Consider the following 72,089-nt stretch of genomic DNA (forward strand, 5'->3'; position numbering starts at 1 on the left):
GGAAGAGATGTAATAGTCAAAGTAAAGCTGTTGGGAACTGCAGGGGCCGACCTAGAGTGTGCATTGCTGGAGCTTTCTCTAGGATTACTATTCATCAGAAGAAGCATCCAATGGAGTAGATTTACTAAAATTTGAGTGTGCAAAATTTGGTGCAGCTGTGCATGGTAGCCAATCAGCTTCTAACCTCAGCTTGTTTAATTAAGCTTTGAAAAGAAAACATGGAAGCTGATTGGTTTCTATGCTAAGCTGCACCAGGTTCTATGCAATTGAATATTAGCATGAAAAAAAAAATGTTTTTGGGCTGGAATTTATTGCATATTGAGGCTCTAGCAAGTATTTATTAGGGAGTAGCTATGAAATCTAAACCCCAAATTAATGTTTTCTTTCCATTGTAATTTTGCTAGGAGATGCATTTTAACTCCACAGTTGCTCTTGTGCAAACTCATTCCATCACTATTAATAGGGAAAGGGGAAAAGGGAAAGGGGAAAGGGGGGGGGGGGGTAGCTCAATTTTGTCAGTCATTACTGCATGTGTTGTCCTTGGCGGTAATCTAAAATTCTCTTACCAACCCCAGTTTAAATTATTTCTCTTTTGGGAAAGAAATATGTCTGCTTTCAGAAAATATAGATTGTTTTGGGGGTTTTATGTAATCTTCAGCCCTAAAATGGCTTTCTAAATTCGTATGCAAAAAGCAGTGCTGTCATTATTATAGAACAATGAATTATGTAAGACACCAGCAAGTCCTGAAAACAAATCTACAATGTGTAATGCATTCACTACTTTGGTGTTAGCGGTGTAGTACCCCCATCACATTGGTGTCAGTGGTGTAGTGTCTCCATCACATTGGTGTCAGTGGTGTAGAGTCTCCATCACATTGGTGTCAGTGGTGTAGTGTCCCCATCAAATTAGTGTTAGTGGTGTAGTGTCTCCATCACATTGGTGTCAGTGGTGTAGTGTCCCCATCACATTGGTGTCAGTGGTGTAATGGTGAAGTACCCCCATCACATTGGTGTCAGTGGTGTAGTGTCTCCATCACATTGGTGTCAGTGGTGTAGTGTCCCCATCAAATTAGTGTTAGTGGTGTAGTGTCTCCATCACATTGGTGTCAGTGGTGTAGTGTCCCCATCACATTGGTGTCAGTGGTGTAATGGTGTAGTACCCCCATCACATTGGTGTCAGTGGTGTAGTGTCTCCATCACATTGGTGTCAGTGGTGTAGTGTCCCCATCAAATTAGTGTTAGTGGTGTAGTGTCTCCATCACATTGGTGTCAGTGGTGTAGTGTCCCCATCACATTGGTGTCAGTGGTGTAGTGTCCCCATCAAATTAGTGTTAGTGGTGTAGTGTCCCCATCATATTGGTGTCAGTGGTGTAGTGTCCCCATCACATTGGTGTCAGTGGTGTAATGCCCCCATCACATTGGTGTCAGTGGTATAGTACCCCCATTAGATTGGTGTCAGTGGTGTAGTGTCTCCATCACATTGGTGTCAGTGGTATAGTACCCCCATTACATTGGTGTCAGTGGTGTAGTGTCTCCATCACATTGGTGTCAGTGGTATAGTACCCCCATTACATTGGTGTCAGTGGTGTAGTACCCCCATCACATTAGTTTCAGTGGTGTAGTGTCCCCATAACATTAATGTCACTGGTGTAGTGTCCCCATCACATTAATGTCAGTGGTGTAGTACCCCCATTACACTGGTGTCAATAATGTAGTACCCCCATTACACTGGTGTCTGTGGTGCAGTGTCCGTGTCACATAGGTGTTAGTAGTGAAATGTTCCCATTCATTGGGGTCAGTGGTGTAGTGTCCCCAGAACATTGTTGTCAGTGGTTTAGTACCTCCGTTACATTAGTTAAACCTAAGGTGTAGTTCCCTTAGTGTATTGGTGTCATTGGTGTAGGGCTATAATTTCAGTGGTGTAGTTCCCTTAGTGTATTGGTGTCAGTGGTGTAGGGCTTTAATTTCAGTGGTGTAGTTCCCTTAGTGTATTGGTGTCAGTGGTGTAGGGCTCTAATTTCAGTGGTGTAGTTCCCTTAGTGTATTGGTGTCAGTGGTGTAGGGCTCTAATTTCAGTGGTGTAGTTCCCTTAGTGTATTGGTGTCAGTGGTGTAGGGCTCTAATTTCAGTGGTGTAGTTCCCTTAGTGTATTGGTGTCAGTGGTGTAGGGCTATAATTTCAGTGGTGTAGTTCCCTTAGTGTATTGGTGTCAGTGGTGTAGGGCTCTAATTTCAGTGGTGTAGTTCCCTTAGTGTATTGGTGTCAGTGGTGTAGGGCTCTAATTACAGTGGTGTAGCGCCTCCATTACATTGGTGTCAATAATTCAGTGTCCCCATTAGATTGGTGTCAGTGGGGTAATGCTCCCATTCAGTGGTGTAGCACTCCCGGCACACTGGTGTCAGTGGTGTAGTTGCCAAAAAAACCTACCCAAACATTTTGTTTTTCCTGGTGTCTGTATTCCACATTTTCTGTTCTTGTGTCGCATTATCATTGAAAATGGAAGTGAGAGGACGTCTCCTATAAAGGGCCACATATTGAAGTGAATATTGACAGAAGTTTTAGCTCTTCTTCAGTCAATCTAAAAACAACAAGAGACATTTCGCCTGGAGATACAATTTTCCATGACCATTGATATTATCATGAAAAAAGCTTAATGAATCTGTGAATAGGTTTCATGATTGGGTTAAAGAAGCCAAAATCAATATTTCTTTCTCTTTCTCTTTCTTTTTCTCTTTCCATTCGTTTCAAGTCTTCGATCTGTTCTTGATACATTTGGGCTTGCTTCTCAAGTCCTTGTTGCAGGTATAATTCCCGTTCCTGTGAAGATATTATGAGTAAATTATACATTATATACAGAAAAAATACATTAAAGCGGAGTTCCAGCCGCAAAATCGTTACAATAGATTTTGCTTCCTTAGTGTCACCTGAAAAAGAATTGGATATTCCCGATTTTTTTTTTTACCTACCTTGTTTTAGAAGAAAATATACTCACCTTTCCTTCCACTTCCTTCCTCTGCGGCCGCGGCCCGCGCCGTCACTTCCTGTCCTGCAATGCATCCTGGAAGCTCTTACTCATCACTCCCAGGAGGCAATGGGCAATGACATAGGCGGCCGGCCGCTCTTCTCTTCACGTTATTTGCAAACAGGAAATAACGCGATGATAGGCGTCCCTATGGAAACCTTTACTATGCCGATTGCATAGTACTGGGCATGCGCAAGATTTCGCGCTGCATTAATCTGCCCCCTCCAGCTAGAACCAGGAAGCAGGGCATACATTTGCATACTGCGGCTTCGGGTGACCAGAACAAAGATGGCGGCGCTCAGCAAACGTTTTATAAAGTAAGATTTTATGATTGCCATTTGCCAATCAATTATTAAACTGTGTAAAACCAGATTAGCGGATGTATGAAGGGCGGTGGATCACTGTTTGGGAAGTATTTAAAAAAAAAAAACGATTCTGTGGCTGGAACTCCGCTTTAAAGAAGAGTGCGACCAGGATATCAATAACCATAAAAATGTATATAAATCTTATAAATTCACAAAACAGTCCCACAGATCCCTATATCATGTGATTAGATGACTCAATTTTCAGGTCTATTAAATCTTATGCGACTCACTTGTTTTAGTGCCACCTTGCAGTGCCCTCACCTGGGATATATGGTCTAGATGTGCTTGTGTCCCATTAGTGTGGACCAAACAGAGAAAAAAAACTTTCAGATACCTGGATTTCACAGATATCAGTCAGGTAGACACAAAACACACCTTTATTATAAGGTCCAGAAGACTAATAAAGCACAATAGATCTCCTAAAAGAAATATCATATTTAGTCTCTAAAAAATCATAGTTTCTTCTTGCTAAGCAATGTGTTGGTTGTCAGGTTTTGAAACGTTGTGGAAATATACGTAGATGTATTTAGCATAGTTGGCATTAGGGTTGGTCCACTGGAGCTAAAAGATAATTCAGCACACCTATCAACAGACCCCCTTAGACCCTGTTATTGAATGTAATTGGAACAACCTCTCCATAAACAACAAAAAGCTGCTGCTTTTGGAAACTGAAGGTCTCATTTGAAAATGAAACTATCACATATACTAAGGATCCTTTCACACAGGCTTTCTGCCTGGCAGACTTCGTTGGATGGATCGGCCGATCCCCGCTGAGCAGGCGGGTGATAAGTCCGACTCTGCTCACTGTGCTGAAACGGACCTGGCAGAGCCCCGCTCTCCTCTCTGGGAGATCAGATGAAAAACGGGCCGCTTGTCCGTTTTCATCCGATCCTCCAGACGGATGGAAAATAAGGTTTCCATCCATCTGAATTTTTACAGACAGGATCGGATCAGAGAGCAGCGGGTGTCAGCGCTGTCATCCGCTTTTCCATAGGGGTACATGGAGCATCCGATCAGGTCTGCCTAAAAAACTGACAGATAGACCTGATCGGAAAGCCTGCGTAAAAGGGACCTTAGAGTGACTTTAAAGCGTTTGTTACCCCAGCATTTCATATTCCTGATATGTGGCTGCTGTACCATGTACTTATGTGAGAAAGTCTCCTCTTCTCTTTGTATCGCTTCCTTTATGTGAATTCCCTGATGAACCTGCCAGTCCCTCTGCTTTCTAATTAACCATGATAAAAGAAAAGGAATTGGCAGCACTCCAGGTTGAGTCAAAATCCAGATTTATTGACTGGATGTCCAGTCAATAAATCTGGATTTTGACTCAACCTGGAGTGCTGCCAATTCCTTTTCTTTTATCAAGTTTTCACTGAGGCGAGTCGGGGCATGCACCTGTGTGAGTCATCAGGCAATCACACCACCTTGAGCAGTGAGTCCTTGTCTCTTCAATTTCTAATTAACCAGTTCTTGACCGGAAGGATAATAAATAAAAATAAATAAAATAAATAAAAATCGCACAGTTGATCAAATACCACCAGAAGAAAGCTCCATTTGTGGGAAAAAAAAAACATTAATTTTATTTAGGTACAGCGTCGCACGACTGCGCAATTGTCAGTTAAAATAATGCAGTGCCGAATCGCAAAAAAATGGCCTGGTCATTAAGGAATGTTTACATTCCTTGTAATACAAAAAAAAAGTGATCAAACTTTTTTTTAAAAAAGGGACAGTATAAAAGTAAAAAATAAAAAGTAAAATAATTAAGACAAAAAAAATTTAAAGCGCCAGGTCCATCTGAGCTTGCGCGCAGAAGTGAATGCATACGCAAGTCACACCCACATATGTAAACGGTATTCAAACTACACACGTGAGGTATTGCTGCAATCGTAACTCTAAACTGCTAACCTGTAGACATTTTTAAGCCCCGGTTCACACTTGTGCGTGTACGGGGTTTGCATGTAATGTCGGAGCGCACTGCTCCGACATTACATGCGATCGGCTGTGCGGTGCGAGTTTAGCCATACACTTTGTATGGCTAAATTCGCACCGCAGCCGCACCAAACACGCACAGGACCCTTTTTGCGATCCGATCCTGTGCGAACTGCACGATCGCACTGCGATATGCGATCAAACTGGGGGTGTCGTTAAGATTACATTGACACCCCCAGCGTATCGCATATGGCAGTGTGAACTGCCGGGGGTGCGTGTGCCATGCGGGAACAGGCTGCGGATTCGCAGCCTTCCTGCACTCGCATAAGTGTGAACCGGGGCTGAAGTTTAAACTTTTATTAAGATTTTCAAGGTAAACATGTTACAGGTAAAGAAAGCATACCTGTAGACATTTTTAAAGCGTCACTTATGGAGATTTTTAAGTATGGTAGTTTGTTGCCATTCCAAGTGCCAAATGTGCCAAGTGTGCACCATTTTGAAGCATGACATGTTAGGTATCTAATTACTCAGCGTAACATTATCTTTCACATTACAGAAAAAAATGGGCTAACTTTACTGTTTCCTTATTTTTCAATTTAAAAAAAGTGTATTTTTTTTCCCAAAAAATTGCATTTGTAAGACTGCTGTGCAAATACGGTGTGGCATAATATATTACAATGATCTTCATTTTATTCTCTAGGGTCTCTGCTAAAAAAAAAAATATATATATATATACACAATATATATATATATATATATATATATATATATATATATATATACATATATATACACACACACACACACACACACACACACACACACAATATATATATATATATATATATATATATATATATATATATATATATATAAAATGTTTGGGGGTTCTAAGTAAAAAATACTGATTTTAACTTGTAAACAACAAGTGTCAGAAATAGGTTGCGGTCCTTAACCACTTTAAGACCGGAAGGATTTGCCCCCTTAATGACCAGGCCATATTTTGCGATTCGGCACTGTGTTACTATAATGGACAATTGCGCGGTCGTGGGACGCTGTACCCAAATAAAATTGATGTCCTTTTTTTTCCCACAAACAGAGCTTTCTTTTGGTGGTATTTGATCACCTGTGCGATTTTTATTTTTTGCGCTATAAACAAAAAAAGAGCGACAATTCTGAAAAAAAAAAAAAGCAATATTTTTCACATTCTGCTATATGACATTCCCAAAAAAATTAAAAATCAAAATTTTTTTAACATTTTTGGCCAATTTGTTTTCTGCTACATATTTTTTGTAAAAAAAGAATAGCAATAAGCGTATTTTGATTGGTTTGCACAAAAGTTATCGCGTCTACTAACTTCGAGAAAGATTTATGTCATTTTTAGTTTTTTTTAATTTTTTTTACTAGTAACGGTGGCGACCTGCGATTTTTTGCGGGACTGCGACATTGCGACGAACCGATCGGACCCCTAACTGACACTTTTGGGGGTACCAGTGACATTACTACAGTAATCATTGCTAAAAATATGCACTGTTACTGTATAAATGACACTGGCAGGGAAGGAGTTATCCCTATGGGTTATCAATGGGTTAAATGTGAGCCTAGGGGAGTGATTCTAACTGTGGGGGGCAGGGCCGCTGATAGGCCAGTACAACTGGCCCTGTTGTACCGGGCCCTGTGTCCTCAGCTTAGCTGGGGGGCCCGGGCAGCTTAAGAGACAGTCTGATAGTCTTCGGGTAAATGCCTGCACTAGTGGCAGAGCTCCCAGAACGTCCAAGTCCCGCCTGTCAAAATGATTTGTTGCTGGGCCCGTCTAGCATCCCAGTAACCAATCAGGTGCATGGAGACCCCGGCATGGGGAAGATGTAACTTTCTCGTCTTGAGCTGCTCCACCTCCACCTTTGCTGTACTTCCCACTGACAACAGAATAGCTGGGAGTGTGAGGAGACCGGCTATCTGGACGGGGCAACTTATGTAAGTGAGAAGAGCTCCTGCCATAGCTGCACACAGAGGAGGGGGGTCACAGAGGAGGGGGGAGAGGGGTCACACAGGTCTATTTTAGAAGGAGAGGGAGGACAGGCTTCCCCAGAGCTATTTACACTGACTGCAACCCCCACCATCCACAGTACTTGTACTATGTCTCTGGCTGTCTCCTGTATGATGCCTGCACTCTCTGGCTGCCTCCTGTATGATGCCTGCACTCTCTGGCTGCCTCCTGTATGATGCCTGCACTCTCTGGCTGTCTCCTGTATGATGCCTGCACTCTCTGGCTGTCTCCTGTATGATGCCTGCACTCTCTGACTGCCTCCTGTATGATGCCTGCACTCTCTGGCTGTCTCCTGTATGATGCCTGCACTCTCTGGCTGCCTCCTGTATGATGCCTGCACTCTCTGACTGCCTCCTGTATGATGCCTGCACTCTCTGGCTGTCTCCTGTATGATGCCTGCACTCTCTGGCTGCCTCCTGTATGATGCCTGCACTCTCTGACTGCCTCCTGTATGATGCCTGCACTCTTTGACTGTCTCCTGTATGATGCCTGCACTCTCTGACTGTCTCCTGTATGATGCCTGCACTCTCTGACTGCCTCCTGTATGATGCCTGCACTCTCTGGCTGTCTCCTGTATGATGCCTGCACTCTCTGGCTGTTTCCTGTATGATGCCTGCAGTCTCTGACTGTCTCCTGTATGATGCCTGCACTCTCTGGCTGTCTCCTGTATGATGCCTGCACTCTCTGGCTGTCTCCTGTATGATGCCTGCACTCTCTGGCTGTTTCCTGTATGATGCCTGCAGTCTCTGACTGTCTCCTGTATGATGCCTGCAGTCTCTGGCTGTCTCCTGTATGATGCCTGCACTCTCTGGCTGTCTCCTGTATGATGCCTGCACTCTCTGGCTGTTTCCTGTATGATGCCTGCACTCTCTGGCTGCCTCCTGTATGATGCCTGCACTCTCTGGCTGTCTCCTGTATGATGCCTGCACTCTCTGACTGCCTCCTGTATGATGCCTGCACTCTCTGACTGCCTCCTGTATGATGCCTGCACTCTCTGGCTGTCTCCTGTATGATGCCTGCACTCTCTGGCTGTTTCCTGTATGATGCCTGCAGTCTCTGACTGTCTCCTGTATGATGCCTGCACTCTCTGGCTGTCTCCTGTATGATGCCTGCACTCTCTGGCTGTCTCCTGTATGATGCCTGCACTCTCTGGCTGTTTCCTGTATGATGCCTGCAGTCTCTGACTGTCTCCTGTATGATGCCTGCAGTCTCTGGCTGTCTCCTGTATGATGCCTGCACTCTCTGGCTGTCTCCTGTATGATGCCTGCACTCTCTGGCTGTTTCCTGTATGATGCCTGCACTCTCTGGCTGCCTCCTGTATGATGCCTGCACTCTCTGGCTGTCTCCTGTATGATGCCTGCACTCTCTGACTGTCTCCTGTATGATGCCTGCACTCTCTGACTGCCTCCTGTATGATGCCTGCACTCTCTGGCTGTCTCCTGTATGATGCCTGCACTCTCTGGCTGTTTCCTGTATGATGCCTGCAGTCTCTGACTGTCTCCTGTATGATGCCTGCACTCTCTGGCTGTCTCCTGTATGATGCCTGCACTCTCTGGCTGTCTCCTGTATGATGCCTGCACTCTCTGGCTGTTTCCTGTATGATGCCTGCAGTCTCTGACTGTCTCCTGTATGATGCCTGCACTCTCTGGCTGTCTCCTGTATGATGCCTGCACTCTCTGGCTGTCTCCTGTATGATGCCTGCACTCTCTGGCTGTCTCCTGTATGATGCCTGCACTCTCTGGCTGCCTCCTGTATGATGCCTGCACTCTCTGGCTGCCTCCTGTATGATGCCTGCACTCTCTGGCTGCCTCCTGTATGATGCCTGCACTCTCTGGCTGCCTCCTGTATGATGCCTGCACTCTCTGGCTGCCTCCTGTATGATGCCTGCACTCTCTGACTGTCTCCTGTATGATGCCTGCAGTCTCTGACTGTCTCCTGTATGATGCCTGCACTCTCTGACTGTCTCCTGTATGATGCCTGCAGTCTCTGACTGTCTCCTGTATGATGCCTGCAGTCTCTGACTGTCTCCTGTATGATGCCTGCACTCTCTGGCTGTCTCCTGTATGATGCCAGCAGTCTCTGACTGCCTCTTGTATGATGCCTGCACTCTCTGGCTGCCTCCTGTATGATGCCTGCACTCTCTGGCTGTCTCCTGTATGATGCCTGCACTCTCTGGCTGTTTCCTGTATGATGCCTGCAGTCTCTGGCTGTCTCCTGTATGATGCCTGCACTCTCTGGCTGTTTCCTGTATGATGCCTGCACTCTCTGGCTGCCTCCTGTATGATGCCTGCACTCTCTGGCTGCCTCCTGTATGATGCCTGCACTCTCTGGCTGTCTCCTGTATGATGCCTGCACTCTCTGGCTGCCTCCTGTATGATGCCTGCAGTCTCTGGCTGTCTCCTGTATGATGCCTGCACTCTCTGGCTGTCTCCTGTATGATGCCTGCACTCTCTGGCTGTCTCCTGTATGATGCCTGCACTCTCTGGCTGCCTCCTGTATGATGCCTGCAGTCTCTGGCTGTCTCCTGTATGATGCCTGCACTCTCTGGCTGTCTCCTGTATGATGCCTGCACTCTCTGGCTGTCTCCTGTATGATGCCTGCACTCTCTGGCTGTCTCCTGTATGATGCCTGCACTCTCTGGCTGTCTCCTGTATGATGCCTGCACTCTCTGGCTGCCTCCTGTATGATGCCTGCACTCTCTGGCTGCCTCCTGTATGATGCCTGCACTCTCTGGCTGCCTCCTGTATGATGCCTGCAGTCTCTGGCTGTCTCCTGTATGATGCCTGCACTCTCTGGCTGTTTCCTGTATGATGCCTGCACTCTCTGGCTGCCTCCTGTATGATGCCTGCACTCTCTGGCTGCCTCCTGTATGATGCCTGCACTCTCTGGCTGTCTCCTGTATGATGCCTGCACTCTCTGGCTGCCTCCTGTATGATGCCTGCACTCTCGGGCTGTCTCCTGTATGATGCCTGCACTCTCTGGCTGTCTCCTGTATGATGCCTGCACTCTCTGGCTGTCTCCTGTATGATGCCTGCACTCTCTGGCTGCCTCCTGTATGATGCCTGCAGTCTCTGGCTGTCTCCTGTATGATGCCTGCACTCTCTGGCTGTCTCCTGTATGATGCCTGCACTCTCTGGCTGTCTCCTGTATGATGCCTGCACTCTCTGGCTGTCTCCTGTATGATGCCTGCACTCTCTGGCTGTCTCCTGTATGATGCCTGCACTCTCTGGCTGTCTCCTGTATGATGCCTGCACTCTCTGGCTGTCTCCTGTATGATGCCTGCACTCTCTGGCTGTCTCCTGTATGATGCCTGCACTCTCTGGCTGCCTCCTGTATGATGCCTGCAGTCTCTGGCTGCCTCCTGTATGATGCCTGCACTCTCTGGCTGTCTCCTGTATGATGCCTGCACTCTCTGGCTGCCTCCTGTATGATGCCTGCACTCTCTGGCTGCCTCCTGTATGATGCCTGCAGTCTCTGGCTGCCTCCTGTATGATGCCTGCACTCTCTGGCTGCCTCCTGTATGATGCCTGCACTCTCTGGCTGTCTCCTGTATGATGCCTGCACTCTCTGGCTGTCTCCTGTATGATGCCTGCACTCTCTGGCTGTTTCCTGTATGATGCCTGCAGTCTCTGGCTGTCTCCTGTATGATGCCTGCAGTCTCTGACTGTCTCCTGTATGATGCCTGCAGTCTTTGACTGTCTCCTGTATGATGCCTGCACTCTCTGGCTGTCTCCTGTATGATGCCTGCACTCTCTGGCTGTCTCCTGTATGATGCCTGCACTCTCTGGCTGCCTCCTGTATGATGCCTGCACTCTCTGGCTGCCTCCTGTATGATGCCTGCACTCTCTGGCTGCCTCCTGTATGATGCCTGCACTCTCTGGCTGTCTCCTGTATGATGCCTGCACTCTTTGACTGTCTCCTGTATGATGCCTGCACTCTCTGGCTGTCTCCTGTATGATGCCTGCACTCTCTGGCTGCCTCCTGTATGATGCCTGCACTCTCTGGCTGCCTCCTGTATGATGCCTGCACTCTCTGGCTGTCTCCTGTATGATGCCTGCACTCTCTGGCTGTCTCCTGTATGATGCCTGCACTCTCTGGCTGTCTCCTGTATGATGCCTGCACTCTCTGGCTGTCTCCTGTATGATGCCTGCAGTCTCTGACTGTCTCCTGTATGATGCCTGCACTCTCTGGCTGTCTCCTGTATGATGCCTGCACTCTCTGGCTGTCTCCTGTATGATGCCTGCACTCTCTGGCTGTTTCCTGTATGATGCCTGCAGTCTCTGACTGTCTCCTGTATGATGCCTGCAGTCTCTGACTGTCTCCTGTATGATGCCTGCAGTCTCTGACTGTCTCCTGTATGATGCCTGCACTCTGGCTGTCTCCTGTATGATGCCTGCACTCTCTGGCTGTCTCCTGTATGATGCCTGCACTCTCTGGCTGTCTCCTGTATGATGCCTGCACTCTCTGGCTGCCTCCTGTATGATGCCTGCACTCTCTGGCTGCCTCCTGTATGATGCCTGCACTCTCTGGCTGTCTCCTGTATGATGCCTGCACTCTCTGGCTGTCTCCTGTATGATGCCTGCACTCTCTGGCTGCCTCCTGTATGATGCCTGCACTCTCTGGCTGCCTCCTGTATGATGCCTGCACTCTCTGGCTGCCTCCTGTATGATGCCTGCACTCTCTGGCTGCCTCCTGTATGATGCCTGCACTCTCTGGCTGTCTCCTGTATGATGCCTGCACTCTCTGGCTGTCTCCTGTATGATGCCTGCACTCTCTGGCTGTCTCCTGTATGATGCCTGCACTCTCTGGCTGTCTCCTGTATGATGCCTGCACTCTCTGGCTGTCTCCTGTATGATGCCTGCACTCTCTGGCTGTCTCCTGTATGATGCCTGCACTCTCTGGCTGTTTCCTGTATGATGCCTGCAGTCTCTGGCTGTCTCCTGTATGATGCCTGCACTCTCTGGCTGTCTCCTGTATGATGCCTGCACTCTCTGGCTGCCTCCTGTATGATGCCTGCACTCTCTGGCTGTCTCCTGTATGATGCCTGCAGTCTCTGGCTGCCTCCTGTATGATTCCTGCAGTCTCTGGCTGTCTACTGTATGATGCCTGCACTCTCTGGCTGCCTCCTGTATGATGCCTGCAGTCTCTGGCTGTCTCCTGTATAATGCCTGCAGTCTCTGGCTGTCTCCTGTATGATGCCTGCACTCTCTGGCTGTCTCCTGTATGATGCCTTCACTCTCTGGCTGTCTCCTGTATGATGCCTGCACTCTCTGGCTGTCTCCTGTATGATGCCTGCACTCTCTGGCTGCCTCCTGTATGATGCCTGCACTCTCTGGCTGCCTCCTGTATGATGCCTGCACTCTCTGGCTGCCTCCTGTATGATGCCTGCACTCTCTGGCTGTCTCCTGTATGATGCCTGCAGTCTCTGGCTGCCTCCTGTATGATGCCTGCACTCTCTGGCTGCCTCCTGTATGATGCCTGCAGTCTCTGACACCATGGTTTACCGCACCAGGTGACACTAACCCTAGTGATGTTACTGCCCCCCGCTCTGCTGCTTTTACTAGCAGGGGTGTAATTGCCATTTTTGGGCCCCTCTCTGACCTCTGTGCTGGTGCGAGTGAAGGGACTTTTTTTTATATTTTTTCGGACGCATGTGAATTCCGGGCCCAATCCTCATGGTGGCACAATTTCAAGTCCCGGCCGCCTGCCGCCTATTTTCTTCCCTTGCAGAGTGATCTTCCTCCGCTCAGCTCTGAGTTAGGCGCGAGACAGAGAGTGAGTGGCTGTGCGGCGGGCAGAAGCAGCTGATTGTCCGTTGTGAGTTTTATACTGCATTGCACTGCACACTTACTGCACATATTTACTATGGATGCCAATATGGCATGGTGTGGCGATTGTACTGCACTCTGCACATATTTACTATGAATGGCGTGGCATGATAAATTATCACTTGAAGACAAACTTGCACTTTGTTTCAAGGCGGGGTCTGGGGAGGGGCCAGGGGTGGGGCTGAAGGGGGCCCCGTCAGGTAGGCTGCATGGGGCCCCATGATTTCTATCAGCGGCCCTGGTGGGGGGTGTGGCTTGTGAAATGACCATAGAGACATGTGATCTTATATAGAAGGATCACATGAGCTCTGTGATCATTTCAGGGAGAAGAACGGTCAGCTGTGTTTACAACAGCAGACCGTCCTTCTCTCTCTGCGGGGAACGATCGCGATTGTCAGGCGGCAATCAGAGCCGCCTGACCCGTGCATTGGCTTCCCCGCTGCCGAGTAGGGGCGGGAGTGCTCCACCAGCGGCGCACGCTCGCCCCCTATCTTCCCACGCGCAACCGACCGTCGGTTTGCGCAGGAGAGCCACCCTGCCGCAGTAAAAAAGCAGTGGGTGGTCGGGAAGTGGTTAAGTGGCTAGCTATGCTGGGAGCCTGCTCTCCTCCAATGATCAGACTTGTCCTGACACACCTCCCCTGCCCAGCTATTCACTGGGAACCTCAGTGTCCTGTTGTTTCTTTTCCTCCCAGCTCCTATGCTGCCAAGAATAGAGGGAATGTGATCACCTATAAAAAATGGTATGTAATGTTTTTTTTTTTTTTTGTTATATCTATACAAAAATGTTTTGCCTTTCATTGCAATTTTAAACTGAATGGAATGTTTTACAAGGTGATCTTTACAATCACTTTATTGAAGACCAGTGACCTGAACCTCTCCTTCCCCCCCTCACTTCCATTGGCTGTGGCCACATAGTGCCTCAGAAGTTTACCTTATTTTCTGTATATTCTGGATCCATTATTCTCTGAACCAGCTACCTGTTCTGGCCTGTTTCTCTTTCTGTTACTTTATCATCCTATTTGACCCTACTCTACCTAAGTTCCCTTCTCCTCTGTTTGTACATAGTTAGCATAATTGCCAACTGTCCCGTTTTTGCCGAGACAGTCCTGGCAAATAGGAGCCTGTCCCGGGAAATTTACATTGTCCCGGCAATGTACTTATTTACACTTAGCACTTTATTTATATTTACATATTCCATTTTTTGTATGGTCACACCTGAGCACATTGGACACTTTAGAATTGCAGGGAATTGTGATGAGAATTTTAAACTTTAGGCAGAAGTAGTGCAGCTGAATGGGAGAATTATTCCAACTCTGCTACTTTGGCCTCAAGTTTAAAATTCTCTTTTCAAGTTCCTGTAATTCTCTCTTCATTGAGTAGACCCTATAATCTGATGATAAGTAGGGGGAGATTAATTATGTGGAGTGGGCGGAGCTTCAGGGAAGTGGGTGTGGTAAGTAATTGATCGCTGTGCTGCAAAGTGACTCTGGAAATGTTTTACAAATGTTGGCAACTATGAGTTAGTTGGGTAGTTAGTTTTCCACTTTTTTCGTGTCTTCACCAGGTTGCTTTATTTTTGCTGTATATATTTTATGTCACTTGTTTTTTGTGATTTACAACATAAAATAAAAAGGTTTCTTTCCTTAAGCTTAAGTCTGATTACCTCTGTGTAGCTTCTATGTTATTGGTACATTAGCGCTGAAGGATACAGGGCCAATTTTCACTATATGCTAGAGCTGCACGATTAATCGTATGAAAATCGCGATCTCGATTCACCCCCCCCCCTGACGATCTAAACCTGACATATGCTCGATTCTTTGCATAGCTGAGGGAGCAGAGAAAACAGCTGTGCAAAACTCCCAGTAACTATAAACAAAATGATTACATTGTATCTTTCCTCCCGCAAACGCCTATCAGCTAGGTCTCCCAGTAACTATAAACAAAATTATTACATTGTATCTTTTCCTTCCCTCTGCCAGGGAGAAAGGAAGTTTAACCTCTTAAAGACTAGACCTTTTTCTGACATTTGTTGCTTGCAAGTTAAAATCAGTTTTTTTTGCTAGAAAAGTACTTAGAACCCCCAAACATTTTATATATATTTTTTAGCAAAGACCCTACAGAATAAAATGGCGATTGTTGTAATATTTTATGTCACACTGTATTTGCGCAGCAGTCTTTCAAACGCAATTAATAAACTTTAATGAATAAAAAAAAAAAATGTAACAGTAAATTTATCCCAATTTTTTTTTGTTACACAGAGAATCGTGAGAGAATCGTGATCTTTATTCCAAGCTAAAAAATCGTGATTCTCATTTTGACCAGAATCGTGCAGCTCTACTATATGCAGTGACAGATGTTTTACTGCATCTTAAAATGTCTGTCACTGCAGAGACACACAGGAAATAATTGTTGCCTATGTGTCCCATTCGCACTGCACTGCAGCATGCTGCGAGAAAATGCAGACATGCTACATTTTATCGCAGCACACCAGCTCTGGTGCACTACAATGTCAGGCAGCGTAGCGAAGCGCAGCACATCAATCTGCCCAACATTCCAGCAAATGGTGTGTATGATTTGTACACTTCAAATAAAGCTCTTACAAAACAAACAAAACAAAAAGGGACTTTTCAGTAGCAGAATCTTGCACCACACTGCCCCCTAGTGCAGTTGAAAAAAGAGAGCTGTTGCAGCGGTAAAGCGATGTGGCAGCTCTCCATATAGTGTAAATTTGCCCTCAAGCTTGTGGTATCCTAATAGTCACTCGGGTTCCTGTAGGATCTTGTTGGTGTTTTGGCATAAGCCCCGTCTGGATAGTTAACCGGTTCCCATCTGGCCTATTGCATAAGGACACCGGCGGGAACCTCTTGTCGATTTGGGCAAACATCGTAAGACACCCCCCTGGATCGCGCCCCACACAGGGCAGTGCAGTGGTGCAATCTGTCACCCGGATGAGTCCACCAGACACAGCTGATGACTAATCCCTATATGAAATTTCAATAAACAAATTCATTAGTTTTACCCTTTCCTTGTCAGTAATGATTTGTTCCATTTTCTCTGCCATTAATTTTTTGTCGTTCTCCATCTTCTCCATCAGCTCCTTTACGGTCTCCTGAATGCTGGTATTCTGAGCCTCTTCCATCAACTTTTGGTTATCCTCTTCCAGTTCTCGCATTTTCATTTCCATCTCCTCACATTTCTTTCTAGTTTTTTCCTCTGCAAAAAAGTACAAATATAAATTAGAATGATAAACAGGATGTTTTATTATAGTATGTCTGGGGAGGCAAACCCTAAGCCCGGGTTAACATACACTGAACAAAATTATAAATGCAACACAAAGGTTGAGATACCGGAAGAACCCTGGTATTGCTTATTTCACGGAACTAAGAGCTCAGTAAAACATTATAAAGCTTCATTGGTTCCTCACCTAATGAATGCTGCAAAGCAGGGGCGTAACTACAGGGGTTGCAGGGGTTGCAATCGCTACCGGTCCCCATGCTCCAGGGGGCCCGGTAGCAAACCATTGGGTGAACTTCCAGGATCGCAAAGGTCACACTTGCAACCGGACCCTGGCATTGCACCACTGTGGGGAGGCCCCAAGATTGCAGGAAGGGGGCCCACTGCAGAACTTGTGAAAGAATCCTGCTGCGGGACCGTAATAAAAGGCCATGCAACGAGTGTAAAGAGCCCCAGGATTAGTGGGAAGAGCCCTGGGCTTGAAGGTAAGGGCCCCGGCCAGGGGTCTGGGGGGCCCTTCATGGTTTCTTGCATCAGGGCCCTGAAGGTTCTAGTTACGCCTCTGCTGCAAAGGGTTTGATTCCATTATTTTGGCAGAGAGAAGACGCACGAGTGGAGGGAAGATGAACCAGAAGGGTGGGATAATAACTGGAAAGATTGGATAGAGTTTAAAAAAACAAGGGAATATACCAAATGGAGCGGGGAAACAGGAAATATTTCAGTATGAGTACGAAGGGTAAATGGAAGGAGGGGGGGGGGTGGAGGGAGGATATATGATAAAATTTAAATTTGATGATGTGGTTTTTTTACTATGTATTTTGTACTTTTGAAAATCAAGCAATAAAATAAATATATATATAAAAAAAAAGGTATTTGAGGCCAGAACTCCGCTTTAAATCAGTGGATGCCGCAGATTTTAATCATTCTGTGCAAAGAGCTGAGACAATGCATGCATGATAATGAATGTTCCTTACCTTCCTCTTCCTTCTCTTTCTGGCTTAGAGCATTATCTTCTTGTATAATGTATATCTCATCTTCTTGTTTAGACTTCTTGTATTCATGTAGCACCTCATCTGCCTGTAGAACAGGGACATGGGTGGAAATTTATTACTGGAAAGAAGTTAAACCCTGTATGACAAAATATATAACGTGCAAGCCTGTGAGAGCGCTGTCCACCTGTCCATCATCCAGACCTGTTGAAATCACACTTTTTCAAGCTTATGGGTGCCCTAAAAAACCCAGAACCCCCAAATCACCCCCTAGATTCTTATAACTCTTGGGAACTACGCTAGTGAGATCTTTACACTTACGTTCTCAAATCCACCCACCTGCCACCGGAATTGTGAAGATTTTTGATTACATATTATACAGTGCATTGCGAAAGTATTCGGCCCCCTTGAACTTTTCGACCTTTTGCCACATTGCAGGCTTCAAACATAAAGATATAATACTGTAATTTGCAATTTTGTGAAGAATCGACAACAAGTGGGACACAATCATGAAGTGGAACGAAATTTATTGGATATTTCAAACTTTTTTAACAAATAAAAAACTGAAAAATTGGGCGTGCAAAATTATTCAGCCCCCTTAAGTTAATACTTTGTAGCGCCACCTTTTGCTGTGATTACAGATGTAAGTCACTTGGGGTATGTCTCTATCAGTTTTGCACATTGAGAGACTGAAATTTTTGCCCATTCCTCCTTGCAAAACAGCTCGAGCTCAGTGAGGTTGGATGGAGAACGTTTGTGAACAGCAGTTTTCAGTTCTTTCCACAGATTCTCGATTTGGATTCAGGTCTGGACTTTGACTTGGCCATTCTAACACCTGGATATGTTTATTTGTGAACCATTCCATTGTAGATTTTGCTTTATGTTTTGCATCACTGTCTTGTTAGAAGACAAATCTCCGTCCCAGTCTCAGGTCTTTTGCAGACTCCATCAGGTTTTCTTCCAGAATGGTCCTGTATTTGGCTCCATCCATCTTCCCATTAATTTTAACCATCTTCCCTGTCCCTGCTGAAGAAAAGCAGGCCCAAACCATGATGCTGCCACCACCATGTTTGACAGTGGGGATGGTGTGTTCAGGGTGATGAGCTGTGTTGCTTTTACGCCAAACATAACGTTTTGCATTGTTGCCAAAAAGTTTGATTTTGGTTTCATCTGACCAGAGCACCTTCTTCCACATGTTTGGTGTCTCCCAGGTGGCTTGTGGCAAACTTTAAACAACACTTTTTATGGATATCTTTAAGAAATGTCTTTTTTCTTGCCACTCTTCCATAAAGGCCAGATTTGTGCAGTATACGACTGATTGTTGTCCTATGGACAGAGTCTCCCACCTCAGCTGTAGATCTCTGCAGTTCATCCAGAGTGATCATGGGCCTCTTGGCTGCATCTCTGATCAGTCTTCTCCTTGTATGAGCTGAAAGTTTAGAGGGACGGCCGGGTCTTCGTAGATTTGCAGTGTTCTGATACTCCTTCCATTTCAATATTATCGCTTGCACAGTGCTCCTTGGGATGTTTAAAGCTTGGGAAATCTTTTTGTATCCAAATCCGGCTTTAAACTTCTCCACAACAGTATCTTGGACCTGCCTGGTGTGTTCCTTGTTCTTCATGATGCTCTCTGCACTTTAAACGGACCTCTGAGACTATCACAGTGCAGGTGCATTTATACGGAGACTTGATTACACACAGGTGGATTCTATTTATCATCATTAGTCATTTAGGTCAACATTGGATCATTCAGAGAGCCTCACTGAACTTCTGGAGAGAGTTTGCTGCACTGAAAGTAAAGCAGCTGAATAATTTTGCACGCCCAATTTTTCAGTTTTTTATTTGTTAACAAAGTTTGAAATATCCAATAAATTTCGTTCCACTTCATGATTGTGTCCCACTTGTTGTTGATTCTTCACAAAAAATTACAGTTTTATATCTTTATGTTTGAAGCCTGACATGTGGCAAAAGGTGGAAAAGTTCAAGGGGGCCGAATAATTTCGCAATGCACTGTAATATAGAAACCCCAACAAGAGAAGTGCAGCAGGATTCCGTAGTGGAAGGCAACAGAAAAAGACATTTTATTAGAGATCTTACTAATGGAATCCCCGAGAGATCAAAGAATCTAGTGTGTTGGTCAATCCACCAGTTCTCATCCAAGATGAAAAAAAGAAAAAAAAAACTGTTTTTGACTGGCTGATGCCTTCATCCTTTTTAAATAGAAAGCAGAATAATTTGCTCAGATAATGAACATGCAAGTATTTCAATCTCATGAGTTACTTGTTTGGCTTACTACCTTAATTTGACAATGCCGACTTCCTCCTGAAAATCCTAGTTGCCTAGTTGTTGTCCTGAACCAATGGCTTCAAAACTTTCTGAATTATTGTCCCGGGCTGGTAATTTTTATTAAATGTTCCTATTTCACGTGCTGCATTAGGGGCTCAGAAAATATTGACCCTGGAGGATCAGCAGGACTGGAATGCAATTCGATTTTTCAAGAGGAGGTGAGCAATGGCATCCTATTTGTTAGAGCACTCATTTTTTTTAAGGGCTGCTTTCTGTGATTATAGATGGTAGTTATATTTGGTGGAATCACAATATTGAGTCCTGCTTTAAAGGGATACTTGGTGTATTTCCACATATTTGCTTTGTTTGTATATTATGTTTTGAAGAAAAAATAGACAGGAATGGGAAAAATTATGGAAACACCAGGTAAAAGAACAAAACCGGTACCTTATATGGTGTTGGGCCACCTTTGGCATCCAAGGCGGCCTGAATTCTCCTGAGAAATTGCAAATATAAGTGTTGGATGGTGAATAATGGAATCTGATGCCACTCTTTATGCAAAAATCCGGGTCACAATCCTGGCAATGTCCTTTTTGTCTCTTTCAGTCAATTGACCATGTTGACTGTGCTTATCAGAAGATATTTTACCGTAAACTGTATATACCATCATAACCTTTTATACCGTACCTTGTGACGCGGCAAAAAAAATTGGCAACTTCAGTCACAAAGGCACCAGCTAAGCGGACAGAAAAAATTTTCCCTCTTTGAAGCCCAGTAAGCTCTGACATAACTCCGTATTACTAGCAGCGCACAGTGAATGAGCAAAGTGAGGCTTCCCACCTGTTAAGCTAAGTGTCTCATCACACAGCAGAAGCAAAACAAACATCACTTCTGATTTCAACGTGAAACATGTCTTCACTTTCACACTTGCAAATCATGTAGTGTTTCTATATTTTTGTCCAACCCCTGTATAATTAAAGTGTATCTAAAGCCAATATTTTTGTGTCTCCGGGACAGGAAGTATAGACAAATCTCCTCAACTGAATACAGAAAGACGACCTTAACCACTTGCCGACTGCCTAACGCCGATCTACGTCGGCAGTCAGCCCCTCACAGGCAAAGTGACGTAGGGCTACGTCACTAGCTTGTGAGGGTCTAGGGAGCGAGCGCGCGCCCCCGGAGGCGCGCTCCCGCGTGGTCACGGACCCCCCCCCCCCCCGCGCGTGTGACCAGCGGACCCGATGTCCGCCGGTCACTCGGCGATCGTCGGGGGAGAGGGAGAAAGTCAGGCAGCTTGTGTAAACAAGCCACCTGTCATTCTCCTCGCTGTAAAGACACTGATAAAACGGATCTAGTATGTAGATCCGTTGATCAGTGTCCTTACAGCTCAAGCCACAGCCAATCACAGTAGAAAGCACGCCCCTAGGGATACACACAGCCCCTCCCTCCCAAATAAAGTTAACCCCTTCACAACCAGTGTATTTTTACAGTAACAGTGCATATGTATAGCACTGATTACTGTAGAAATGTCACTGGTAACCCCAAAAGTGTCACAAATGTCAGTCAAGGGTCCGATCTGTCCGCCGCAATGTCGCAGTACCGCAAAAAAAAAATCGCAGATCGCCGCCATTACGCGTTAAAAAAAAAACAACAAAAATGACAAAAATCTTTCCCTTTGTTAGTAAACGCGATAACTTTTGCGCAAACCAATCAAAATACGCTTTTTGCGATTTTTTTTTTTTTTACCAAACATATGTAGCATAAAACAAATTGGCCGAAAATTTTAAAAAATTTTGATTTTTACTTTTTTTTTGGGGGGAATTTCATATAAAAAAATGTGAAAAATATTGTTATTTTTGCAAAATTGACGCTCTTTTTTTGTTTATAGCGCGTGATCAAAAAATCGCACAGGTGATCACATACCACCAAAAGAAAGCTCTGTTTTGTGGGAAAAAAAGGACGTCAAATTCGTTTAGGTACAGCGTCGCACGACCGCGCAATTGTCCGTTAAAGTCACGCAGTGCCGAATCGCAAAATACCCCCTGGTCAGGAAGGGGGTAAAATCTTCCGGGGCTTAAGTGGTTAAATAAGTTTTACTTTTTCCAAAACTAAAAATAGGTAAATCTCAGCCTTAGCTATTCTTTAACATCTAATTTGAGTTGTAGTTTATTTTATTTCATTTTATTTTATTTTTTCCATAATTAGGTTGAGGACCTTTTTAGAGATACAGGCAGCTGTAAATTTGCACATAAATGTTCTTAAAAGGCAACAAAAAAATGTAGTATTTGATGTTATATGTGTTGTAATAACGTAACAATGTAATAACGTGATAACGTATTCTTTTTTTTAATTATAAAATCCACAAACCTTTACACCTTTTCCATGTTCCTTATTATATTTGTCTTCTATAGCTTTCAAGGCTTCCTGGAACTTATCATGTCCCCCACACACGATGTACTGCCTCTCAGACAAAGCTTTCTCAAAGTCCACCGAATGCTTCTTAATGATGGCCCAACATATCTCCTGAGACTTCTCTTCATTTTTGGCAATAAATTCATCTTTCCTGTTGACTAATTGTTCCTAAAGTGGATGAAATATACAAGCTTTACTTTACTTCACAAATGTGGTCAGGTTGTGTTCATTACTGTAACAATCAGTGGATGCTATAAGGTTCATCTGATATAGATTATCCATACTTTGTCAACATGTTGCTCAGCTATGGCCAGGTCTCCTTGAATTTCTTTTACAAAAGTAATTGATGGCTTTCCCTAGATTTGTGTCTTTATTTAAGAGATCATTCATATGAAATCTTTAGAGTAAAGAAGATTTTTATACTCATCATAAAACCCCTTTCTTGAAGTCCATTAAAGGCCACAGCTCCCTTTCCTCATGTGTATCTGGCCAATATTTTTGTACTGCTTGCCTACAACTGAAGCATGGTTTGTGTGGGAAGAGTCATATAGTTCCTAATGACTGATCTTCAGTTGCTTTTTGCTCTAGTTTCCATTTTACCTAAAGGAAATGCTATGTAACCCATGGCAATTTCCTGTTCCCGTGCCCCTCAATGTAGTCAGATAAAGAGGTTTTAAAGTAAGTACAAATCCAGTTCTCAGTACCACAGCCTGCCTTTTGCAAGCCGTACATAAAATGTGCATCGTGGTTTTAAAACTTTGGTACTTCGTAGAGTACTCTCTGCTTGACAAATCACAGAAAACATAATAATTAGAGGTGAGCCAATCATGTGACTTTTATACCTAATGCAACTGGACTCTACTCTTGGCTTTTTTTAAGAGAGCTCTGCCTGCCTGGGAGTTCTGAAGCTGAGGGAGCATCAGACACCTTTGTGGCACATTGCGGTACCTAATACGTGTACAGTAATGTTTTTTTCAAAGCAAAAATATGGTCATGGTATGGCTATACCACTTATTAATGAATGTCTTTTTTTAATCATATCTGTATCAGTGTTTACTGTAATTACTGTATCAGTGTTTATCAGTATTCACTACCATGTAATGCTGGGCTACCTTTTGTTTTTAAGCTGTGCAAATTTTAAACTAAATAACTTTTCACCTTTGTAGTCTTTCCCAACAAAATGTCACAAAATGTTGCTTTTTTGGGGAGAATTTCAAATAATATAATATTTTATATGTTTTCAATTATCATAACTTACCATAAACTGTCGAAGAAACATCTGACCTTCATCCTTGAAGGACTTTTTCAGAAAAAACTCCCTAGCTTCAGCTTCACACTGTTGACTTCTCTCAAGGAAGTCGTCAAGTGTTTTGGTGGGCAATGCAACTTCCTTCATCATGTCCTCATAGTGCTGTATTGCTTCCTGGACAGCCATTTTGTTCTCTTTATCAGCCAAAGAAACCATGGCATCCTCCATGCAGGCAACATTAGAAGAGTTCATAGCTTCAGTGTAAATTTTGGCCAACTCACCCAGTCCTGAAAATATTAGAAAATACATGAGCAAAACTGGCTTCTTTGTATAATAATGAGACTCGGTATAACATGTATCAATTCTCTGCAACTATCAGAATAATGATGCAGATACAATTTTTTCTACAATGAGCTGATAAAAAAAACAATGTATTGTAGTTTTTAAGTAAGTAATTTTTATTGTAAGTTACAAGATAATTGTTGCCACAACAACAAGCCCCAATTCTCTCTCGGGCATTTTGAATTTCAAAATGCTTTGCTAAAATAAGAAATTGCACAACATCGTGTTCAGGTGCCATTTTGTTGTTGTTTTTTAGTCATTTAGTCATGTCTGACTCTTCGTTACCTCATGGACCTTAGCACGCCAGGCTTTTCTGTCCTCCACTGCCTCCCGGAGCATGCTTAACTTCATGTTCATTGTCTCGATGATGCTATCTATCCATCTTGTTTTCTGTTGTCCTCTTCTCCTTTTTCCTTACACGTTTCCCAGCATCAGGATATTTTCCATAGTCCTCTCTTCGCATTAGGGGGCCACAGTATTTGAGTTTCAGCTTCAGGATCTGTCCTTCCAGTGAATATTCAGGGTTGATTCCTTCAAAATTGACTGTTTTGATCTTCTTGCCGTCCAAGGGACTTTCAAGAGTCTTCTCCAACTCCATAATTAAAAAGCATAAATTCTTCAGCTGTCCTTATGGTTCAACTTTCACAGCCATTGGTTACTACTGGGAATACCATAGCTTTTACTATATGGCACTTTGTTGGTTGGGTGATGTTTCTGCTTTTTATAATGTTGTCTAGGTTTGCCATTGCTTTCCTCCCAAGAAGTGAGCGTCTCTTAATTTAATGGCTGCAGTCATCATCTGCCATGATCTTGGAGCCTAGGAAGATAAAATCTGTCACTGTTTCCATTTCTTATCCTTCTATTTGCCAAGGAGTGATGGGACCGGTTGCCATGATCTTAGGTTTTTTAATGTTCAATTTCAGGCCAGCTTTTGTGCTCTCCTCTTTCAACTTCATTAAGAGACTCTTAGTTCTTCTTCACTTTCTGCCATTAGTGTGGTATCGTTTGCATATCTCAGGTTGTGGATGTATGATGTACTCTGCATAGAAGGTATATAAGTAGGGTGACAATAAACATCCTTAACTAACTATTGCTTCTTGACTTGCATAAAAGTTTTCCAGAAGACAGGTGAGGTGGTCTGTTATTCCCATTTCTTTCAGTATCTGCCACACTATCACAACAGTATCTGTTGTGATCTACACAATCAAAGGCTTTACTGTAGTCAATAAAGCATAAGTAGACATTCTTCTGGAACTCCCTTGCTTTCGCCATGATCCAGTGAATGTTGGCAATTTGATCTCTAGTTCCTCTGCCTCTTCGAAATCCAGCACTCGGTTCACATGCTGCTGAAGCCTAGCTGGTAAAAATTTCAACATAACCTTGCTAGCATGTGAGATGAGGGCGATCGTACAGTAGTATGAATATTCTTTAGCTCTTCCCTTCCTTGGTATCGGAATATAAAATGGACCTCTTCCAGTCCTGCGGTCATTGTTGAGTTTTCCAAATTTGTTGGCAAATTGAATGCAGCACTTAAACCACATCATCTTTTAGGAATTAAAATAACTCAGCTGGGATACCATCACTTCCACTAGCTTTGTTATTAGCAATGCTTTCTAAGGCCAACTTGACTTCACTCTCCAGGATATTCGGTTCAAGGTCAGTGACTGCATCATCGTGGTTATATGGGACATTCAGATCTTTCTTGTATAGTTCTTCTGTGTATTCTTTCCATCGTTTCTTTATTTCTTCTGCTTTTGTCAGGTCCTTGCCATTTTTGTATATTATCGTGCCCATCTTTGCACAAAACTTTCCCTTGATATCCACAATTTTCTTGAAAAATCTCTATAGTCTTTCCCATTCTGTTGTTTTCCTCTAATTCTTTGCATTGATTTTAATAAGGTATTTTTGTCTCCTCTTGCTATCCTCTAGAAATCTGCATTCAGTTGGGTATATTTTTCCCTTTTTCCTTTGTCTTTTGGCTTCCTTCTTTGTTCAGCTATTTGTATGGCCTCATCAGATAGCCACTTTGCTTTCCTGCATTTCTTCTTCTTTGGGATGGTTTTCATTGCTGCGTCTTGTACGATGTTACACACTTCCTTCCATAGTTCCTCAGGCACTTCATTTTATGCCATTCATTTTACTGGCACCCTAAAGCCGCAATTGTTGCACGATAAATGGCACTGCAAATGCGCCAAACCGCATCGTCCAAAGCGTTTTGCGTAAAAGAAGCTCCTGAACTTCTTTTGGGTGATGCAGGTTGCCGTGATTGCTGCACTATTTATCTTGCGACAATCACAACAGAACCACACCGTGTTTTAAGGTGCCATTAACATTAATTGCACCTGAACACGCTGTTTGGTGATTTCTTATTTTAGCAAAGCATTTTTAAATCACAGGCAGAGTCAAGGTGATCGAAATAAGTATGATTGTTTATTTTTTTAAATTCCCATACTGGGAGCACTCACATGACCATGCATCTTTCTAATGCTTTTTGCACGAAGCAGGACTTCCTCTGAGGCTGTGGCTACAACTGGCATCTGAAGAAGTTTAGTAACATTTTGGAATATAGTTTAAGATTTTAGTACAACTCATCATTAAGTGTATTATCTGCATTTAGAGGGGAAGTTACTAAATATTTGCCAGTTGGCCTAAAGGACCTAACTACACACAGAAAAGTAATATGAGACATATATGGGGCAAAGAAATTTAAGTCACACTGTTAATGTTAACGCCCCTCTGACACATTTCACCCAGTCTGGGATTAGTCGTAGAAGTGGGAGTGACTAGGAGTGAAGGATAATTGTGCATCACAAGCCACCTCTACTAGTAAGCCCAATCCGGACATAAATATGCCTGAGATAAATAAGGAAGTAGGAGGTACCAACATCCAAAACACCTAATCATAAAGAAAAAAGGGGGAATTTGGAGGCTGGTCTCCCCATATGAACAGTCCCAAGAAGGGTAAGGGGAAGGAAAGGAATTAGGACTTTCACAGGACCTTGGTTCAATAGATACTCACATGTATTAAAATCTTTTACAAAAAATTGTATTCAAACCAAAATATTTACATTAAAATGACAACACGTCCGACATTAATACATAACACATTTATGTTGGTAAATACTTATTGATCAGGACAAAGTGTAGAATTTCATTTTCAAGCGTATATTCCTCAACATTTTCACGGAGATAATCCGCTTCTTCAGGAGGGTGTTAGTATACGCACACTCTAGGGATGATAACAACACATGAATAAGTACTATCCACAAAAATATATATTTTTTGTGGATAGTACTTATTCATGTGTTGTTATCATCTCTAGAGTGTGCGTATACTAACATCCTCCTGAAGAAGGGGATTATCTCAGCGAAACCTGTTGAGGAATATACGCTTATAAATAAAAATAGTCTCGCATTGTCAATTGTAACCACCTCCATCCCGGATTCAATGCAAATAGAAAAAAAGAGGAGTGCCCTGTGGGACTTTAAATGAGGTGGATGCAATGAATGAACATAAATATAAAATGACAGATTTATTGAATAAAAAACATACAGTAAATGTATAATAAATATTGCAGCAATCATCAATACACTGCACAATAGGCATATTAAAATTGTAGCATCAACATTGCAAACAAATGTCATCTATTGAACTCATATCTTGAATTTGAACTCAACGAGTTTCATGAGTCTGTAAGCCCACTCATCAGGAGTATATATGAGAGTAAGCTTATCCATGAATAAATCAATAAGAACAGTATTAGTATGCATAATATATTAGCCAGCAGGTGTGAGATTTCAACATATGTATGTATAACCCAAGTGGGGTACTACGCTTGAACATTAAATTCTTCACTCTGTCCTGATGAATGAGTATTTACCAACATAAAGGTGTTATGTATATGTCGGACGTGTTGTCCGTTTTAATGTAAATATTTTGGTTTGAATAAAATTTTGTAAAAGATTTTAATACATGTGAGTATCTATTGAACCAATGTACCATGAAAGTCCAAATTCCTTTCCTTCTCCTTCCCATTTTTGGGACTGTTCATATGGGGAGAACAGCCCCAAATTCCCCCTTTTTTCTTTATGATAAGCCCAATCCAGGTCAAACACATCAGAGGGCCATGGCCAATGGTTGAGGACTGTGGCTGAAGGCGGTATTTTCACTATTTGATATGGTTAGCATTTTTAGAAATGTGGCTCAAATTTATTTACTTGTCTGGGGTATTGGAACGGGACATATTCTTACAAGAACAGCACCTAGAGCTGAGGAAAAGCTAACACTACATTGCACAGGAGGCTTTGGAGCAGTGCTATACATGCATATGTGGTAGACATATTTGATGCGTTATAATGCAGATGCCTGTTCAAGCCATGTCCTCCAATCCAGTGTCCATGCCAATGAAACGTGCTTATTTTCCACAACTTTGGAAAGGCCTTAATTTTTCCATTATTCTGTGCTCATCATGTTACATTCCACTGCATTAACAACCTGTCTGTTCTAAGATCCTTTGAGATCTAAGAGCTTCTGTTAGTTTTTATTGCTATCTGTTTATGCCCTGAAGATATTGTCTCTCTCTATTTGCTTAGTTACCATTTTTACTGCAACAGCAATGTTGATATCTTCCAGAGGGAACATCTGTTCTGGTGACAGCTGCGTCACTAGGGATTCCCTTCACTTTGGAGAGAGATTTCCTCTTTCATTCATTTCTGTCTATGTAGCATGAAATAAAGAGAACCCCCCCCAAAGGAACACAGGCAGCAAGAAATAAAAACTCACAGGGGTTTTAACCATTCATGCTCCATCAAAAAGTGACCAAGGTTTGGTTAGAGATACACTTCCTGGCATTTTTTTCTAGTTGCTCCTTAGATGCCACATCTTAATATTTGCCTTAGGTCTGTCATTCTCTTGAACAACCACCGGCTGTAAAAATGTACACTTTTTTTAGCTGAAGGCTATATAATATTAGGCGTACTTACGTGATCCTGTTAGTGTCAGCACCTCATTCAAACCCTTAACCTCTGCATTCTGGAAAACGTAATCACAGAACTTCTCAATCTGAGCCACAAATTTGGCATTAAGCTCATTGTCATCTACTTCGTCCAGTTTCTGAAGAAGTTCTATATTGCTAGTCGGAGGAGGAAACACAAAGCATTTCCGTCTTCCAAAATACATCCGGATGCATTGCCTGGGCATATTATACATCTGGTCCTTCATTGATTTTGCAGCTTTTGAAAATGGAATAAAAGGTGTAGAGAGGATGGTTATTCAGGTTTCCAGTTTTAATGGTAAATTTTACTATACAACACTGCCTGCTAGATATGTTACTAAGGTATCCATTTTCTATGGACTTGGTCTGTTCACCTTTAGGCTCCATGCACACTATAAGCTAAAAAAAATGCAAGAAAAATGCTGGATGAAATACGCTTATAATAGCATTTTTATGCCAGCTTTTAGTAGCATTCAGCATTTCTTTCTGCTGGCAAATCGCTTCCAAAAAAAAAAAAGATTTTTTTCTGTTCCTAGAAGCTAAAGTTTCTAAAATGCTACTAGACTAAAATAGCGTGCATGGACACATAGGGTAACACGATTTGCTTCTTCATAAAGAAAATGCTTAAAAACTGCTGCTAGGAGCGTTTTCTTAAGCTAGTGTGCATGGAGCCTTAGGTTGAGAACTGCAGATAAAAAACAAAAAAACAAAAAGAGACACTGGTTTGTGTACCTCTAGAATAAAGAGAGTGATTTTACTAAAGAGAGTGATTTGTACTATACCTGCACATGTATCTTTTTTACATGCATATTTTTTTTACAGGGCAAAAACATAGACATTGACCAACCAAAGATATAGATAAATATCTTAAATAATTTTGTGCAGCATAAACTGTAAGAGCCTACCCAACAATATGACTCGAATAACCTCCAAGGTTTGGCTCTGATGAAGAAGGTGTGGCCTTTGAAATGCATAAGCCATTAAGATCTCAGCTGAAGTCCTCACAAGACCAGGAACAAGCGGAGTGGATGATTTGGTTGAAAACCAAAAAGAACTTTGCCCATGAAACTTTTATGAGTGGTACTAAAAAGAGCCCAACAACATGTTTAAAATGTACAAAATGTTTAAAAAGACTAAAAAAAACAATAATGTAGCACAGTATAGTATCATCAATGTCAACATATCAAACATGCAAATATAGCATAGCACCCATGATTTTCTGAAGCGTATAATTTGCATATCATTAGGGCTTAAAGCTCTCTACGCATTTCTTTGGGCAACACCGACAGGTTAGCTTAGCTTAGATATGATTCTCTGTATTTGTATGTATCAATGTTGACAAAGTCGAAGATGAATAAATTAATTTGGATCATATGTGTGTTGACACCAGGATCTCCACACTAAGGAAAATAATCCATAGGAATGGTTCCAACTGGGAGCTGATGGTGTAGGATAGACCAGGGCTAGGCACAAAGGGAGGTTTGCACTTGGATGCTGTTGAGCAGCTGTGACACTGCTCCCTTTTTCCTCAATTGTTTGGCCACACCCATGCTGGGGATTTTTACAGTTTTGATCCTCCCTTTGTGCCTGGCCCCACGTCCATCAGTTCCCGGTTGGAACCATTCCTATGGATTCTACTCTACAGTATGGAGATCCTGATGTAAACACACATATGATCCACATCAATTTGTTCTTCTTCGGCATTGTCAACATTGATACATGCAAATACAGAGAATCATATCTGGGCTTTCTCCTGAAGAAGTGGGCATTGCCCCATGAAATGCTTAGAGAGCTTTAAGCCTTCATATATTATAAATTATACGCTTCAGAAAATCATGGGTGCTATGCTATAGTAACAAGTTTGATATGTTGACATTGGTGATACTATCTATACTTTGCTACATTATTGTTTTTTGTTAGCCTTTTTTAAACATTTTGTAATACATTTTTGTAATTTTAAACAGGTCGTTGGACTCTTTTTAGCACCACTCCTAAAAGCCCCATGGGCAAAGTTCTTTTTGTTTTTTTCCTGCATAAGTGGGGACTGAGTGTTGCTATGGTTTGAGTTTTGGTGGCCTCTCCTTTTTATGAATGATTTGATTGTATTACTTTGATATGCTTTGTCAGTCTGGAAGTCTGAGTGGATTTATTTACGGTCTTTTGAATAAAGGGCTTTAGAGATAATGTGCTAGGCTGATGCGCCCTATCTTTTTTGTTTTTTTAGGTAGACCTGACCAGATCTGGAAAATAAACTGCTGCTCATCAGTACAGCAGAGCCCAAAAAAAAAATAAATGTGTTCAGCCTAGGGCAGGGTTCTACATCTGTCAGATACCCCAACCAATAAGCACCATGTCATGCCCCCTGCCATGATGAGAACTCATCCATAACCTTAAAAATACTTGTGACAGAACCCACTGTCACTGTGTGTTTTGGAGGGGACTGTGCGCAAGCCTCCTACCGACAGACTATGGGCCAGAAGATATTGGAGACCTAGGGACATTGCCTTTTATTTCATTTTATGTTCCCTTTTTTCATCTTCTGAACAGCTGAAGCTGGCACGACTCATGGCATTGAGTTAATGTAATGTAATGCTCAAGCCCTTCTCCCCCCATCCCCCCCCCCTCCTGTTTCTGTGTCTAATTGTGTGGATTCATGACACAGACAATGGTCTGGACTGGAGACATCTCTCCGCAGGGGGTGTGTATTAAAAGACTGCCTGATTCAATGTACAAATGTACCGTTCCCATTGGCTGGTCCTTGTCCCCTTCCCCCCCCTTTGGCAAGGCTAAGGGGAGTGTCCCATAACTGTGTGTAAAACTGTATGTCTTGGAATTTAATAAACAGTTTAAGCTCTGCATGGTTAACCCTCAACACCTGTGTGGATTGTCTCGTGATTGAGGGGTTTCGGGCTGAGTATGACTTCTCCGCAGGCTGTGGGTGCGTTTGGAGGACAGGAGACACAGGTCCGGCGGATGTGCCCACCTGGGGTACTAAGATCCGTTACAATACTCTTATATGATAAGCCTCTATCCTCTGCTGTTTTAATGCTCACATGTCTCCAATATAATCAGGTATAACTGTCTGTATTGCCCTGCTACTTAATGGGCAAACCTTGAACAAAAGGCTAATTTTTAATGCATAGGAACTGCACAGGTATGAACCAGTCATTATTACTGCTAATACAATAACTCAGTTAAATATGTAGAGTAAAAAAAAAAAAATCATGAGCTATCTTCCATACTTACGATTTTTAAGTTTTAAAGCATGCTCCAGATATTCATCTTCTGAAACCTGTTTTCCATCAATTTCCAATTTATATTGAAAGTCCCTCGCTGCCCAGATAAAGATGGGGAAATGGCTGGAAAGTTCAGCCTCCTCATCGTCATTGTCTTTAGTCTTCACTTTTATTAATTCAGTGATTTCAGTAACAAATCTGTTCAGTATTAAGGAGACACAACATTTGTCTTTTCTTTTCTTATGTTGCTTCACAGTCAACCTTCAGGAAAAGTCCACCTTCTCAGGATGGTTTTCTCAAAAGCTTTGCAAGAAAACTTTTACTCAGAGTAAACTACTTCTAAAGTCAAATTGAATATTGGCATGCCAACCTACTTTGAAAAATAAATGAGATATACTGGTTTTAAGAGTCAGCTCTCACCCTTTTTATAAATACAACCCAGCATCATAGGGTCTCTTAATAATGTAGATACTGTATATATCACAGATATTCATATATGCCTTCTATAGGAAATTCTCACTCCTGGACAAGCTCTAAGAATACAGCTACGAAATATAACTTCTTGTAGTATGTTATAAAAGGATACTTTAATTTTTTCACAGCATCTTCATCAATGGTTCCTTTACTGTTATACACCAAGGCACTGCTTAGTAGGACCGCAAGGCTAAAAATCCAGACATCATTTTTGCTATCCCCCTAAAAATAATAAAAATCAGCACATCTGGACTATTTTATAATTTAACTAATTCTGGCATATTTTGCTTCAGTTGAAGTTGCATTTTAACCAAAGAGCTTCTTATGAATAGTAGACATAGCTTTTTTTTTTATATGATATTACACAAAAATAAAAATGCTTCTTCCACTCAAGCAGCAAACACAAACCTCCTCCAAGAAACAAAAAAAAACTTGCATGTTAAGAGAATTGGTTATGATTATTAATACTATTCAGGATGTATATAGCACTAACAGTTTGCACAGCGCTTTACAACATTAGGGCAAACAGTACAGTTACAATACAATTCAATACAGGAGGAATTCGAGGGCCCTTCTCATTCAGCTTACAATCTAGGAGGGAGGGCCAAGTGATACAAAAAGTAATAACTGTGGGGGATGAGCTGATGAAGAAAATGAAAGAAAATGAAAGTACAGTTTTTAGGTGGAGGCAGGATAGGCTACTCTGAAGAGAAAAAAACAGTCCACAACGGTGATAATTGAAGTGCTCACTGGATCCCAACACCAACAAGATATAGAGATATAATGTTCTCACCAGAACGATAGGACTCAAAATGCCATATAGCATATGAGTCAAATCAGCTTGTTGTACAATGGATGGATAATCCGAAGGGATGACTGAGGTCACTGATGTTGAGGTGAAGAGGTAATAGCAGATATGAACCGTCACACCAGAGAGGCTCTCACTCCGTCAGATGGCCAGAAAGGAACCAAAAAACAAGGGAGCACAAAATAGTGTAACACTGCTAAAATTTTAATTAAATAAAAATACACCAAATTGCACTTACAAACATCTCGTGGTAAAGAGCGTATACAGATGCAAAGGTAGGCTGTCAGCAGCGTGGCCTTGACGCGCTTCAGCATAAATGCTTTTTTCAAAAGATAGTGCCCTATCTTTTGAAAAAAGCATTTATGCTGAAGCGCGTCAAGGCCACGCTGCTGACAGCCTACCTTTGCATCTGTATACGCTCTTTACTACGAGATGTTTGTAAGTGCAATTTGGTGTATTTTTATTTAACCACTTAAGCCCCGGAAGATTTTACCCCCTTCCTGACCAGGGGGTATTTTGCGATTCGGCACTGCGTGACTTTAACGGATAATTGCGCGGTCGTGCGACGCTGTATCTAAACGAATTTGGCGTCCTTTTTTTCCCCACAAACAGAGCTTTCTTTTGGTGGTATTTGATCACCTGTGCGATTTTTTGATCACGCGCTATAAACAAAAAAAGAGCGTAAATTTTGCAAAAATAGCAATATTTTTCACATTTTTTTATATGAAATTCCCCCCCAAAAAATGTAAAAATCCAAATTTTTTAACATTTTCGGCCAATTTGTTTTATGCTACCTATGTTTGGTAAAAAAAAAATCGCAAAAAGCGTATTTTGATTGGTTTGCGCAAAAGTTATCGCGTTTACTAACAAAGGGAAAGATTTTTGTAATTTTTGTTGTTTTTTTTTTAACGCGTAATGGCGGCGATCTGCGATTTTTTTTGCGGTACTGCGACATTGCGGCGGACAGATCGGACCCTTGACTGACATTTTTGACACTTTTGGGGTTACCAGTGACATTTCTACAGTAATCAGTGCTATACATATACACTGTTACTGTAAAAATACACTGGTAGTGAAGGGGTTAACTTTATTTGAAAGGGAGGGGCTGTGTGTGTCCCTAGGGGCGTGCTTTCTACTGTGATTGTCTGTGGCTTCAGATGTATGGAGAGTGATCAACGGTTCTACATAGTAGAACCGTATGATCATCCTGCATACACAGGGGAGAATGACAGGCAGCTTGTTTACACAAGCCGCCTGACTTTCTCCCTCTCCCGCGCCGATCGCAGAGTGGCCGCCGGTCACACACGCGGGGGGGTCCGTGACCACGCGGGAGCGCGCCTCCGGGGGCGCGCGCTCACTCCCTAAACCCTTACAAGCAAGCGACGTAGCCCTACGTCAGTTTGCCTGTGAGGGGCTGACTGCCGACGTAGATCGGCATTAGGCAGTCGGCAAGTGGTTAATTAAAATTTTAGCAGTGTTACACTATTTTGTGCTCCCTTGTTTTTTGGTTCCTTTCTGGCCATCTGACGGAGTGAGAGCCTCTCTGGTGTGACGGTTCATATCTGCTATTACCTCTTCACCTCAACATCAGTGACCTCAGTCATCCCTTCGGATTATCCATCCATTGTACAACAAGCTGATTTGACTCATATGCTACATGGCATTTTGAGTCCTATCGTTCTGGTGAGCACATTATATCTCTATATCTTGTTGGTGTTGGGATTCAGTGAGCACTTCAATTATCACCGTTGTGGACTGTTTTTTTCACTTCACATATGGGACTGTTTATTTGATGTTCACTTTTATTCATTTTGCAATTTATTTGTATTTACCTTTCTTGGTTTATATATATATATACACGTTTATATTGCTAGTATTTATTAGCGCTGCACTTTTTTCCATATTTTGCTATTCCCAATTTTCTTGTCAGTTGTTTGGTGTAGCAGCTTTTTTATGGTTAGCGCAATATTTTTGCTTTTCACTACTCTGACGAGAAACATTTCCAGGGATCGCCTAAAAGTGGATAGAGTTGGAGATAGTTGGACAGATTGGGGTAGGGAATTCCAAAGGATGGGAGAGGCTTGGGGGAAATCCTGGAAGAGAGCATGGGAGGAGGTGACACGGAAGCTAGAGAGCAGGAGGTTTTGGAAGGAGCCAAGAGATTGGTATTTTGAGACTAGGTTAGTGATGTAGCTGGGGGCCAAATTGTAGATGGCTTTGTAAGATGTTGTTAGTATTTTGAATTTAATTCATTGGGTGAGTGGCAGCCAATGTAGGGATTGGCAGAGAGGGGTAGCAGACGCTGAGCGGTTTGTAAGGTGGATGAGTCTGGCGGCAGCATTCATGATGGATTGAAGGGGGGATAGCTTATTTAACGGTAAGCCAATGAGGAGGTAGTTGCAGTAGTCAAGGCGAGAGATAACCATAACCAGTCAGTGAATTGGGAGCTTTGTGGTTTCATTGGTTAGGAAGGGACGTATTTTGGAGATGTTACATAGGTTGAGACAGCAAGCTTTAGAAAGTGATTGGATGTGGGGCCGAAAGGAGGGCTCAGAGTCCAGGATAACAGAATAAAAAGAAAATTAGAAGAGAAGCGGTTTAACCTTAAACTGCGTAAAGGGTTCTATACCATCAGAGCGGTAAGGATGTGGAATTCTCTTCCACAAGCAGTGGTATCAGCAGGGAGCATCGATAGTTTCAAAAAACTATTAGATGGGCACGCTAACTACCACAACATACAGGGGTATACAATGTACTATTGACATAAACACACACTCTTCAAAGGTTGAACTGGATGGACTTTAGTCTTTTTTCAACCTTGCTAACTATGTAACACCTAGTACCCTGGCATGTGGGGATGTATTGATAGTTGTGCGGATGCTCTTGACAGAGAAGTCAGGGGAAGGGGCACATGGAAGAAATATTATGGGCTCAGTTTTGGATAGGTTGAGTTTGAGAAAGTGGTGTGACATCCAGACCCACATGCCGGACAGTAAATTAGTGATGCGTGAGGAGCGTGGTCTGGCCGCTCAAGATAATAGCGGCTTAACCTCAGAGCTCCGGCAGAGAAAAGCTCCTATAGTACCTAATCAGCAGCCTCAGCCCACACAATTGAGGTTCTGTCACAGCCTGGAGGAGAGATGACCAGATGAGCTCTCTCACGCCGCTGCTCTAGCTCTCATCAGCCTAAAAAAACTCACAGATTTTTTCCCTGGGGCCGACAGAGAGGACTCACTAGATGGCGCCGGGAAGCAGCTCGGTAACATCTCTCCCTGACACAGAGACACCACCACATTCCAGCCCATCAGATCCAGCAATCTAAGACATTGAACAAGAGGAAAATCAGAGACCTAAAAGACCTGTATCTTCTCCTTTTGCCTCACCACAGTCTAAAGGGCATGGAAGCAAAAAATATATAGCACTTCTATGGAGAATTGTGACTTAGGTCAGGAGCCGCATGACACACTATCCTCTTTTCCTGCCACTGATCAACCTGCATCATGACATGCATTAAAAGTAAAGCTCATGTTCCTAATAACAGGACTTGCAAGTGGAAGTGTGTAAAAACATCACTAATTTACAAGTAAAAGTGGACCAGATAGAGGAATGGGTTGAAAATGTGGAAATTAAGCTAGGAGATTCTGTATTTGCACATAAAGATTTTGTGTACTGCTATCAGGAGCAGGGCTGCTGTTAGAAATCGTGGGGCCCCGTATAGACTACCTGGCAGGGCCCCCCCAAGAAAATATTAAAGATATATTTAGCTAAAATTACAACAAAATCACTATTATCAGACACAAATATAACATAACTCACATAATTCCTGCTAAATCTAAAAAAAAAACTATGTTAAATAAAAAAGAAGATGAGATGAGAAAAATATACAGGCTGGGTAGTTGGAGCTCAGTGATCAGAGAGAGAGAAACAAAGTTACAATTTACAAATAAACTCCTGAGCAGAGATAAGTGCTGGGAGGGGGCACACAAGGGAGGGGGATTAGTGAGGGACGACTGTCTCATTCTTAACAGATACAAGCTGATAGCAGGGAGAGGGACAGATCAGATTCAGGTGCTGGAGGAAGATTTCTGTAATTGTTGTCCATCACTAATCCCCCTACCTGTGTGGGCCCCCCTGTGTGCTCGGACCCCCTACAAGAGGGCTGGTGGTCCCCCCCCTATCAGCGGCCCTGATCAGGATAGGCTACTCTGAAGAGAAACATTTGCATGTTGCAGATTTGAAATTAGAGGTATCCCTGAAACAAGTTCTCCTTCTGAGATTGCTCTCACTCTCCAACTGCTTAAAATCTTATTCCTGATGGAACATCCTTGAGGCCTCATCATAGGCAGAGCCCACAGAACTGCCAAACCAAGCTCACTTCCAGATACAGTCCCATGTGTCATTCTGGCAAGAATCCATTTCTTTCATGTTAGAAAAAAAGCTATGGTGGCAGCCCACAAGGCAGGTAAACTTCCTGAACCCTTTTCTCATATCTCTATTTATGCTGACCTCTCAACGGCAATGCTAGCAAGGCAGACAAATGTCTTCTATCACGGAGGCTCTAAGGCACAAAAAAAATGATCTATAAATGGCTTTTCCCAGCCACACTTCAAATCACCCATCAGGGGCTCAAGTATGTTCTCTAGTTCCCGGCAGATTACAAGAAGCTGCTGCAACAATGGGGCATCCCACCACCCCTCACTCAAAAAACCTCAACATCCCAAACCTCTGGATTTCCCCCTCTCAGACCGAGAAAAAAGTCTCTGGCCCAGGATAAGGAGCTAAGCAAACAAAGGCTTTAAAGCACGCATAGGCAATTTCTATTTTGGTGCTTCCTCATGGCCGAAATTTCTGTTGTTGACATAACCTTACACGTCAGTAGCTTATCTGAATATCTCAGTTTGACCGATACCAGGCCTGTTTATTACAGTTTGGTTTGTACATTTCTACTACGTGTATCTACACTGTTGTGTTTAAAACTATTACATTTTACTTTTTGTTTTCTTTTGTTTTTCTGTAATTTATTTTGCAGTTGCTGTTACCTAGTGGCTCATATTAGCTTTCATTGGTAAGCTTTCCTACAGATGTGTCTTTTTCAAGTAGTGACATATTTTATCCTCAGGACGTACTCCATTTGACCACTCTTTACCTACAACATTTCCAATGGTAAAGATGGTATTAAAAATCGCCTCTTTGAACGTTAAGGGCTTAAACAGTCCATTCAAAAGACCAATGTTATGGAGAGAAGCCCTTTTGCAGAAATGTGATATTTTCTGTGCTCAAGAAACTCACATATATACGCTTAACCCCTCTAGAGTTTCCCACCACAAATTTCCCCATTGCTTCTTTGCAAACTCCGATAAAAAAAACCAAAGGTGTGATGATCACAATTAAAGACACCGTCACTTTCTCACAAGAATATTTAGAACGCAATCCAAACGGCAGATATATTATTCTGGGTGCCAAGATTAACCATCAACCCCTTACCCCGGTTTCAGTTAACTCTCCGAATACTAAACAGAAAAAAATTCTACGCACCTTTTTTAAACGTATCCGCTCAGTGCAATATGGTGGCCTCATAATGTGTGGAGACTTTAATGCAGTCCCTGACTCAATCATTGACTCTACTACCCTCAATAGGAGACGTACTACCGACTTACATATGCTAATTAGGGAGGAGGGTCTTTATGATGTTTGAAGAAATGCACATGGTACAGAAAAAGATTACACTTTTTACTCAAATGCACTTCATGTGTATTCCAGAATTGACATGTTTCTCGTGGAACAACCCATACTGCTGACGTCTGAAGCAAAAATCAGCATGATTCTCTGGTCCGATCACGTTTCAACCTCACTCACAATCCGTCTAGACCAAAACAACCCCTCTGCTAAATTGTGGAGACTAAATTCACACCTTATTCACAATCTTATGCACAAGCAACATGTCAAAAAGGAACTAGAAGAATTTTTTGTACAAAATGGCAACTCTGTGAACAATGCACATACTTGTGGGCAACCCACAAGGCCTTTATGAGAGGCGTCTTTATAAAACTGGGAGCTCTGGAGAAGCGTAAGAGGATGCAGAAGATCAATGACCTTACAAAATCCATAGATGCACTAGAATCCCACAAAACTCAGTTTTCCCCAGATAGGGACAAACAATTGAGAGATCTTCACCATCAGCTCTCACAGTGCTTTGTCACACAGCATGACATTCTCCTAAAATGCCTCAAATACATTTTTTTCGGCAAGCAACAAAATAGGCACATACCTCATGAACCAGATCAAACACAAGTCCAGTAGAATCAAATAGACTTCCTACTAGGTAAACATGAGAAAAGACTCACTAACCCGGTCCACATAGCAAACAAGTTTGCAGAATACTACAAAGATCTCTACAATCGAAACCATACTCAAGATGTCCCTCCCCCTACAGCCTCCCAAATGCAATCCTTTCTCTCCTCCTTACACCTTCCAAAAATATCCAAGAAACATCTCAATGAATTATCCGCCCAATTCTCAATACAAGAGATCAGCAAGGCGATTTCGAAATTACCCATGCATAAAGCCCCAGGCCCAGATGCCTTCAGCAATGAGTACTACAAAAAATTCAGTCCAGTCATAGCCCCATACATACAAAATGTATACAATTCAGCATCAAATTGAGCCCCATTATGTAAAGAAGACTTGGAGGCAATAATCACCCTACCAAAGCCAGGAAAACCCCACATCTTCCAGCTAACCTTTGTCTCATCTCTCTCTCCTCAACACTGACATAAAATCTACGCAAAACTCATCGCTGCTAGATTAGAAAACATTATTCCCATCTTAATACACCCAGATCAAGTGGACTTTGTGAAAAGTCGCCAGGCACCTGATGGCACCAGATGCATTGTAAACCTAGTTCAACGGGCAGAATCCCAGTGAACACCTTCTCTGCTCCTTTCCCTGGACGTGGAGAAGGCATTAGATTACACATCTTTGGCCCCACAGGTTTCATTAATTCAGCCATCACTGCTCCCCCAGCGCAAGAGTATTCACAACTGGCACTCGGTCACAAGCTTTTGATATCACTAATAGCACCAGGCAGGGCTGTCCCCTATCACCAATATTCTTCGCCCTGAACATGGAACCGGTCGTCCAAGCTATTAGAAACCATCCTGAAGTTTCAGGCATAACAATTGGCTCTGCAGAATGCAAAATAGGTCATATGCAGATGATGTGATCCTTTCTCTAACCAAACCCACATCTTCCCTCCCAGCAGTTACCACACTTTTACATGAATTTGGTCACCTTTCCCTGTACAAAGTGAACATCTCCAAATCACAAATGCTCCCTGTGGCGCTTTCCAACAAATTGAAAGATAAAATCACAAAGTCATCCAGCTTCTCTTGGGCTCCACATTCATCTATACAATATTTGGGTATTAAAAATAACTTCCCCTAGCTCCTCACTCTTCAAGGCTAACTATCTGCATACATTATTTCAGAAGCTGCAATCCACTCTGAATCTCTATATTTGGGGAAAACAACGTCCCCCCTTCAGAAATAAGATCTTATACAGACCTAAACCAGCAACTGGATTGGGAGTGCCCAACTTAAAATTCTACTACCACACACTCATCACGGACCAAGTTAAAGCATGGTGGCACCCATCGCCTGACAAAAAATGGGTTAATATCAAACAAGCAATACTGGGCCACCCAATAAAAGGGCTGTTAAGAGCACTGTCAATGAGACTTCCTGCCCCACCATCCAATTACTTCACCTTGGTAGCCTCTGCAAAAACCTGGAATTTTAGTGGTTCTTTACATCTCCGTCAAACTTCCCCAAATTACAACCCTCTTCCTCTCTGCTCCCTCGAACTCTTCACAAAAGACCTTTCTCTCAGCAATTGGATGAGGTCAGGAATCTCTACCATTGGTCATCTTTATGAAGGAGCAACACTGAGGTCATACTCAGATATACATTAATGATTCAAACTTCCATATAAAGACTTCTACAAATACTTACGTATCAGACACATCATTGACTCTATCCGTAAAGAAGAGATCAAAATTCCAACAGATCTTCTTTCCTTTATCCAATACCACTCCACTAACCAAAAAGGAATATTATACTTCTACCAATGGTTTCTATCTTCCTCTTCAAAGGAAAAATTTGACTCTATGACAGTGTGGGAAGATAATCTCTCCCAAACCTTCCACACCCTACAATGGTACAACGCCACCAACAATGTACTCAAACATTCAAAATATACTACCCATTAGGAATCCCAACTTAAACTTGTCCACCATTGGTAGTACACTCCGACACGCCTATCCAAGTTCTCTCCATCATACTCCCCACTTTTCTGGAGACAGTGTGGAGAAAAAGGATCCCTGCTGCACACATGGTGGCACTGTTCTAAACTACTTCCGTTCTGGGTCAGTGTTTTTCAATGAATCTCCTCAGTGACCGGATTGAAAATGGATCCAGATCCCGCATCAGCACTCCTTCTCCTAAACTATGAGTGATGATCCTTTCATCATATACTGCATGATCGCATCCAGGAGATCTCTCACATCTAACTGGAAACAAGTAGAGCCCCCAGACCTCTCTTCCTTCACAGTTAATCTCAATACTCAAACCTGATTTGAATTTATGTTTTCCATCAAGAATGGAGAAGGCCAAGCCTTCTGGTCTCAGTGGTCACCTTGGTTACAACATCCGTCCTGCATAGCGCGTCCGTAATGATGGCACGGTAACACCCAATGTTTCACTGGGAAGCCATCCTTTATGTTTCCCAAGTCTATCATTGGCAACCCACTCCTCTCTTTTAGATGTACCCGGCTGGGTCCTTCTCCCAAAGCGGATGTTAAAGCGGATGTTAAAGCGGAATTCCGGGCACAAAAACATTTTTTCAGTGAACATACCCCCGGGACAGTCAGGGCTAGTACATTCCACAATGGCTAGCCTCTGATCTGTCCCGGTTCGCACTTACATGCAAGAAGAAATACTTACTTATAAAATTTCTTCTACAGCGTTGCCATCTCTGTTGTGGGCAGCTGAAGCCAGCGCGATCCTCTTCTGCGTCCTCTTCTGCATCTTCTTCTCCCAGAATGCGCCTTCACCGGCCCCTCTCGTCACTTCCGGTGCGGCGCCGCATTCCTACACAGCTTCTGGGCATGCCCAGAAGCTGTTTAGCAGGGAATGCGGCGTCGCACCGGAAGTGACGAGCGGGGCCGGTGCCGTCGCATTGATTCCTGGGAGCGATGACGTTCAGCTCCCAGGAATCATTGCAAACCGGAAGTGACGGCGCGGGCCGTGGCCACAGAGGGAGGAAGTGGAAAATAGGTGCGTATTTCTTTCTACAATTACAAGGTAAGTAAAAAAAAAAATAATCCTAACTATCCCAATTCCTTTTCAGGTGAAGAAGAGCAAGCGGATGGCCACAAAATCGTTTCGGTCGATTTTGTGCCCGGAACTCCGCTTTAAATCCTGATATTACATTTCTATATCTTTCCTTTTTATACCTGCTACTGTATAATCCTTTGTACACCTGTACAGCCTTAAAAAACTTGCCATAATATAATACACCCTTCAGAATGTTTGGGACAATACCAACCTTCTTTTTCTTTTTATGTCGAAATGTTAAATATTACATATGTCTAAGATTGGGTTCCACCACTTGGAATGTTACTATTTGAATTCTATGTTCCGTGCTAATCTGTAGAACAATTGTATTGACATTGTTGGTTTCTTATCTTAAAATTTAATAAAATGTGATTGAAATAAAAAAATTAGCGATGCGAGAGGAGACTGATGGAGTTGAGCAGTGGAGAGATAGAATGGGGTGTAGTCAGTGTAGAAATTATATTGAAAGCCATGGGAGGCTATCAGCTGACCCAGGGAGGAGGTGTAGATTGAGAATAGGAGAGGTCCAAGAACAGAACCTTGGAGGACTCTGATGGAGAAATAAAGAGGAGAGAAGGAAGTTAAATTGTAAGTGACACTGAAGGTGCGGTGGGATAGGTAGGATGAGAGCCAGTGAAGAGCACAGTCATAGAGACCAAAGAAGTAATGTTTTTGGAGGAGGAGGGGCTGGTCAACTGTATCAAAGGCAGCCGAAAGGTCCAGAAGTAGGAGAATAAAATAATGCCCATAGGTTTTTGCTGTTAGTAAGTCTTTTGTGAGTTTTTAAAAGAGCAGTTTCTGTGGAGTGTTGAGGGCAAAATTCAGACTTTTGGTGTTATCTGTTTTCCAGGGTTGTAGGGGCAGGACCTGATCCTGTGTGTAGTGAGAGGGACGAGCTTGTTCAAGGTGAAGGACAGAAATCTATTATAGACAGATTGGGGCATGACAGGGGTGAGATTTTGTCAGAGGTGGTCAGTAGCAGAATAGAGAAGAGAAGGGTTGAATTGGCACTGGTTTCTACGGGTGATTGTTAGGTGATTGGAGGGAAAGGTAATGGAAGACAGGGAGAGAGAAAAACGAATAATGTGATGATGAGGGACAGAGTGGGTAGAAGTCTGTACCCATTGTTTCAGGTCAGGTTAGACTAAGAAGTTTAGAAGTAGCAGGAGTGTACATATTAAATACTTAAGCCCCGGAAGATTTTACCCCCTTCCTGACCTGGGCCTTTTTTGAGATTCGGCACTGCGTGACTTTAACGGACAATTGCGCGGTCGTGCGATGCTGTACCTAAACAAATTTGATGTCCTTTTTTTCCCACAAACAGAGCTTTCTTTTGGTGGTATTTGATCACCTGTGCGATTTTTACTTTTTGCGCTATAAAAAAAAAAAGAGCGTCAATTTTGCAAAAATAACAATATTTTTCAGATTTTTTTATATGAAATTCCCCCCAAAAAAATGTAAAAATCAAAATTTTTTAACATTTTTGGCCAATTTGTTTTCTGCTACATATGTTTGGTAAAAAAAATCACAAAAAGCGTATTTTGATTGGTTTGCGCAAAAGTTATCGCGTTTACTAACTAAGGGAAAGATTTCTGTCATTTTTGGTGGGTTTTTTTTAACGCGTAATGGCGGCGATCTGCGATTTTTTTGCGGTACTGCGACATTGTGGCGGACAGATCGCACCCTTGACTGACATTTTCGACACTTTTGGGGTTACCAGTGACATTACTGCAGTAATCAGTGCTATACATATGCACTGTTACTGTAAAAAGGACACTGGCAGGGAAGGGGTTAACTTTATTGGGGAAGGAGGGGTTAAGTGTGTCCCTAGGGGCATGCTTCTTACTGTGATTGGACATTGCTACTGGTGTAGGAACAGTGATCAACGGTCCTACATAGTAGAACCGTATGATCACCATTCCTACACAGGGGAGAATGACAGACGGCTTGTTTACATCAGCCACCTGCCTTTCTCCCTTCACGGCGGACGATCGTGAGTGACCGGCGGACATCGGGTCCACCGGTCACACGCGCGGATTTCCCCGGGAACGAGTCGGGGCGGGCGAGCGCCTCCGCGGGCGCGCGCTCGCCCGCTATTGGCTCACAAGCAAGTGACAGGCTAGTGACGTACTGGTATGTCACTTTGCCTGGCCGGGGCTGACCGCCGCAGTATATGTACTTGCGGCGGTCGGCAACCGGTTAACAGGGATGTTGAAGTCGCCGAAAGTAATTGTGGGAATTTCAGAAGAGAGAAAGTAGGGTAGCCAGGCAGAGAAATCATCAAGGAAAGTTGATACCGGTCCAGGGGGTTGGTAGATCACAGCAATACTTAAGGAAATTGGAGAAAATAGACATTATTTTCATTCCATTGTGAAACTGCTGCATAGAATTGCTTGAGGAAAACACAATATACTGTATGCCTTTTCCAAATTAACATTATTTGTTTGCAACAAAAGCATACAATCTAGTTTCATTCGGACAAATAAGGTTCTTCAGCATTGTTTGGGGAATATTTCATTTTTTTTTTTTTTTACCCAAATATCTAGATTTTCACCGTAAAAACTGTTCAGAATTGTGGAAAATCGGTTCCTACTGTCAGACCAATAAATAATGCACTTGTCATTGAAGTGAATATTATACTCGGCTACTGAGTAAGCGTGTTGCCATCACTAAGCTCCACCCCTCTACGTGTTACGTCCTGTGGGAGGGGACCTCTTCAGACGGACTTGAGATTGCTTTTATTTTATTTTTATATACTTGTTTTTACTTTAGCCATGAATGGAGCACTTTTAGGTTTATTTACAAATCCTGCTTATTTATTGAAGTATATTAAGTGCAACACTGCACAGTTATAAAAATATTTATGACTATTTAGCTGTTTATGATATACAGGAGGTGTAAGCTGGCTTCACTTTAGACACAATTAAACTATTTTTTTGTTGCAGACACATTTTGCACTTAACTTGTCATGGAAGGGTGTTTTTTTTTTAAACTTCTAACACTGGTTCGTGCTGCTTTAGATGTCACAAAAAAAGAGAATTCATGGATATGACAAAGTCATTCGCGCAAAATCAAAATGGCCAAGGTCGTAAGGAAGGTATCGGAAGCAGTTGGCATCATAAGGGAATAACAAAATTTGGTAAACATCCTTAAAGAAATGCATTTCATTTTTGGGAAAAAAAATAAAAAATAAAGAAATGCATTTCATTATCATATTTGACTCTTTGAAGATTAGATAAATATAAATAGTATATAACAGTTTTCTTCAGCCAGGGTGCCCAGCCACCCTGGGTACCTTCTGGGTTCTTCAGGGGTGCCTTGGCAAAAAGCCAACAAACCACCCCAAATTACCCAAATAATTGTAAACAAGCCAGCAAGTGGATCAAGCCTGCTATTTTGTTACACAAAAGCCACAGGTTTTTTATTATGCAGCATTATAATCTTGGACACTGTGAGGCCAGCTGCTAGTACCCTAACAACTGATGATGTAATTGGTTGATAAGGAGGATGTCAGGTGCCTGCATCTTTGTTTGTCTCTCTCCTGTCTCTCTCCACCAGCACTGGAAACAAGTTAGCTGACTGATGCAGAAAAAGAAAGCAGATAAGGAAAGGAAAGCTGTAATACTAGTCAGCTTATTAGTTAATGACAAATAGGTGCTTCATATTATGTTCTCACCTTCTCTACGTCACCCAAACCTTCTGTGTCCAGTAGAACCAGAGAGCAATTCTTTTTGATAGGGTGAGGAACACACAACATCCAGATACCCTTGGTCTCAGACTGAACGGTAGCACCCAGCTTGAATCCTTTAATTATGAAACATAGAAAATTATAAACATGCAGCAGTAGTTACTGTACACACCTTCCTTCAAACTGACACTTACCTCTTTGAACTCCAGCCAATTTATTCATCAGGGTGGACTTTCCTTCGCGGTACCTACCAGCAATTGACACCACCACCACTGGTTGGTGAATTTTGGAGAGGATGTTGATGGCCTCAGGATTTACCACGAGCTTCGCTTTTCCATCCTCCACTATGTTCTCAATTAGGCAAACCGCGGCTTCCATTTTGATGACTTGTTTCATGGTAGAAAGCATGTCTGCACAACGGGAATTTATAATAAACCCTTTGAGAAAGAAACCGCAAGTTGTAGCTGAGATCAATTTTCCGACCTGTACAATAAAATTGTGTAAGTGGTAAATATTCACAGATCTGGTTATATTTGTGCCGAGTTCTTCAAACTAAGAACGTTTTCTTTCAGCCTGACGTCCATTCACTGTCTAAATCTTGCCTCCTTCATCTACAATATGTAACAGTTCCAACATTCACCCCTTTTAAAGATTTACAACCCAACACTAAAACAAACAACAGAAAAAGATTAAGTTATTAATAGTTTATAAAATAATAAATAGAGAAGGGGAATAGGGAGGTAATAAGGCTGATTAGAGTAAATGAAGGGTTAAAAAGGGGATAAACAAAAGAACAATTTATTAAAAAACAAACAAAAATATATTTTTTTACTTGACAAGGTTGTTTTAAACAGACATCATTTGCAGACCGAAGTAAATCCCTTTGATCTGTAAATGAACAAACAGAAGGACAGATAAGAAGATACAATGTTTCTTTTTGTCTGTCTCTTTCAGTGCACTGCTGAGCAATATTGTTGATAAACATTGCCGTTTTTTTGACAGCTGTGAGCAGGGGAACTACTCTGCACTTTTTAAATTTATCATGAAAATGCCAGATTAAGATTGTGTGTGTGTGTGAGTGTGTGTGGGGTGGGGTTGAATCAAGATTGCAATCTTTTAATGATTAATCATGCGGCTGTACCTTCTGGGTTTTAATTACAGACCCACTGCATATTACAACCTTTATTGTATATCTTGTCCTCCTTGCCTGATCCCCAAGTGCCACTAAGCATTCCATATTTTCATGTGTTTCTACTAATGCACACAGTGTAGGGAGACACAACTCTAGTCCTTGCATACAAGGGTGACTCCATAGGATGCTGCAAAATAAAAAAGCCACCCTGGGTCAGGGATCTAGCGTTTACTGGAACATAAGCAAGGATTAAATATAGAGAAGCTGCTAACTTAGTAAGTGATTCAATCAGCTAATGAAAGTGCTTAAAGTGGTAATAAACCTGTGACAGACCCAACCAGGACAGAGGTTTTTGGAGGGAACTAGGGGCTTGCCTCCTACCCACTGATTATGGCCCATGGAGGAGACCAGGGATTTTGTCTTCTTCTCCCAGTCAGAGCATGGAAAAGAGCTCAGTTCAGCCTCTGATCCCATGGAGAGAGCAGATCATTCTGTAATGATGAACAACAAAGCTATGAACGCTGAGAGCGAGGCTCGGATTACTTTTGCTTGCTTTTATCTGGCCCTTGAGGCATTATTTTATCCACTGATACCAATAATGGGGCATAATTCCCCCCATTGACAACAATGAAGGGGTACAAATCCCCTAGCTGACACCATTGAACAGGCACAACTCTTTCCAATGACACCAACGCTGGGGCACAATTCCTCCCAATGACACAAAATGATGGGGCACAATTTCTCCCAGTGACACCAATTATGGGACACAATTCCCTCCAATTACACCAATGATTGGGTACAATTTCTTCCAATGAAACCAGCAATGGGGCCCAATGACACCAATGATGGGACACAATTACTCCCAATGACACCAACAATGGGGCACAATTCCTTCCTATGACACTAACAATGTGGCACAATTCCTCCCAATGACACCAATGATGGGGCGCAGTTTCTCCCAATGATACCAATGATGGGACACAATTCTCTCATATTACACCAATGATGGGGCACAGTTTCTTCCAATGATACCAATGATGGGGAGCAATTTCTCCAATTGACACCAACAATGGGGTCCATTGACACCAATGATAGGGGCACAATCACTCCTAATGTCACCAACAATGGGGCACAATTTCTGCCAGTGACACCAATGATGGGGCACAGTTTCTCCCAATGATACCAATGATGGGACACAATTCCCTCCAATTACACTAACGTTTGGGCACATTTTCTCCAAATGACTGCAATGATGGGCACAGTTTCTCCCAATAAAACCAGCAATGAGGTCCAATGCCACTAATGATGGTGCACAATTACTTTCAATGACACCAACAAAGGGGTGTAATTCCTCCCACTAACACCAATGATGGGGCACAATTTGTCCCAATTACACCAGCAATGGGACCCAATGACACAAATGATGGGGACACAGCTACTTCCAATGACACCAACAATGCGGTGTGGTTTACTACTACTTTAATAACATATAATAATAAATAATAATGAACGGTACATTTCTGCAATCACTCCCAGGCTTCTGTTAAATCTAGACACAGTATTTATGAAATAAAAAATATATACATTTCCTGATGATATCTCTTCAAATATTTGGATGGGTGTAAAGTTCTCTGAAGATATAAGAGCAATCAGTTCTAATTACCTGTCCTTGGAGTGGGTGTGTGAGCTCCTGTGATTTTCTCTGCAGTAAATCAGACTGCAGCATCTGTTCGGCTTTTAAAGGCAACCGGTATAGGCGGGGTGGGATTTTCTAGAAATAGGGAGATTGCTGGAAACAAGAAAGCTGCTTTCACTTTCAGTTCAGTCTTTTTTTTTTTTTTTTGGCTTAAAGAGGTTGTAAACCCACTTTATAATAAGTCAGGTCATAAGTCAGGGCATTGGGGGACAGTAATAAATAAAGCTGACATGTGGGGGGTAGTAACAAAGGAAGCTGACAAGTGGGGGATATAAAGGTGACACAGGGGAACAACAACTGAGGGGACAGTAATGAGGATGCAGGTGACACAAGTGGGGGACAGTAATGAAGAAGAAGGTGACACAAGTGGGGACTGTAATGAAGAAGAAGGTGGCACAAGTGGGGGACAGTAATGAAGAAGAAGGTGAGGCAAGTGGGGACAGTAATGAAGAAGAAGGTCACACAAGTGGGGGACAGTAATGAGAACAAAGGTGACACAAGTGGGGGACAGTAATGAAGAAGAAGGTCACACAAGTGGAGGAAAGTAATGAAGAAGGTGACACAAGTGGGGGACAGTAATGAAGAGGAAGGTGACACAAGTGGAGGACAGTAATGAAGAAGAAGGTGATGTAAGTGGGGGCTATTAATGAAGAAGGTGACACAAGTGGGGACAGTAATGAAGAAGAAGGTGACACAAGTGGGGACAGTAATGAAAAAGAAGGTGACACAAGTGGGGGACAGTAGTGAAGAAGAAGGTGACGTAAATGGGGGACAGTAATGAAGAAGAAGGTGACACAAGTGGGGGATAGTAATGAAGAGGAAGGTGACACAAGTGGAGGACAGTAATGAAGAAGAAGGTGATGTAAGTGGGGGCTATTAATGAAGAAGGTGACACAAGTGGGGACAGTAATGAAGAAGAAGGTGACACAAGTGGGGACAGTAATGAAAAAGAAGGTGACACAAGTGGGGGACAGTAGTGAAGAAGAAGGTGACGTAAATGGGGGACAGTAATGAAGAAGAAGGTGACACAAGTGGGGGACAGTAATGAAGAAGGTGACACAAGTGGGGGACAGTAATGAAGAAGGTGACACAAGTGGGGGACATGTAAGGAATATACTAGAGTATATGCCCCGCGCCCGGTGTTCAGAGATAAATATGTGAGTATTAAATTCATTTTGTGAAATTAATTAAATGGGTACAAAATTGTGCGTTTGTAGCAGCTGCTATAGAGATAATGTGAAGGAGATTTTGGCTAATATCGTTTATTACTTTGTATTACTGCCAGTACGTTTTTTACCCAGAATTGGGGAAAAAAAATTATACCTAAAAATACTACACTATCCGGAGCTTTCTTGTCTTCCTTCCTACTTGGCCTGAGGTGAGAGGAGAGAGAGGGGGAGCCCGCCATCCTATCCACCCAAAGCAAGCCACGAGGAGACTCCATCATAGCCTGGAAGGCTACCTAAGCTTGACTGGTCTTGATGCCATAAGGCATACATGTCCCACATTTTTTGGTAAGTGACCCACTCTTACCATTTATCACGGTGGAAATAGAAGCTGCACTGAGTATCACAGAGCGAATTGAGAAATCACCACGCTGAGCACTTGCATCTACTGTCTGGGAATTAGCATTGTTTGCACAAGAGACTCGCTACTTATTCATTTTGGACTTTTAAAATTTTGAAAATTTTTTTTTTTTTTACTTTTTTATGATACTTTCACTACAGTCACCTTATGAATTTTTTTGTATGAATTATTTTGTGTATATCACTATATGATATTTTCACTACAGCCACCTTAATGAATTTAATGTATGAATTATTTATGTATATCACTTTATATCTTATTATCAATATTTTACTGTAATACTTCTATTCAAATCATTTTTAGCAAGCGCAATAGGTAGCCTGCAGCACAAGTGGAGGACAGTAATGAAGAAGAAGGTGACACAAGTGGGGGACAGTAATGAAGAAGAAGGTGACGTAAGTGGGACAGTAATAAAGCAGAAGGTGATGTAAGTGGGGACAGTAATGAAAAAGAAGGTGACACAAGTGGGGGACAGTAATGAAGAAGAAGGTGACACAAGTGGGGACAGTAATGAAGAAGAAGGTGACACAAGCTGAGGACAGTAATGAAGAAGAAGGTGACACAAGTGGGGACAGCAATGAAGAAGAAGGTGACACAAGCGGAGGACAGTAATGAAGAAGAAGGTGCCACAAGCAGGGCTGGTGCTTCCACTAGGCAAACTAGGCAGCCGCCTAGGGCGCATTGCCACCTAGGGGCGCAGCCATTAGTCATTACTCTCTCTCCATCATGAATGATCCTTGTGAGCTGAGGGGAGGGGCGGCCGTGTGGGAGAAAAAAGGGGCAGTGGAAGATGCCAGGTGTCTTGGGCAGTGCGGAACTACCAGGCCCTGGCTTTCCACCACTGTTAGGGGGCCCAAAGAGGCAGGAAGTGAGTCCACCAGCATGCTGCCTGAATGATGATCCTTTTCGGCTGGAGCTGAGTGGCCTTAACCCCGGGCAGGAAGTGTCTCTCTTCACTGAGCTGATGGGCAGCCATTAATTTCCCTGGGTCGGTATTAAGCAGGGAGCCGAGTAGAGCTGAACCTGAGCCAGAGCTCAGCCCCAGAGGGCTAAACCTTTACTGGAGCAGAAGCGACGAGGCACCGGAAGGGTCTGAGGAGGTTGGCGATTAAATAAGTGTGGAGCTCTCTGACTGATGCTTTTCCCTCCACCAGGAGCCAGTTGGAGCTGTGGTGAGCACTGTGGTCCAGGAGAGGAGTGTCCTGGGATCAGGAATCAACAGGATCACAGTGAAGGAGGGCAGAGTGCGGGCCACTCTCTTCATACCGCCCAGTGAGTGTGCCCAGAACAGGGGATCGGGGTCCCTGGGTGTTACATGGAGCATCCCTGGTATGAAAGGGAATCGGGGTCATCAGGTGTGCCATGGGGAATCGGAGTCACCAGGTGTGACATGGGGGATAGGGGTCACCAGTTGTAACAGGGGTTCGGGGTCACCAGGTGAGCCATGAGGAATTGGGGTCCATGGGTGTGCCATGGGGGAATGGGGTCCCCAGATGTGACACAGAGAAACATTAGGGTCCCCAGGTGTGACATGGATGAACATTAGGGTCCCTAGGTGTGACATGGAGGAACATCAGGGTCCCCAGGTGTGACATGGAGGAACATCAGGGTCTGACATAGAGGAACATTGGGGTCACTGGGTATGACAGTATGACATGGAGGAATATTGGGGTACCAGGGTGTGACATGGAAAAACATCAGGGTCCCTGGGTGTGACATGGAGGGATATCCGGATCCCCAGGTGTGACATGGAGGAACATCAGGGTCCCCAGGTGTGACATGGAGGAACATCAGGGTCTGACATAGAGGAACATTGGGGTCACTGGGTATGACAGTATGACATGGAGGAATATTGGGGTACCAGGGTGTGACATGAAAAAACATCAGGGTCCCTGGGTGTGACATGGAGGGACATCAGGATCCCCAGGTGTGACATGGAGGGACATCAGGATCCCCGGGTGTGACATTGAGGGACATCAGGATCCCCGGGTGGGACATGGAGGAATATGGGGGTCACAAGGTATGATGAGAGCATAACATGGAGGAAGCATCAGATCAGGGTCACTGGGTATGACATAGAGGAGTTTTTAACCATTTCCCTTTTTTTTTCTTTTTTTTTTGGGGGGGCGCAAGTAGCTGGTCTTGACTAGGGCGTAAAATAGTCTAGCACCGGCCCTGGCCACAAGTGGGGACAGTAATGAAGAAGAAGGTAACGTAAGTGGGGACAGTAATGAAGAAGAAGGTGACACAAGTGGGGACAGTAATGAAGAAGAAGGTGACACAAGTGGGGGACAGTAATGAAGAAGAAGGTGACGTAAGTGGGGACAGTAATGAAGAAGAAGAAGGTGACATAAGTGGGGACAGTAATGAAGAAGAAGGTGACACAAGTGGGGACAGTAATGAAGAAGAAGGTGACACAAGTGGGGACAGTAATGAAGAAGAAGGTGACACAAGTGGGGGACAGTAATGAAGAAGAAGGTGACGTAAGTGGGGACAGTAATGAAGAAGAAGGTGACATAAGTGGGGACAGTAATGAAGAAGAAGGTGACACAAGTGGGGACAGTAATGAAGAAGAAGGTGAAACAAGCAGAGGACAGTAATGAAGAAGAAGGTGACACAAGTGGGGGACAGTAATGAAGAAGAAGGTGACGTAAGTGGGGACAGTAATGAAGAAGAAGCTGACACAAGTGGGGACAGTAATGAAGAAGAAGGTGACACAAGTGGGGGGCAGTAATGAAGAAGGCAACACAAGTGGGGGGCAGTAATGAAGAAGAAGTTGACACAAGTGAGGACAGTAATGAAGAAGAAGGTGACACAAGTGGGGACAGTGACAAGTGAGGGGATAGGAAATTGACACAGGGGAACAACTAAGGGAATAGTAATGAAGGTGACACAGAGAACTGAGGGGACATTAATAAAGGTGACACACAGGGAACTGAGAGGACATTGATGAAGGAGACAGAGAGATGCAGTACACTCATGAAAGTACATGTCCCTGATGGGATGGGTGATGTACAAAGTTAAAGCAGGTGCACATTGTTTATCACATGTCTAAACTGGTGACCACTGTTTGCTTTTGTTTTTCGAAAAATTAGCAAAAATATCTTTTTTCTTTTTTTTTTTTTTTATGGACGGACGGTTGTCGTGGGGTGTCCCTGAAAGTCAGTTTCAAAATAGGGTCACCCTAGTGAAGAGAAGCAATGGTAACACCTTTTGACAGCAGCATTGTCATTAAGGGAGAGGATTAGATGTACTAACATGTTTAGATGGACTTAAATAACAAAATAGCACTTTTAAAGCAGTTACAGCAAGTATCTTTTTTTCATTTTGGGATAAATGTTTTACATAAACAAATAAAAGCTGATCATTGTAAGCACCCCCTGTCAAAAGGCCCCTTTTACACAGGCGGTCCCATCAGGTCAGTTTACACCCGCCTAAATCCAATCCATTCCAATCTGCAAAAAACAGTTCCCCTCCATCTGGTAAATGGGATAGCAGTCGGATGTAAACTGATTGGCAGTGCGGCTACATCTGACAGCCCATAGAGGAGAACGGGCTGTGTCTGTGTCCGCTCTGCATAGGCGGGGAGGACATGGACCAGTCATTTGCCTGCTCAGCCGGTGATCAGTGGATAGATTCCCTGCTGAGCAAGTGGATCACAGGCGGATTCCACCCAATGAGGAAGGGGCCTAACTTATGCTGGCCATACTCTAGCCCAGGGCTTTTTTTCAGCGGGAACGTGGGGGAACGCAGTTCCAGCACCTCTAGCACTGAATGCATGAAATGGCAAGGGGTGTTGAGGTGTGCTTCAGGATCTATTGTTGCTGGGGTTCATTTGTTGCTGGGAAGAATCTACTATAGAGGGAGGAGTCAACTGTTGGCTGCTGGAGGGTCTATTGATGCTGGCTTCTAGGAGATCTATTGTTGCTGGAGGGGGTCTATTAATGCTGTGATGGATCCTTTGCTGTGGGGGGGGGGGTCTTTTGTTGCTGGGGAAAACTATTGTTGAAAGGGGGGTGTATTGTTGCTGGATGCAGAGAATATATTTCATGGCTTATCAATAAAAAATTCCATAAAACTAATCAAGGGATGGTGCTCAGAGGTTGGTAGGGGCGGAGACAAGGGGTGGCTTGAAAGGGGAGCTCCTGCACCTTTTCTTTGAGCCCTGCTCTAGCCAAAAAGCGGTTTGAAAATCTGTCATTTGGTCCATTCGTTCGTTTCGCGCCCAGTTAATGGGCACAAATAGAAAATCGGTTTTAACTTTTCAGAGCTGAAAAATCGAAGGAACAGTTTGGAAAATGCTGCGGAACGAACGATAAGTTGAAAGGTTAATGTGTTTCTCGCCCGAACTGTTTGCACTCCGTATATGTGACAAAATTAATGAAAAAACAGGTTCATGTCAATTGAACGATTTATCGATCAAAATTTGGTCATTACATGATGGCACTATCACTCTCACGACCGAGTGTTCGTTTTTCGAAAATTAGTTTGAATTTTTTTTGTAAAGTGTTTGGCCAGTATTATACTTCTACAGGACAGCTTGGTCTGTTAAAGGAAGTTAAAAATAACAGACTTACTGGCTGCATCACTAGAAAAAAGCCTAAAAAAACAAACTAATGCTGCCACCACATTTTTTTTTGTGTTTACAAACTATTTTGGTAGTCGCAAAAAAGAGAAATAATAATAATAATAGTAATAGAAACCCAGTGCAGACATACACTATAGGCTCTTTGATAAAGTCTTGAGGACGAAACGCGTCAGACGTGTGTGCGCGGTCGCCATTATATTTTACTACATACGCCGGACACCTTCCTTAGCAACGCAAGTGGTCTATTGGGATCTGGTGGTCATTAAGCGTACTACATGCCTTCATTTAGTCTGACTTCTTGTAAGTAGACATCCTGAGGGGAGAGGGGCTCTTTATGTGTAGTTTTAATAAAACATACTTTGCGGAATTACACTATTGTTTGCCCCCACTCTGTTCATTTTCATATGCTTGGGTGGACGGAGTACCAGCGTGGTAAGAAGGCAAAGAGATTCGGTTCTAGAGGCGTTTACCCTGAGAGAGGTGGTTATTGTGAAGGGCTCATTTACACCGGTTATCTGGTGAGTTCCCATTACAGGGGGGGAGCACTTGACGGTGGTGGAATTGTGGTGCTTTCAATCCAGGTCCCTCACACCTTTCCCTTGAATAAGTGACTCAGGGAGATACGGGAGTCTCCATGGAACTTTGAACAGACTGCTCTACGGACTTGTGCGAGTGCACGAATGTCCCTTGTATTTTTAGCGCTGCTAGTGTTTGTGGTTTATGACTTATTATGTTAATGATCCTTAGAACACCTACTATGCATATTACCAAAAGTATTGGGATGCCTGCCTTTACACACACATGAACTTTAATGGCATCCCAGTCTTAGCCCGAAGGGTTCCATATTGAGTTGGCCCATCCTTTGCAGCTATAACAGCTTCAACTCTTCTGGGAAGGCTGACCACAAGGTTTAGGAGTGTCTATGGGAATGTTTGACCATTCTTCCAGAAGCGCATTTGTGAGGTCAGGCAATGATGTGTACGAGAAGGCCTGGTTCGCAGTCTCCACTCTAATTCATACCAAAGGTGTTTTATCGGGTTAAGGTCAGGACTCTGTGCAGGTCAGTCAAGTTAGCTTAGCCCCGTTGCTGTGCTTACCTGCATCCCCATGCATCTCCATGCCTCTGTGTCCTCCATGCCTCTGGGTACTTTTTGTCACCAGTGCACTCCAATGTTATCTAAGGACTCCAAGTGACCTCCTGTACAACTCAGTGTCGGCTAAAGCGCCCTAAGCACCCCCCTAACTCGTCAGGCTGACCAAGTCACCTGACAAGTCGTATTAGTGTGAATGGAGACTAATACTTGTGTATATCTTATATTTAAAAACATTCAATGTTTACTTACCTGTATACTCATGCCCGGATAAGAAAACCAAGTGCTTTCAAAAATTTGCACCCTGAAATTTACTGTTTGCCAGTGAAAAGTATTATCTACTTTTTTACTTTGCTACTGACCTATTGATTCCTCTTCCTGTCCTCTATGGTTTCTGTCCTCTATGGTTTCAGTCCTCTATGGTTTCGGTCCTCTATGGTTTCGGTCCTCTATGGTTTCTGTCCTCTATGGTTTCTGTCCTCTATGGTTTCGATCCTCTATGGTTTCGGTCCTCTATGGTTTCGGTCCTCTATGGTTTCTGTCCTCTATGGTTTTGGTCCTCTATGGTTTTGGTCCTCTATGGTTTCTGTCCTCTATGGTTTCGGTCCTCTATGGTTTCGGTCCTCTATGGTTTCTGTCCTCTATCGTTTCTGTCCTCTATCGTTTCTGTCCTCTATCGTTTCTGTCCTCTATGGTTTCGGTCCTCTATGGTTTCGGTCCTCTATGGTTTCGGTCCTCTATGGTTTCGGTCATCTATGGTTTCGGTCATCTATGGTTTCTGTTATCTATGGTTTCGGACCTCTATGGTTTCGGTCCTCTATCGTTTCTGACCTCTATCGTTTCTGTCCTCTATCGTGTCTGTCTTCTATTGTTTCTGTCCTGGGGAAATCCCTTCTCTTCATTTGTGTTCTGACGTGGAATAAAAGGAATAGGGGGAAATACCTCTATACAATACTTTTTCTAATGTATTTATAGACAAACTGAAGGAATCTGATAAAAGGTTTAGCAGGCACATAAAGCAAGTAGAGACCAGCTGTGCAATGACTAGTCTGGGCTTTCCTGGAATTAGATTACGCCCAAGAAAAATAAAGTGTGCTGCAGAAAGTCAGCCTGGGGCAGGGGCAGAGACTGGGGGAAGGGGGGGGTGTAATTGTAGAACTCTGCTCTCAGGTGAACAGAGAGTGTGAGGTTGTTGGTTGGTGTCTACAGAGAGGAGACCCACCATTTAGTGGGACTTACAATACTGTATATGCTGAAGCTAAGCACGCTTGGACTTGTACGAGGACTGAAGATTGCACTGATGGGAAGCTACACCTGTCGTGTTTGAGCTGAATCTGGACACCACATCTGACATTTTTGTTTGCTGACAATCAGATGTTTAAGATTCCATAACGGTTTGTCAAAAGCCTGTAAGGGCAGGGTGGTGGTTGTTTGTCACAACCTCCATGTTTTCCAGTTAACTTGTTGGATGCCAAGTCTGGGGAACATGAGGGACCTACCCTGGTGGGGTTTTCTGGTCTACACTAGTCACTCCAATTTACACACATAGGATATCTTTGCTTTAGTGCTGTTTTCACTAATGCACTGGGACTGGGTCAGGAAATACTCCATCCTAAGGAGGACCTCTATTCTTAGAGATGAGCTTACACCATGTATATTTGCACAACAGCTGTTTTCCAATTAACTCTTGGGTCCCCGTGTAAATGTACATCTTCTCACTGTAGCTTTCAATTATGTGGATCGTGCCAAAAAACACTGATCACAGCCACCTGTCCTACCAATCTCGGTAGCAGCATGGAACCCCGCCATGCACATAGCGTGGGCTCCAACGTGCACTTGACTTTAATTCCTAAACTTCTGTATCTCTGTACAGGATGGGGACCTCTGCAGTACAGTTCTTTTCCAGTTGCTGTGGAAGACAGAATGAGGCGTAGGGAGTGCCAAAAACATCTCCCTCACGGCTAGAGGCCATTCCTCCTATAACAGGCACATGCTGCTTGCTGACTGTACCTTTGTTGCTCATGGCAACCACATATATAACATGTACTCGAATGACTATTAACATGCTGTCTTTTCATACCCCATGTGATAGTGACCCAAGCTGTAGACTAAATGCAAAGTTGTGCTGGTTACTTGCATTACACCCCTTTGAGTAACTTCAGACTAGGTAAAAGGCAAGGTTTTAACACTTTACTACTGTAAATGAAGTGCAACAGTACAAAGTCCAATATGACACAATCTTTTCCTAAATCCCTAATTCCTAATCCTACTCAGGCTGTCCTGGCATGCCTGCAAAGGTGTAGTCCATGCAATTACAGAGTCAATCAGAGGCTTTTTCCAGCAGCTGGTGTCTTTGAGGCGGACCCCAAGTTCTGACAACTTAATATCTTGGTGACAGACAGTGGCATCCCCGCACCTCCCCCAGATGCAGCTCTCTTCAGATAACCAGGGAGAAGGACAAGACTGTGGAAAAGAAGCAATGGCAACATCAGTGACGGCTCCCAGACTCGGCCCACCGTCCTCTTTTATATCCAAAGGTGCAGTGGGTCGGACCAAAGAACCCACCAAAAGTCAAAGAAACTGGAAAGGCATTATCCCCTACCCTCACCTCCGGAGGCAGCACCTATTTAGCTAATTTCAACCTGCTTACAAGCCTGTTTTCTCCTCCAACCATGCATACAGTGACCTTAAAGCGGAGTTCCACCCATTTTTAATAGGTTGGAATACATAGATCTATGTAATCCCCTTTAAAACGGCTTTTACCAATGGAAACTTTTTTTTTTTTTGCTAGTAAATTTACCTTTATTCCTCCTCTCCTCACTTCCGGGTCCGATCGGCGATGATGTCATTCGGCGATTCGCAGTGTGTGCTGGGATGTATTCCATTCCAGAAATCTCGCAGGAGCTGAGCTGTATTGAGCCGTGCCTGCCCCGCCTCCTGCCCCCTGCTCTCTGCTCCTGAATACATTGCATACAATACAACTCAATGAGAGGAGGCGGGGCGGAGGCGGGGCAAAGAACGGCCTGAATACATTGCATACAATACAACTCAATGAGAGGAGGCGGGGCGGAGGCGGGGCAAAGAACGGCCTGAATACATTGCATACAATACAACTCAATGAGAGGAGGCGGGGCGGAGGCGGGGCAGAGAACGACCTGAATACATTGCATACAATACAACTCAATGAGAGGAGGCGGGGCGGAGGCGGGGCAGAGAACGGCCTGAATACATTGCATGCATACAATACAACTCAATGAGAGGAGGCGGGGCGGAGGCGGGGCAGGCACGGCTCAATACAGCTCAGCTCCTGCAAGATTTCTGGAATGGAATACATCCCAGCACACACTGCGAATCGCCGAATGACGTCATCGCCGATCGGACCCGGAAGTGAGGAGAGGAGGAATAAAGCAGAAATGAAGGTATTTACTAGCAAAAAAAAAGTTTCCATTGGTAAAAGCCATTTTAAAGGAGATTACATAGATCTAAAGTTCCAAAAATGGGTGGAACTCCACTTTAAATTGGTAGAAAACTCAAAAGTATTACTTCACTGCATTAAAACAATTAAGAATCAATGTACAGTGCCTTGCGAAAGTATTCGGCCCCTTTGAACTTTGCAACCTTTTGCCACATTTCAGGCTTCAAACATAAAGATATAAAACTGTAATTTTTTGTGAAGAATCAACAACAAGTGGGACACAATCATGAAGTGGAACGAAATTTATTGGATATTTCAAACTTTTTTAACAAATAAAAAACTGAAAAATTGGCCGTGCAAAATTATTCAGCCCACTTAAGTTAATACTTTGTAGCGCCACCTTTTGCTGCGATTACAGCTGTAAGTCGCTTGGGGTATGTCTCTATCAGTTTTGCACATCGAGAGACTGAAATTTTTGCCCATTCCTCCTTGCAAAACAGATCGAGCTCAGTGAGGTTGGATGGAGAGCGTTTGTGAACAGCAGTTTTCAGTTCTTTCCACAGAATCTTGATTGGATTCAGGTCTGGACTTTGACTTGGCCATTCTAACACCTGGATATGTTTATTTGTGAACCATTCCATTGTAGATTTTGCTTTATGTTTTGGATCATTGTCTTGTTGGAAGACAAATCTCCGTCTCAGTCTCAGGTCTTTTGAAGACTCCATCAGGTTCTCTTCCAGAATGGTCCTGTATTTGGCTCCATCCATCTTCCCATCAATTTTAACCATCCTCCCTGTCCCTGCTGAAGTAAAGCAGGCCCAAACCATGATGCTGCCACCACCATGTTTGACAGTGGGGATGGTGTGTTCAGGGTGATGAGCTGTGTTGCTTTTACGCCAAACATAACGTTTTGCATTGTTGCCAAAAAGTTTGATTTTGGTTTCATCTGAGCAGAGCACCTTCTTCCACATGTTTGGTGTGTCTCCCAGGTGGCTTGTGGCAAACTTTAAACAACACTTTTTATGGATATCTTTAAGAAATGGCTTTCTTCTTGCCACTCTTCCATAAAGGCCAGATTTGTGCAGTATACGGATGATTGTTGTCCTATGGACAGAGTCTCCCACCTCAGCTGTAGATCTCTGCAGTTCATCCAGAGTGATCATGGGTCTCTTGGCTGCATCTCTGATCAGTCTTCTCCTTGTATGAGCTGAAAGTTTAGAGGGACGGCCAGGTCTTCGTAGATTTGCAGTGGTCTGATACTCCTTCCAATTCAATATTATCGCTTGCACAGTGCTCCTTGGGATGTTTAAAGCTTGGGATATCTTTTTGTATCCAAATCCGGCTTTAAACTTCTCCACAACAGTATCTCGGACCTGCCTGTTGTGTTCCTTGTTCTTCATGATGCTCTCTGCGCTTTAAACGGACCTCTGAGACAATCACAGTGCAGGTGCATTTATACGGAGATTTAATTACACACAGGTGGATTCTATTTATCATCATTAGTCATTTAGGTCAACATTGGATCATTCAGAGATCCTCACTGAACTTCTGGAGAGAGTTTGCTGCACTGAAAGTAAAGGGGCTGAATAATTTTGCACGCCCAATTTTTCAGTTTTTTATTTGTTAAAAAAGTTTGAAATATCCAATAAATTTAGTTTCACTTCATGATTGTGTCCCACTTGTAGGATTCTTCACAAAAAATTACAATTTTATATCTTTATGTTTGAAGCCTGAAATGTGGCAAAAGGTAACAAAGTTCAAGGGGGCCGAATACTTTCGCAAGGCACTGTATATGTTCCTCTTTTTACATTTTGTCCAACCTGTGATTTTCAGTTGCAATCCAACCAGAATCGATGTAATGAATTCACCAGCGCATGTGCATATCTGTGGGTATTCACAGCATGCTCTGTGTGCGGTTTCTCCAATTCGGCGGATACCCTGTCTTCATCATCTACTCTCTGTAGCATTGCATTGCAATTCAGCAAGAGTACAGCCCTGTGCACAGCGTTCTGGTCCCGGATAGAAGATGAGGCCTGGTTATCATTCAATATGCATGCGCAAGATTCCAGCCATTACAACAAGAACGGGTGGAAGTTTTACTGTTTACCAATGTGGGGGAGAACAGTAAAAATGGCGCCGTCTTCCGATGGGAGATAGGAAAAGCAAAATCAGCCAAAAAAAAGTAAGAAGGAATGGAGGGGTTTATTCATAAGGTGGATTGATATAAAAGGCTTCTATACAGTCAAAGCAAAATTCCCGGTTCAACTTACCGACTAACCTGCTTACCAACCAAATTGTCCTGTCTACCAGTATGCCTTAAAAATAGGGGGTTAGTTTGCACACATTTGCAAATGCATGTGAAAGCTATAGAGCCCCGTCATGGCACTCCAGTATTTTCTGTAATCCTAACTTTGAAAGCCTCGACAGTGGAAGCACATGCATTATAATAGATAGGCAAAGGGCAGGTGAGCCTGGAGGGAGCCCACCCCTCCTTAAATGTAGAGAGGTGCACTGGACACCCAGCATATAGATCCATGGCAGAAAAGGTGTCCAGTATGTCCCATCACTAATATTTCAACAGTACAAACAAATGGCCACTGCCAACATCTATAACTAGCCTTTGCAGCAAGGAGCACATGGAAGGGCAACGCATGCAAAGGCCAGGTATAGGGGAGGGCAGTGGTCATTTGTTTAAGCTTTTGTTTATTGCCTATACTAATTTTCTTGATTTACTACCACTTTAATGTAGAACCCTCCTAGGTAGGTGCTAGAAGATGGGAAAAGTTTTTGGGTCTTTCTGCTTACCAGAGAGATTACCAGGTAAATTTGGATTGCTCTCTGCCTACCAGAGAGCAGGATCCATTGGTAGGGTCTGCTTATGTTGCTCAAGTGCAGCTCAGCTTGTCTTTAATGTTTCACACTGGTCCAATAGCGAGGCATTATGGACAGTGGGAGAAAACCTGGCAAGTGAAGGCACAGGTATTGTTACAGCTTTTTTGATTGGCAGAGGAAAGTGCATCGGTGAATGCTGGGTGACTGTATAAATGTCAAGGGTACATGTGCTCGGGGTCTTCGGCTGGAGAACGGGGTCACGGAGGGAGGGGGCGGTTGCCCCTCCTCTAAAGAAGCTGCAATGCGGCTTCAAGTCAGATAGAAGCTGAACCTAGAGGTTTTGCAGAGCTGGCTGAAAGAGAGACACTGGGAAGGAGCTGATTCTGCCTACAGTGAGTACAGATCTGTGTCATGGGGCCTGTCCTGTGAGGGCCATCCCTTTAGTGGAAGAGTCAGTGGATGGGGGTCAGTAAAGTGGATGCTAGAGAGTATCCTGGAGATAAAGTAGTTGCTTCAAGTGCTGCTAGAGAAAGCAGAGAGACTTAATTCTTCCATACAAGTGGCAGTATGGTCAAAGCAGTGCGTCTGCTTCCACAAGTAATCCGGTGAGGCCATGTGAGAGTTGTCCTTATCTACAGGGAATAGTTCAGGTGGAGTATCCCACTATTCTTTTCTCCCATCCAAGTTCCACAATAAATATTAAACCAAATACCCTGGACTGTTTATTGAGTAACAAGCAAACAGGAGTAAGAATAGGTGTGGTGTGTGAAAAACCCCCTAGTGACTGTCTGCAGGTAATGAGAGGAGGCCTAAGAAGTCATCACACAGCAAGCCCTACGGGGACAGTGCTACATTAATATATGTGTCAGGACAAAAATATGTCATTACCTCTCTGTCTGACAGCTCTGCAATACATGCACAAAATATTTCCCCATGTTTTATACATTGAAAGCGTATATAGGCCAAACAACAAACATGTAAAAAGTCATTGTGAAACTCAGTTGGTGAACCCAAAGCTACAAAGGCAAAGAGAAAAACATGGTGGCAGCTGGGGTTCTCGGCTGCAGAAGACAACCAATTGCACATATCGAGGGTGTTAGGGCACAGATTAGCTTGTGTCATGGAATTTACTTATTCACAGCAAAATTATTGGAAAGAATTGATTAGTAGCTCCTAATTGCTTTTATGAGTATCAGTAAATGAACAGAAACACACACCAGGCACGTTTTTCCAGAGTTGCCCTAAAATGTATTGCATTGCACTTAGACCGCACCACAACCACGAGTCAAACTCTCAGCTCGCACTTGCAGCATGGTCCTGCAAAGAAAAATTGCCATTAAGCAATACATTTTTTTTTTAAAAAGACAGAAAACGGGTGTTCCAGAGGTGGTAATAACGCCTCCTGAACGCCTGTCAGCTGCTGCTATACTGCCCTCTAAAAAGCGGTCCTAATTACGAAAAATATAATGCTTATAAAAAGCAGTAACTATAAATACCGTATTTATCGGCTATAATACGCCCTTTTTTCTCCAAAAAATGGAGGAAAAAGCAATAGTGCGTGTTATACGCCGATATTTAAAAAAAAAAAAGGCCAGGAAGCAGCGCCAAGAGCAGAAGGGGGCGGGCCGCGCCGAGGAGAAGGAAGGATGAGCTGTCATAGGAAGTCCGCCTCCTCTGCCGAGACGTGGGAGGTCAATCATAGGTGGGACTTCTGATGACAACAAGCGCTCATTCTCCCTTCTCCTCGACCCGGGCCTGCCCCCTTCTGCTCTCGGGGCGGCTTCCCGGCCTTTTTAAAAACTGATAGTGTCATTGGCGCTTGCGAGGCTGCATTAGTGGAGACTGCGCTGGCGAGGCTGCATTGATGGAGGCTGCATTGCTGGAGACTGCTTATGAGGCTGCATTGCTGGAGGCTGCATTGCTGGACACTGCTTATGAGGCTGCATTGCTGGACATTAGGGATGATCGAACTTTTGAAAAGTTTGGTTCGGCCAGAACACCCGAACTTCCCGAAAGTTCGGGTCCGGATTCCAGAACCCCATTGAAATCAATGGGACCCAAACTTCGGTAATCAATAAACACCATTTTGAAGCCCTAAAACCCAATAAATGCCCCTAAAAAGTGCCTAGGGTTCTGGGCCATGCCCCAGGGACTATTAATCACACAAAAAAAGTTCTTAAAAATTGTCGTTTTTGATAGAGAGACAATTATTTAAAAAATTATTGGAAAAAAAAAAAAAAAAGAGATTTCTTTGGATTTAGTGTCTAAAAAGTGTACCTGTGAAGTTTCAGCTCTGTAGCATGTCCAGAACCAGAAAAAAAAGATCATTTTTCTTAGAATTTCAATAGCGCAGGGATGGGGCTACGCTCCTTTCACACCTGGGCGTTTTTGTTTCAGGCGTTTATTGGGCATTTTTTGGGCGTCTTTGGAGGCAGGCATGACATCTGAATTTCTGTATAGGGGTATATATATATATAATCAAAAAACACCATTTTGAAGCCCTAAAACCCAATAAATGCCCCTAAAAAGTGCCTAGGTCATGCCCCAGGGACTATTAATCACACAAAAAAAGTTCTTAAAAATTGTCGTTTTTGATAGAGAGCCAATTATTGAACAAATTATTAAAAAAAGAAAAAAGAGATTTATTTGGATTTAGTGTCTGGGGGGTCTAAAAAGTGTACCTTTGAAGTTTCAGCTCTGTAGCATGTCCAGAACCAGAAAAAAAAGATAATTTTTCTTAGAATTTCAATAGCGCAGGGATGGGGCTACGCTCCTTTCACACCTGGGCGTTTTTGTTTCGGGCGTTTATTGGGCATTTTTTGGACGTCTTTGGAGGCAGGCATGACATCTGAACTTCTGTATAGGGGTATATATACACACACACACACATATATATATATATATATATATATATATATATATATATATATATATATACACATACACACATATAGGTGTGAAAGGAGCGGAACCCTATCCCTGCGCTACTGAAATTATTTGCACGGATGGTGTTACCCTCCTTTCACACCTATATGTGTGTATGTGTATATTTATATATGTGTGTGTGTGTGTATATATACCCCTATACAGAAGTTCAGATGTCATGCCTGCCTCCAAAGACGCCCAAAAAAATTGCCCAATAAACGCCTGAAACAAAAACGCCCAGGTGGGAAAGGAGCGGAACCCCATCCCTGCGCTAATAAAAATTTTAAGAAAAATTATCTTTTTTTTTCTGGTTCTGGACATTCTACAGAGCTGAAACTTCACAGGTACACTTTTTAGACCCCCCAGACACAAAATCCAAAGAAATCTCTTTTTTCTTTTTTCAATAATTTGTTCAATAATTGGCTCTCTATCAAAAAACGACAATTATTAAGAACTTTTTTTTGTGTGATTAATAGTCCCTGGGGCATGACCCAGAACCCTAAGCACTTTTTAGGGACATTTATTGGGTTTTAGGGCTTCAAAATTGCGTTTTTTTGAAAATCTTTTTATTTGGTTTTTGCAGAAATAATGATTTACAAGCAAATCAAATGGAAGTACAAGTATGGAGCAGTTACATTATAACATAACTTATGAGTAAATGCACAACCGATAATTACAATTGAAATGACTGAACAAAAGTTTAAAGGATTAACGGTATGAAGGTATGACCCACAGCAGCAACAATTGGATTAAATGACTCGGACAGCGAGGCACCCAAATACACAATGAAATCAATTTCACGCCCCGACCCATGGGAGAGGGCGCGGGGCAAGGCATTGCGGCGTAAGAGCCACTCCAGGGGGGAACGCCCCAAAGGGATCCTGCTGCGTCCCCTCTCTTGTGCCCATCCCCACCTCCCCCACCCATGTCCCCCAGCTCAACGTCCACAGTATCAATCATATATATGGTAAGAGGAGTTTAGTTTATTGGGCACCACGCTGTCCAACATATTCAGTCCAGGCGGACCATCTCGTCCGAAACTGTTGCATTTTAAAGGCAGAGATGGCTAGAGTTTTCTCGTGTGCATACGATTCTCCTACTATTTGTATCACTTCCCTCCTGGTAGGGACATCCTCACATTTCCACCTGCGTGCTATGGACAGTCGTGCAGCAAAAAGAATATTTTGAACCACCGTTCTCAATTGGGGAGGGTATCTGTCAATGTTTATGCCTAGTAATGCCTGTTCTACAGTAACTTTGTTCAACATTCCCGTCACCTCCGCAATCAGTTTAGAAACAGAAGCCCAAAAGCTCCGCAAGGAGATACAGGACCACAAAACGTGTAGTATAGTTCCAACCTGCCCGCATTGTCTCCAGCATAAGTTTGAGACGCCCGGGTAGTATTTGGCAATGGAATACGGCGTTTTATACCACCGCTGATGTATTTTTAAAAGACCTTCCCTAAAATTAGAGCATCTAGTGTGGGTGGCTGAATGGGTATAAGAACGTAACCACTGGACTTCTGTAAATTCCTGACCTAGGTCCCCCTCCCATTTTGTATGATAGGTGTTTTTCTCAAATGACTTCTTGTCGTGTAGGGAGGCATAAAATTTACCTATTCCTTTCGTGTGTAGATTGGCTCCGAAGCACAACATGTGAATCGGTTCAGGGAAAGGGATGTCGACTGAAGATGTTGTGGAAATCAGGTGGGATACTCTGGAGTATGCGAAGAATTCTTTAGCAAACAATGGATAGCGAGTACACCATCCAGAGAAAGTAAAGCCTTCCGGGTTGTGTGTGATATCTCTAAGCGTGTGGAGGCCATATGTGGACCAGTGCCCCAAATGCAGGTCTGGGGATATGAAAGAGAGCGCAGTCAAAGGGATAGGGACATCTACTTTTTTAGTACGTTTGGCACTGTGAGCATAAAAGTAGCGCCATGCCTGTATTGTGGGCATAATAGTAGGGTGCGCCATTGGATAATTGCCATTAGACAATGGAATACTGAGGATGAGGTCCGCTAGGGTACCCTGAGTAACCACCGCCTGCTCAATGGACCTCCAGCTGGGTGATTGGGCGTGTTTCAGCCAGTGGATGGATTGGGTGAGTATAGCAGCCATATGGTAGTCCCGTACATCCGGGACACCCATACCCCCCATAAGGGGGTGTTTGATCAGGTGCATATGAGAGCAGCGGGGTTTTTTGCCGGCCCAGAGGAATTTAGATATCAGAGACTGAACTGATCGATAGAACGTTAAGGGAATCTTGATGGGGAGTGCTCTAAACAGGTACAGGAGCTTTGGGAATGTCAGCATTTTAAACGCTGCATTCCTGCCTGACCAAGTAAGGTAGAATTTGCCCAGTCTAGATAACTCCTGTGTGAGGACGTCAAGAAATGGTGTAAAGTTTGTTTTGTAAAGGTCCCCAGCCTTGCTAGTAAGCTTGATACCTAAGTAGTCGATATGTCCATTACCCCACTGAAAAGGAACACTGCCTTGAATTTCTTTCGCTAGGTGTTCGGGAATTGCCACGCCTAGCATGTTTGACTTAGTGTCGTTCACCTTGTAATATGAAACTGAGCTAAATTCTTTGAGCACCTCCTGGACTGCCAATAAAGAGGACCGGGGAGACGTCACGGACAAGATGACGTCGTCCGCAAACAACGAAATCTTGTTGTTGATTTTCTTAATATCTAATCCTCCAATTCCCGGGTGGCTTCTAATTTTTTCTGCAAAGGGTTCCATCAATAAAACAAACATCAATGGGGATAAAGGGCACCCCTGGCGAGTGCCATTTGTTATATTAAATTTGGTGGAGAACATACCTTCTGTGTATACATAGGCTGAAGGTGCCTTGTACAATGCTAGTATTGCATCTAGAATCTCACCCCCCATGCCGAATCGTTGCAGAACTTTATGAAGATAACCCCAGTGTATCCTGTCAAAGGCCTTTTCGGCATCAAGGGACAGGAACACAGTGGGAGTACGAGTGGACTCGGCATGGTGGATGAGATTCAGCATTCTTCTCGTGGCATCAGTTGCCTGACGACCCATTACAAACCCTACCTGATCCTGTTTGATAAGGCCAGGCAGGAATTTCGATATTCTGTTAGCCAAAATTTTTGCGTAGACCTTCAGGTCCACGTTTAACAAAGAGATGGGCCTGAAGTTCTTTGCGCAATCCGGGGGTTTCCCCGGTTTAGGTAGTGTAACCACAGTAGCCTCCAACATCTCAGGAGGGAAAGAGGCAGAGGTGGCAGCCGTCTGGAATACCCTCCGGAGTTTCGGGGTTAGAATCTGCGTATACTGCTTATAGTACTCCGAAGAGAACCCATCAGGGCCAGGAGCTTTATTAATGGGTAGAGATTGAATGACCTTACCGATTTCAAGGTCTGATATAGGGAGGTTCAGTTCCTTTAAGTCTGTGGGTTGTAATTTGGGTAGGGAAATCGAGGCGAGAAATCTGTCAATGTCTTCTGGAGATGGTTGTGGGGTGGACACGTCATCATGTAAGTTATACAGTTCGCCATAATATTGGCTGAAGGCGTCAGCAATGTCTTTAGGGTTAGTCAATATCTGTTTCGAGGAATGGTGTGTCAAATTAGATATACGTTGCCGGGCCTGCTTGTCTTTCAGTTGATTTGCTAACAGTTTGCCAGCCTTATTGCCATGGGCAAATGAGTTGGCCTTCAGTCTGCGTACATGGGCCTGGTGCTGTCCGATCAATAGTGAACGGAGCTCATGTTGTGCATTGGATAATTGGTCGCTAATGTCTGGAAGGGGGGTGCGTTTGTTTAATGTTTCTAAATTTTGGATCTTTGTCAAAAGATCGTCCAGGCGCTGTCTCCTCTGCCTCCTCAATGCAGCACTCTTGGACATAAGAAAACCACGCATAAAAGCTTTATGAGCATTCCACACAGTCAGTGGGCAAACGTCTCCCTTTTCATTTGTGCGGAAGAATTCCTCTAAGGCCACACGGACCTCAGACGAAGACCCCGAATCGCAAAAGACACTTGTGTCATTTTTCCACCTATTAGCCCTCGTGGAGAACACCCGCGTGCCAACCGTTATTGACACGGGGGCGTGGTCCGACCATGTGATCTGTCCAATAGAAGAGTCCACAATTTTTTGTAGCAGGAATTTGTCAGTAAAGAACATATCTATCCTCGAGTAGGAGGCATGAACCTTTGAGAAAAAGGAGAAGTCTCGCTCCGTAGAGTGATGGCACCGCCATACATCCTGTAGGCCCGTGGAGTTTAAAAATTTAGTGAGGTCTGATCTCCGGGGGTACGTTCGGGCACCGCTGGAGATGTCTTGGCGTATATTAGCCACTAGGTTCATGTCCCCCCCCAGGATCACATGACCCCTGATGCTTGGTTTGAGGTGTTTCCATAGTTTGGTAATATATGAAAGTTGTCTCACATTTGGGGCGTATATATTGAGGATGGTATATTCAACATTGTTAACTTCACAGTGTAGGAGTATATAGCGACCTTCCGGGTCTGAGAGATGAGCATGATATTTGTAAGGCACAGAGTCTTTAACAAGAATGGCCACTCCTCCCCTCTTTTTGGGGCCACTTGCGCAATAGATGTGTGGAAATTGCTTGTTGGTAAGTCTGGGAGGGTCCGTGGCGCAGAAATGAGTCTCCTGTAGTAGCATAATGTCACATTTTTGAGACTTCACTTCTCGCCAGAGCATATGTCTTTTAAATGGGCTGTTCAACCCACGAACATTGAGGGAGGTCAGTTTAAATGCCATGATGTGATAGGAGTAGTGAGGCTTTGGTCAATAAGACAGCAATGCGGGAGAGAAAGAGAAAATAAGGTCCCAATGTAGAACAAGTGACAATGTCCAAGAGATCCTACCCCAATCCGGTGTGTCGGTAACGGTGGTGATGCTGGCAATCCAGGAGGTCCTGCAGTGAAGCTGTAGAGTTCAGGTTGACGTGGTGGAACCTTGTAGGACTGGAGAGATGCCGCCGTGGGTCATAAACGAAAGAAGATGAAAAAGAAAAAAAAAACAGCAGGGATAAATTTATCAACAGTCTAGCGTAAATCACTATATATGCAGAGCCCTGCAAACAAATGGTAGATATCCGTATATGAGCACAGGTAGAAAGACTGTGCCAACTTTTTTTTAAGAATGAGGCGATATCCAAATGGAAATCTGAGCAGTGTTGGTACTGCTAATCCGGGGAACGTAATAGAACACAAAACAAGAGAGTAGCCGAACAGAACTGTCGGAGACGGTAGAGCCGAGTGTTGGATCATATGGAGGGTCAACTCCAAGGGATCAGTGAAGTTCCAGGAAATCATGTAGATCAATATGAAACCGTTGGTTCAGGATCCCAGGTAGCCGTTTGAGCCCCAGGAGGGTCTGTGGATTCCAGGATGTCCCACTGTCGAAGGAGCTCAATGCCCCGTTCCAAGGTGGAAATTTTAAATTCCTTCTCCCCTCTAGTAACAATGAGGGTTGCAGGGTAGTTCCACCGATACTGGATATGATGATTTCTAAGGGGTTTGGTGATAGTCACTAGATGCCTCCTCCGGTTCATAGTGTGAGCTGAAAGGTCTGCATAAAAGGACAGGCCCTGCATACTAGGAGGGAGATCCACCGCTTTCCGCACTTTTGCCATAAGTTGCTCCTTCACTGTGTAAAAATGGATCCTAGCTATGGCATCTCTAGGATATTTGTCTGGGATATGTTTGGGCTTCGGCAGCCTGTGGATTCTGTCGATGGCCAGATCACCCAGAGCTGTGTTAGGAAGGAGCTCCTGCATAATAGATGTAAGGAATGCTGCTAGGTCTGGTGGTTTAACCGTCTCAGGGATGCCTCTGATTTTGACATTGTTCCTTCGGGAACGGTCTTCAAGATCAGCCACCCTTGATTTGAGCCAAACCAGATCATCATCATGTTCATTATGAGCGTCCACCATATTGTTAAAAGTGTCCGCGAATTCCCCCATCTTGTTTTCTATGGTGGAGACCCTGTCAGATACCGCTGTGACTGCTGAGCTGCATTGTGACACCAGTTGCAGCATGTCAGAATGAATAGCCGATCTTAAAGACAGCATTACATCTTTAAACATCGATGCCATCACGGGATGCTCCCCAGCAGGAATGGTTGCTAGCGTGTCCTGGAACTCCAGGGTGTCATCCACAGATATACTGCGGTGAGGAGGAGACAGTTCATGGAAGGTTTTTTGTTTAGACTTCACAGGACTGTTGGATTGTGATCCTGAAGTCGAATGCTGTGTAAGGTTTAAGGGGTCTGCCAGGGAGCTCGGGGAGGATCCCCTCTGTGCCGAGCCAGAAGGCTTCTGTGCCTGAGTGCTGGGCGCTCGTGGCGGGCCGGCGCCATCTTGGCTGAGCGGCCTGGTGTGAGGTGAAAAAAAGTCTTTCATCTTACCGGGTCTGCAGCGATCTTTGCGCTTTTGTGGCATGTTCGGGTGATGCCTGGGAATGTCCGGTGTGCAGCTGGCTGTGTTTGGGTTGACCATCCGTGTTCTAATCGCTCCGATATGTC

General features: G+C 43.4%; 1 protein-coding gene across 1 annotated transcript; it reads right to left on the minus strand.

Annotated features, from left to right (window-relative positions):
- Nucleotides 1-2,637: 2,637 nt before the first annotated feature.
- LOC309558499 (guanylate-binding protein 2-like) lies at nucleotides 2,638-46,727 on the minus strand (the record flags this gene model as incomplete). The annotated part of the gene is made up of 10 exons (XM_082261579.1): nucleotides 46,491-46,727; nucleotides 46,285-46,412; nucleotides 32,521-32,630; nucleotides 31,945-32,132; nucleotides 28,688-28,936; nucleotides 23,373-23,650; nucleotides 22,070-22,282; nucleotides 17,402-17,504; nucleotides 16,213-16,406; nucleotides 2,638-2,817 (listed from the first exon to the last, which is right to left on the minus strand). Exons 1-10 carry the CDS (start codon nucleotides 46,702-46,704, stop codon nucleotides 2,638-2,640), a joined length of 1,857 nt encoding a protein of 618 aa, XP_082117705.1. The 5' UTR covers nucleotides 46,705-46,727.
- Nucleotides 46,728-72,089: the final 25,362 nt, after the last annotated feature.

Source organism: Pelophylax lessonae (genome assembly GCF_965119305.1).
Source record: "Pelophylax lessonae genome assembly, chromosome: 6".
Classification (NCBI taxonomy): domain Eukaryota; kingdom Metazoa; phylum Chordata; class Amphibia; order Anura; family Ranidae; genus Pelophylax; species Pelophylax lessonae.